Source organism: Sturnus vulgaris, chromosome 17 (assembly GCF_052056855.1).
Source record: "Sturnus vulgaris isolate bStuVul1 chromosome 17, bStuVul1.hap1, whole genome shotgun sequence".
Classification (NCBI taxonomy): domain Eukaryota; kingdom Metazoa; phylum Chordata; class Aves; order Passeriformes; family Sturnidae; genus Sturnus; species Sturnus vulgaris.
Genome location: NC_142259.1, coordinates 6,852,636 through 6,913,583, shown reverse-complemented (window position 1 = coordinate 6,913,583; position 60,948 = coordinate 6,852,636). Strand labels below are relative to the sequence as shown.

The 60,948-nt window shown below is 46.6% G+C and overlaps 3 protein-coding genes and 1 non-coding gene across 15 annotated transcripts; 3 read left to right on the top strand and 1 right to left on the bottom strand.

The window, feature by feature from the left end:
- The first annotated feature begins 5,410 nt into the window (after window positions 1-5,410).
- Window positions 5,411-21,295, top strand: TPD52L2 (TPD52 like 2). 11 transcript variants are annotated; one of them, XM_088174833.1, is made up of 11 exons: window positions 5,414-5,546; window positions 5,968-6,107; window positions 7,211-7,359; window positions 8,171-8,230; window positions 9,688-9,747; window positions 13,705-13,806; window positions 17,616-17,642; window positions 18,017-18,058; window positions 19,292-19,340; window positions 19,422-19,470; window positions 19,554-21,295. In XM_088174833.1, the coding sequence occupies exons 1-10, from the start codon at window positions 5,528-5,530 to the stop codon at window positions 19,455-19,457; spliced, it is 684 nt and encodes a 227-aa protein (XP_088030959.1). In that variant the 5' UTR covers window positions 5,414-5,527; the 3' UTR covers window positions 19,458-19,470; window positions 19,554-21,295. The 11 variants fall into 11 exon arrangements, with proteins under 11 accessions (XP_014729366.1, XP_088030957.1, XP_088030962.1 ...); XM_088174831.1 differs by lacking the exon at window positions 19,422-19,470 and having other exon boundaries at window positions 5,413-5,546; window positions 5,995-6,107; XM_088174835.1 differs by lacking the exon at window positions 9,688-9,747 and having other exon boundaries at window positions 5,415-5,546.
- A 2,203-nt stretch (window positions 21,296-23,498) lies between these two features.
- On the top strand, window positions 23,499-23,570 carry TRNAE-CUC (transfer RNA glutamic acid (anticodon CUC)). Its single transcript has one exon. It is a non-coding gene; the product is annotated as a tRNA-Glu (tRNA).
- Window positions 23,571-23,857: 287 nt separating this feature from the next.
- Window positions 23,858-54,689, top strand: DNAJC5 (DnaJ heat shock protein family (Hsp40) member C5). 2 transcript variants are annotated; one of them, XM_014873850.2, is made up of 6 exons: window positions 23,858-23,916; window positions 38,492-38,559; window positions 43,391-43,527; window positions 45,738-45,951; window positions 46,999-47,170; window positions 47,889-54,689. In XM_014873850.2, the coding sequence occupies exons 3-6, from the start codon at window positions 43,421-43,423 to the stop codon at window positions 47,990-47,992; spliced, it is 597 nt and encodes a 198-aa protein (XP_014729336.1). In that variant the 5' UTR covers window positions 23,858-23,916; window positions 38,492-38,559; window positions 43,391-43,420; the 3' UTR covers window positions 47,993-54,689. The 2 variants fall into 2 exon arrangements, with proteins under 2 accessions (XP_014729336.1, XP_088030955.1); XM_088174829.1 differs by lacking the exon at window positions 23,858-23,916 and adding an exon at window positions 24,987-25,554.
- Window positions 54,690-56,294: 1,605 nt separating this feature from the next.
- Window positions 56,295-57,410, bottom strand: LOC106851661 (urocortin-like). Its single transcript, XM_014873785.2, has 2 exons — window positions 57,356-57,410; window positions 56,295-56,899 (listed from the first exon to the last, which is right to left on the bottom strand). The coding sequence occupies exon 2, from the start codon at window positions 56,873-56,875 to the stop codon at window positions 56,483-56,485; it is 393 nt and encodes a 130-aa protein (XP_014729271.2). The 5' UTR covers window positions 56,876-56,899; window positions 57,356-57,410; the 3' UTR covers window positions 56,295-56,482.
- Window positions 57,411-60,948: the final 3,538 nt, after the last annotated feature.

Sequence of the window (60,948 nt, the reverse complement as noted above, 5' to 3'; positions counted from 1 at the left end):
AAAAGCCGGGAGAGCCGCAGGGAGCGTGGCCGTGGGCTGCGGGAGCGTGGGCTGCGGAAGCCGGGGAGATGCTCGCTGCCGGCAGCTCACACCGACTGCGGGGCGCAGATAGGATTCAGGGATTAGAGCAGCTTAGGGAACAGGGCTCTTCCAAGCGGCAGATGGTGCTGGATGGATCCCAGAGCAGGGTTAGCGGGGTGGGAAACAGGTCCCAGAGCAGCCCTGGGCAGGGCAGGGGAAATCAGGCAGAAGCAGGGAGGAGGAGGAGGAGGGTTTTTGCCCAGTTCGTTTCCGGAGCGCGAGGGAGAACTGCAGGGACTGATCCTTGCCCCAGCTCCCAAGAGTGGCAGCTGACGCCCAGAGCCGGTCACAGCTGCAGTGACAGCAGCGTGGCTTTTGCACACCATGTCCCCGGGAAGTTTCTCTTGCAGCCCAGCCAGGCTGTGGGGTTCAAGGCCCCGGGTATGGGACGTGGCTCCATCACCCACCGGATCCTTCAGCTGCACATGTCCCTTGTCCCCATGCGTGCACGTGTCCCCACAGGAGTGCATGCTCCCGGCTGTGCTCATCAATCTGGGGGTACGTGGGAAGCCCTGAGATCAAAGGATTCATCCCACGTCCTTCCATGTCCCCTGCATCCCCCTGAGGTGTTCTTGGCCACCTTGGGGATGCCTTTTTGGGCTACCTAAAAACCAAGGCCAGACAAATTTAATGGAATAAAAAGTGGTTATATTTATTGAAGGGCCTTCAGGGACATTTTGGGCAGACAAAGTCCCCCCCAGGGGCTACACCCAAAATGGACGATGGGTCATGGGTTTTCAGACTTTTATAAGTTTTGTCCTTTTGCATATTGGGGGTTAATCTTCCAATTACAGCTTCAGGTAATGAAGTCATTTACCCCAAGTCTGCCCCCCCAGCTCACTTTTGTTTACATTTCTTGGAGCCTGAGACAGTGAGGTGTCCTTGATTCCCAGGCCTGGAGAGGAATTGTTTTGTTTGACTAAAACGGGAAAGCAGTAGCTGACACTCTACATGGAGTTTAGAGATATACACTAAAGAATTGAATGATTACAAATATATGAAAAATAAAAAAGCTAAAATCCTAAGGCATGAACAGGAGTGCATGCTCCCAGGTGTGTACATCATTCTGGGGGTGCATGGGAAGCCCCAAGACCAGAAGCTTCATCTCACATCCCTCCATGTCCCCTGCATGCCCCTGAGGTGTTCTTGGGCACGGGGATGGGTTTGTGGGGAGCAGAGTGCTGCTGTGGGGCTGGAACGGGACAGTTCCTCCTGCCCAATGGCACTGATGGCTCCCTGGACAGTGCTGTGACTGCAGAGATGATCAACTTCACCCCAAATGCTGCTGGGGGAATTCCCAGTGACGAGGGTGGAAACAAGAGATGATGAGGTGGGGCTTAGAGAGAAACCCCATGGTTGGGGCAGCACTAGTGGCTGACACAATACCCGGGTGTCCCCAGGAGCTGTTTTGGAGCTGGGAGAAGCCAAACGAGCTGGGATAACAAAGCAGAAATTAAGGGATCCGTTTCCAGGCAGAGGGATGTGATCTTCAAAAGTGGCCTCAGAGGAGAAGAGTCTGACTTGCTCCAGCTGAGATTGTTCGTATGGCTCCTGAGGGCATTTGTGGTGGCAGCAGGGGGACTCCAGCTGACAGTGGGAAAGCCCAGCCACCAGTCAGGGAGTCACTGACATTTTATGGGAAAGAGCATGACATTAACAGGAACCCCTCGGGCAGCCCGTGGGTGCAGCTTTCTGCTTCGGGTGGAGAAGTGGGCACGGGAACCCCTGGGGATGCCAGGACCCCAGCCCACCCCAGAGTGCTCCATGGGATGCCGCCACACGGTCTGGGTGCTCACACCAATCCCCCACACCGGCAGGGAGGTGGCAAAGCGGGGGATGTTGGGATGGTCCAGACAAGGAGCTGGGAATCCAGAGGATGCTCCGGATCCGTGCCTGATGTCAGCCCCAGCAGCTGCGCCCACGTCCCCTCGGCTTATCCCCACTTGAGAGTCCTTGTACCTTCCCCAGCAGCCACAGTGGCATCTCAGAAAGAGGAAGTGTCGCCCCCGGCATCCCCCCACCGTTGTCCGGGGGCTATTTTGGGTCTGGAGAAAAGCGGAAGGCAGCACCGGGCGGGTGATGCCCTGCAGCACACAGGGAGCAGTGGTGGATGGGGAAAGAGGAACTCCAACATTGCTCTGCACCCCTGTTCCCACCTGTGGGATGAGGAAAGAGGATCTGTCTCACCTGAAGCATAAAAGGTTTTTGGGGGGCACGCAAGGGGGGCTTGGGCAGTTCCCAGGGTGATTGCAGGGGATCCTCCAATGGGTCCAGCTCCCAATTCCTGCCTTTGTGACCCAGGGGCAGGGTGCTGGTGCACACACTGTTTTTAAATGCTGGTTTTTCTCTTAAATGTGTGTTTTGCCACCAGTGCCCAGGTAAATGGTAGCCCATGTGGCTGCATGTGTGGGTGATCCAAGGAAAGGTCAGGGATATAACCATGAGTGAGGATTGACTCTGATGGATGGAAGGAAGGAAGGAAGGAAGGAAGGAAGGAAGGAAGGAAGGAAGGAAGGAAGGAAGGAAGGAAGGAAGGAAGGAAGGAAGGATAGATAAAGTGATGGATGGACGGAGGAAGGAAGGATGGATGGATGGATGGATGGATGGATGGATGGATGGATGGATGGATGGGAAGATGGACACAGGGATGGACAGACAGGGTCCTGTTGCACCCACACTCTGCAGGAGGCCATCCAGGTGTGCTCCCTCCCCGTTTCACCCGCTGGCTGATGTTGTCCCCAGTTCCAGCCCAGGGGATGGGACATGCCTGGGGCCCGTGGGAACGGGGGCACTGCCGTGGCAGGAGGACAAGCAGAGCCAAAGGCTGGCCGTGGGCCATCACCGCTGCCTCTGGGCGGTGATATCTCTGCCGAGCAGAGACAGCCCCACCGGCTGCCCCTCCTGCTCGGGGGATGCTCCATTAACACCTGGCGCCTGGGAATGGCGCCGGGCCGGGAAAGGGCGATAGGGGCTGTATCAGCCGGTGCAGGCTCGCCCCCTGCTCCGCCGGGCGGATGCCATTGGCACAAGGAACAGGAGCCCGGCCCGCTCCGCTGGGCCCCTTCCAGCCGCGGGAGGAGCGGCGGAGAGGAGAGGAGAGGAGAGCCCGGCGGCTGTGCACGGGCAGGGAGGGAATCTAGGTCAGGGCTTGCTTTAAAAGGGGGCACAGAGCCCAGAATGCGGCGGCTTCCAGCGAAGCCACGGAGCAGCGGCGCCTGCCCGAGCCCGGCGCAGACACCGGGAATTGGCAGCTGAGGAATGCCGGTGCTCACCCGGAGCATCCTCATCCCTGGAGCTGCGCCGGCCGAGTTCGCCCACGGGTGCTGCTTCTCGTGTGCGTGGCCGTTCACGGCAATTCCTTGCTTTGCTGGGAAACAGTGGTTTGTAGTTCAGGGCTGGAAAACAACGTGGTGCCCGGGGACATGCGCTTTCCTGGGCACAGGGAGATGCCACTCACCTCCCAGATGAGACCATCAAATAGCCCCCTCCTTCCCCTCCGCCTCCACACGACTGGAAGGGCGTCAGCGAAGGGAACTCGCCCCAGGTCTGACATTTCTGCATTCGCCAGCAAACGGCCGAAAAAAAAAAGCCCCAACCGAGCAAAAATCCCGGTGGCAGAAAAAAGGGAACCAGGAAGATGTGGAGGGTGCAGAGCTGTGGCTGCCAGGGTGAACAAATGCCTCCACAGACATTTTGCCCCCCAAATAACTGCTCAGCCCTGGCAGAACTCCAGCAGATCCGAAAACACAAAAGGGATTTTATTTTTCCCCTCTCCCCAAATTTAGGATTGCTCTGCACTTCCCAACCCTTTCAAGGTCTTGGGGAATTATTAAGTTGGCACCATGATGCATTTAATTAAAAACCAGCACCTGAAGGTAGAGGGAAATCAGCTGCTAGAGCAGAGGATTTTTGGAGGGCAATCCCGTGAGGCACTGATCCATGGCTGTTCAGGGAGGCTGGACTTGGCAGTGGGCTTTGTGCCTGGCAGGGCTGGCAGAGGCCACGGCAGTCCCTGTGAGCTGCAGCCCTTCCAGCTCCTCCTGCTGCAGCCACCCCTCGGGGCCAGATTTTCAGGAACTCAGGCTCTGGTGAGCTTGGAAAAATCCAGATTTTTCTCATGGGCTCAGCATTCAGCCAGTCCCTGGGTTTCCACTGAGCTCAGCTTTGAAATGAGGTGTTCACCAAGGCTCCAAACTTCATAATAACCGCTCAAAAAATCCCCCAATAAAAAGTTAAGCTATTAAAGTTCTCCCTGTCCTTCCAAGGCCAAGCAGGCAGATGGGGGTCATGTGCTGTGCTCCAGGAATGGCATTTCCAGGAGCTCTTGTGGCCTCTGCGCGGGTGGCCAAGGTGCTGATGGAAAAGGCTCTGACAAATTCCATTTCCCCATCTATATTCACTTCCCTTTTCATGCCTCTTCCTGGGGAACCCGAAGAGGGGAAAAGGCTCTGAAAATGAAACGAGGCCCCAACCCTGTGGGATTTTCAGGGAACAGATTGCAAAATAGTTTGCAGCAGAGCAGCCCAGGGCTTCCCCGTGCCTTGATGCGGGTCTCTAACCCAGGTGGAATTGCAGGCTGTGTTGCCGGCGGGTTTGGGCTCCCACTCCACTCCCTCCAAAGGGATCAGCAGATTGTCACCAGAGCCGAGCTCTGCCCGTAGCAGGCACGGGCCAGACCTCCCCCTCCTGCCACTGTTTCCCCTTTGGTGTCACTGCAGCTGGCACCACGAGAGAACCCGGTTTTTGAGGCACATTTGGAGCGGGCAGTGGTCCGATCCCTGCAGCTGCACACAGGGAGCGGGCTGCGGGTCCCGGTGACCGGGCACCAAGGGCGGGCTGGAGGTGCCGGGGAGGCTCCGGGCGCCGCAGCCACCGCCGGACCTAACGGGAGCTCCAAACCCGGAAGGAGGGATGAGGGGACAGGCAGCGCGGCTCGTTACCGTGCTGAATGATCAGCGCTAATTCACGGGCCCGGTGGGAGGCTGGGGCGGGGAATGGAGCTCGGGGGCCGTACGAAGCGGCTGGACCGTGGCAGGCAGCGACGTCCCCGGTGCCCCGTGCCGGTGCTGCTCAGTGTCTCGGGCCGTGCCCTGTCCTGTGCCCCGTGCCGGTGCTGCTCGGTGTGTCGGGCCGTGCCCTGTGCCCCGTGCCGGTGCTGCTCGGTGTGTCGGGCCGTGCCCGGTGCCCCGTGCCGGTGCTGCCCCCTGCCCTCCGGCCGCGCTCACGGCACCGCCCGGCCCCGCCCGGCCGCGCTGACCGCTCCATGACGTCACCGCCGTGTCCGGTGCCGGGGGGGTGTGACACACGTGTCACCGTCACCGTGGCGACGCGGCCGTGACGCGCTGTGCCCGCGACCCTCCCCGGAACGGGCGGGCGGCGCGCGCTGAGCGCGTCACCGGGGGCGGCGGCGGCGGCGGCGGCGGCTGGACGGGCCCGGGGCAGCGCCATGGAGAGCGCGAACCAGGGTACGGGCCGGGGGTGAGCGCCGGGCACGGGCTGCCTAGTGACCGGGGGTGCCGGGTATGGGGGGGAGCCCGGGCACGGCGGTGTGGGAACTGCCGCTGCCGTGATGGGGGACGCGGCCCCGGGGATGGGGAGCGGCCCCGGGATGGAGAGCGGCCCCGGGGGTCGCTCCTTGGCGCCGCTTCCCTCGCCGGGCCCCGTCCCCACCCACGCTGCCGGGCACAGGAGCTGTAAGGCCGCGGAATGCCCGGTGCTGCTGCCGTTTCCGATGGATGCTCGTGGAGGAAACTCCAGCGGAGGTTTCTGTTCCCCGCCGCGGCGCTGCCCCTTCCCGCAGCTCTGCCTCCCCCTCGCCCTGCTTTGCATAACGCGCCTCGCCTGCCGCTTGCTTATTCAGTGCCCTCTGCTCCTTGTCTGCGACAGATATCAACCTTAACTCTCCCAACAAAGGTCTGCTGGCGGATGCCATGACAGATGTTCCCGTGGATAACGCGGCCCGGGGCGCTGCCCCCGAGGGATTGACTCTGGCCGAGGAGGAGGAGCTGAGAGCCGAGCTCGCCAAGGTGAGGGGGGCTCGGTCTGGCAGCGTGTGCCCCGCTTGTGTTCTGCTGGGAAGGAGCAAACAGGAGCTCCTGTTCTGTGGGTTTTTTGCTGTTGGGGGTTTGTTTTTTGGGTTTTTAATTTTGCAGTGTTACCTTTGGGTCTCTCAGCTAATTGTTAAAATGCACAAAGCTGGCAGATACTTCAAACGCTGCGGTGCGTTGTTTGCTCTTTCCCAGAACAGTCTAATTTAGGGCTATAAGGAAATAAGTGCCTTTTGATGCCATGAGCTCAGTGTAGGGTTTCAGATCCATGTGAAGAGAGAAAATACTTCAGGCAAATACTAAGCAAAAGAAAGCCATTTTTCCTTAGGAAACTGAAACATTGGAACATTTAATGAGCTTTTCTTCCGATCTTTTTCTCTTAAATATTTATCACACTTTACAGGCAACTATTTTTGGTGCCTATATGCTTTCAAAGAGCTGATGGTTTGTAATGTAACATCCTAAAGTTTGAGCACTTTTTGGGGTTTGAAGGTCAGGTTATCATTTCTGTCTGAAACGTGGCTGAAGATGATTGCAGCTGTTTCTCCATTGTCCTTTCCTTCATATGAGAATCTTGTGGTGGTTCTTTGACTTGCAGGTTGTGGCAGGGGGGACTTTGCTGCTCTGGGTGGTCATGCAGGGCCTGCTGAGCAGCAGCTAAGGTAGAAATGAACCCATTCTGCCTGGAAACAGCTTCAGAGTACTTTGAAAGTGTTGCAAGAAAGAGCTCTGAGGAAAAACTCTCTACTTTAAGACATCAGAGGAAAAGAAATACAAGATAAAATCTTAGTTAATAAGGTTTGGCGACTGAATCGTGTCTACTGTTGAAATTACAATACAAGGAGGGGGTTCTGTTCGTCTCAGTGTCACTAAATCACCAGTCCAGTGACTTGTAGGGAGGTGAAGTCTGAGTGGCCTCCCATTCCAACACAGTTCATGTTGAGTTGAATAATTCATCTGATGTTTTTTACAATTTTTAAAATTAATGAAATGTTGCTAGTTTCGAGGGAGATAAAAACTTGGTTTAATTTACAGTTTTTAACTAAACTGTGATTTGAGACAAACCTCTGCCTTTTTCTAAGGTTGAAGAAGAAATTGGTACTCTCAGACAAGTTCTGGCTGCCAAAGAGAGGCACTGTGGAGAGCTGAAGAGGAAGCTGGGTCTGACTCCCTTGGATGGGCTAAAGCAAAACCTGTCCAAAAGCTGGCATGATGTCCAAGTCTCCAATGCGTAAGTGTTGTTTGTGACACTCCTGTGTTTAACTGGGACTCTGTGTGACACTTCCCAGCAGGGTATTCCAGAGCTCTTTTGAGTGGCTGGAGGTTCTCTTCTGATGGGTTTTTGGAGTAAAGGAAAAAATCTAAAAAAATCTTTTTTGTGTCTGTGTAAACTGAGCTTTCATAGCTGTGATTAGGATAAATTGTTGCTGGCTGCTCTTGCCCATGTTGTTAGAGAGTCTGGATCAAACTTACTGGTTCAGTTTGCCTATTTCTGCCTGCTCTTGGAGGCACAGGCAGCTGCTACCTTGTTCTGAACTCAGGCTCAAAGAGAAGTGCAAGCAGTTTTGCACTTTGTGCCAGTTCAGAAGCATTCTCTGGGTTGTATAGCCTGAATTTAAAGCCTGCAGCTCCTAGGAAAAAATCTGTGATATTAGTGTGCTTCACCAGAGTCATCTTGTCCTAAATATGTGAAGTGAGACTGTTCCTGAACAGGCATTAAGGGTATGGTCACTGCTGTGCTGTGCCCAAAGGAGGGTCCAAAAGGTAAGTTTGTCCCTGCACTGGGTGTTAGAGACTCTGGGTGCCTATGGATGCATCATTCAGGCTAAAAAGTTTCCTGTAACTTAAGTGGGGTTTGGAGTTACTGACAGTGATACTGCAGAGCAGATCACTGAGCTGTTCATCTTGCTGTTTATTCTTTTCCTCATCTCCCCTCCTCTGTCCCTGCCCCATTTCTGTTATTCCTTTGTTACTGGAATCTGTGTCATTGTCTTCTAAAAATGAATATTAAAGTTATATTCATTAACACTTTCTGTTTCTAGTTATGTGAAAACATCTGAGAAACTTGGAGAGTGGAATGACAAAGTGACACAATCTGACTTGTGAGTGCCTCGGGCTCCTCAGCATCACCTCCTTGTTCCTCGCTGCATTCCCTGATTTGTGCTGCTCCTTGTTCTCCCAGGCATCAGGGCTTGCTTGGGAGCTGGAGGCAGTGTGAAGCAGGATTGTTACTTCCAGCATGCCTGGCTTCCAGCTAGAAACATCCCTCAGTTGCAGAGGACCATCATCTCTGTCATGGTCTTGCTATTGCAGCAGAAAAATTCCAATCAGTTACCAGACCACATTTTGAATGAAAAAGAAAAAAAAAAAATGGAGGGGTCAAAAATTTAACCACAATTTCCCTTCAGCTGGTAATTGGTAGGTTAGTCTGTTTTTTCAGGTGTCTTATTAGTGAACCTCTACCTTTACTGTGAAACTATTTCTCTTCTCATCATGAATGTGGTAGGAATTAGTTTGACTGTTGCCTTTCTGTATGGCCACCTGGGAGAGAAGTGGCTGGAAGTGCTTCCCCATAGCTGGAATTAGGGGCTGTGCAATTGCCAGTGTGTTCATGAGCTTCTGAATTTGCTGCATTGGTGTGTGACCCTTTTCCCAGTGTCAGCACTAGAAATCTGTGAATTTTAATCTTTGCTGTGTATCCAAGCAGGTGACAAATGCAGACAAAGAGCATCTGGCTTTTGCTTCTGGAATATATTCTTTAATTATATTAGAGCTCCATTGATATTAGACACGAATCATTGATTCCTGCTGCGTAGCTGAACCCGAGGAGCCCCTGAGTGCTTTCTGTGCTGAAGTTTCCCTCCCTTTGTCTTGTGTTGAAGGAAATTATTTAGCTAAGAGGAGAATGTGGATTGGGAGCATCACATCATTAGGCAAGGTGGCACTGATCTAATTGGGGCAAGTGAATTCTGGGTGCCAAGTCCCCTCCTTTGAGCACCTCTGTGTTGTGTCTGAGATGGGAGCAGCCACCTTCTGTAGTGTGAGTGTTCTGTACCTTCAGTGTTAATTGTCACAACCCTTAAGGTACTGTTCTTGTATAGAGAAACATGATTTCTAAAGATCAGAAAAACAAAAGTTTAATTGTTTGTCTGGTTCCTGCTGTATTGGTAAAATACATCTTTGGGTGTGGCAGTTTGATTTTTTTGGCCTTAAGATCAGTTCACTGCTCTATGCTTTTAATACAGACCAGCAACAGAACATGTTGGAAGGGAGCAGAAGATGCAAAGTTTTTCATTTCCTGACACCTTTGAAACTGCAGGCTTTGTTTCTTTGTGCTGTGTTTGAACATGCTTAAACAAAAGAAACTGGAGCTTAGGTGTCTCTCTGCCTCTCAAACAGTTCTTTTCCTTCTGGTTGTACCAGAGAGGCTGAAGCTATTGTCAGAGAAATAAGGCCTCTGATACTGTAAGTGTAAAGAGTCATTAATAATGTGGGAAGTGTCAGAAGAAGCATCTGCAGTGAATCTTGGAGCTGTCTCTAACCTCAGTTGTGTTTGTAGATATCTTTCAGCCAGCAGCACACTGGAGGACTGGAATGAAAAATTAACTCAGTCAGAAGCGTGAGTGTCTTAACCTTCAGCCTTAACAAATGCTTTCCTCTGCCAGTCTGCTGCCACTAACTGTGCTGTGCCCCTGCTCTGCTTTCACTAGATTCACTATCCTACCTGGATATTTATCTTTCCTAGCTTTTACTTTTTTAACCCAATAAATGCCTCTGCTGTTTCCTCAGGTCAGTATCCAAGTGATACTCTATAAATGCCTGTCTGGTCTCAGCTATCCTGGCTGAAAGCCCTGGGTAGCTGAAACCTGTGTGCCACACCTTACACCTTCAGCTGAGAAGCTGGGCAATAGCCAGACTGATTTTCTTGTTACCCCAACAGGGAGCAGGAGCTTTGCTTTTCTGCTGTGGTACTTGATGAGAATAAAGCTGTAATGGCCAAGGCAGCTTCCTGTCATGTTGGGGCCACAAATAGACTCAGCTTAAACCTCACAGCTGTTCTACTCCAGTTGGTGAATGCAAATCTCTCTTAAATGTGCTTTTACTAAATGCCTGAAATGAAATTCTCATCTGGACTAAATTATGGGAGGATATTACGGAAGTTGGCCTTTGTCCTTCTCACTGTGCCTTTCTCACAGTATGTAGGGCAATCCCTTACAGTGCTGCAGTGGGAACAGGTAGGTTTTGTCATTATTTTCTGAGCTGACTTAAACTGGGGAGGTAGGTCTTAGATGTGAGCCAGCTTTTCCTGTTCTCTGGAGTGGGTATAAAAAGCAGTCCTTGGAGCTGGCTGGTTATCAGCAGAATGTGTGAATGCAGAGTTCTCTTCCTAACATGGGTGAAAGAGGAGCAGAGATAAAATGTAGGAGTAGCAGAAAAAACTTTGAAGTACGCAGGTCTGCTTTCAACTGTTTTCAAGATTAAGAAGCTGTAAACTGTCACCATTTCACTTGCCAAGTAGAATGACCTTGGTTTTTGTGCTTGCTGACAGTGGCTGACTCCGGTGGAGTTCCGAGTCCCTCCCTGGGTGTGCCTGCTAGAGTAGAAAACTTCTGGTTGTATCTGTTTCCTTGTACTTCATAAGCACCAGAAATGTGGCGGAAATGTGCTTTTGTGGAGCACTTTGGGTCTGAAGAGCTGTGGCACCTCAGCTTTCCTGCTTGCTTTGGCACTGCACAGAGTGACAATTGGTGCTGGCAAGAAACAGAGATGTGAGGGGATTGAAAGATTCCAGCAACATTTCAGAAATCAATCAGAATTTCTACTTCTCTGAAGTTCAGTGAGTGCAGAAAGGCAAGTTCAAGAAGTCCAAGGGTGAGGTTTTATTAATTTGTTTTGGGGTTTTTTATGCAAATGGATTGTGTTTCCTGTTTCAGTGCTGCTCTACTCTGTAACTAACAAGGCTCTTGAGGGAACTGGGAATGGACCTGACTCCTGACCCTATGGTGCTTTTATGTGCTGTGGAATTTCCTGGTGTTTGCCATTCCTGGCCACTGGCTTTCCCTCTGCAAGCAGTATATAAACAGGCAAAACCCACCCCAGTCTGTTCCTAGATCCAGTTTCACTGTAACCAGAATATGAGCTGACTTACATGGTTTGTGTCTTTAACCAGACAGCTCACATGGTGATTGCTGGATAAAAGCAAGGGAGAGGAAGCTGGTGTTAATGGATAAAAGAGGATTTGAGGGTACAGATTTCACTCCTTCCTGTCAGGGTTTATAGGAGAGGGGTGCAGTGAAATACTGGAATACCACAGGATGAACAGCACAGGGCAGAGATCATCTCTGTGTCTTCTGCTGCAGCCAATTGCCTGTGAGTAAAGCAGGGTATTAGCCAGAGCTTATATTTATTACTCCCAGATTTGGATTATTCCATTGTGCTTTGTGCTGGGGCTAAGGAAAGAGAGTGTTTGTGAATTTACACCCGTGGAAAACCAGGCTGTGGCACTTGCAGGAGAAGAGTTGCAACTTCTAGGTCAGGGCTGGGTGTAGTTAAGTTGCATTAAAGCCTTGTATAAGCTGATCCCTGGCTGTCACAGCTGCAGCTGCACATGTGTGCGTGGTGGCAGTTCTGGGTTACAGAGCTGCTCGTCTCCCTGTGCTTCTTGCTCTGCCTCCTGCCTGGCAGCAGTGAGATGTGTACGTGTGTGTGGGAGCTGTGGATGCAGGACTAGGCTGGCCATCTGATCCAGCTGCTGCTTTTTTGTGCTTCCAAGTTTATATTTAATCCAGATCTTTGCCTTGATCTGAATTGCTGTGCCAGCACAAGCAGTTGTGCTGGAGGAAGGAGCACACTCAGGCAGAAGCAGCAGCATCCAAGTGTTTGTTCTCCAGTTATATTAAAAATTCTGCTGTCAGGTGTGGAAAACATGCTTGGAAAATTTCTGCCCTTCATCTGAAGGCTGGGCATGATACCTGGAACTTTGCAGTGTGAATGGCATGATGGTGTCCTTTGAGGCTGTAAGCCATTCCTCAGTGCTGAGCTCTGAGTGCCAAGCAGACGTGGAGTCAGCACTACTGACTTTGGTGAGCACGAGGGCTTCGATATTTGTTAGGCAGCTGTAAATCAAATCCCATGACAGGGCTCAGCCAGGGAGGAGCCTGGCTGCTGAAGGCAGGGATTGAGATCCTCCTCAAGCACAGTGGTTGCAATAGGAAGGCAATCCCTGTATGAGATCAAGCAGCCTTGGTGCTGATCAACTCACTCCTGAATTGTGCTGAGGTGCAGAAAATTGTGCTGTGCAGAGGAAATGTGAAGGCATTGCTGTTTGGGCACGCTCAGGTTCTTCTGGAGCTGTTGACTTCAAGAAGAATTGATCTGAAAAATATGTAGGTTATAGGAATTCTCTCTGAGAAGCAGGAAAAAGGAAGGAAAAGCTGATGCAGTTTTGCCCTGTTCTGCCTAAGTTTCGTGTATATTCATGATTCAGAAATACTTGGCTGTGGTATTAAAAAAAAAAAAAAAAAACCAAACCAGCAAACCAACATGTTATAATTGGAATTGCTCAAATCCAATTCTGGTGCTGTGGTGCTGTCCATGCACTTCTGCCTAGAGAGAAGGAGATGTCAGTAAGTCACCTATCACTATGGTATTTGTAGTCAGGGGAGCTCAGGCATGAGAGAACATTAGGCTGTTTATAATGTCCTTCTCCTAAATGTCCTCACCAGGCAAAAAAATAATCTCAAGCTGAAATATTTGGAATGAGAAAAATTTAAAATGTTGAACTGTTTTCTAGCCTGAGTCTTTTCTTTGTAGTCTAAAGAATGACATAAATCTAGATGTTAATCATCAACTGTAGAATAGTTTAGAGAGAATGAATTAATGAAAGTGACACAAAGAATCTTTGTTCCTGAGATTAGTCTCATGTGAAGGAAACAAAGGTTCTCGAGTGTCTCCAGCTCAGGTATAAACTCAAATAATCAGCTGACAAATAAAAGCTGTCAGACTTCTTACCTATTGTGGTTAATGGTAACTGATAGGAAACTTCTCTACCAATTTATTTCTAAACTGCTGCTGTAGAGCTAATGCTGATTCCTACATTTCTTTTCTCTATGGTGATGATGGTCTTGCTTCTTGCCTCTTTCCTCCAAAACATAACCCCACAACAAATGCTATGCCTTCCTCAAGGATGAAAGGTTAGTATGGAATAGGTTCCTAGATTTATTTTCTCCAGGACACGAAAAGATGTTGCAGAGCAATTAGGCTACAGTGCTGTGGTGTTAGAACTTCCATGTGGAAAATTGGTTTTACTTTGGTTTTAGCAGATGTTTGTTATATTTAAGAACATATGGTCAAAAGTATAAGGTGAGCATATAGAAAGGTTAATCCTCCACTCGCTGCTTTTGTAAAACTTCAAGTATTTGAATATATGCAAATCTGGAAGTGGCTCTTTCAGTGAAGTCAGTGCAGCTCACTAACCCTGCTTCTTTCCTTTAATCTGGGGTCTTTTTTCGAAATCGGGGGGACACTTTTGGATCCAACCTGTTAGTTCAATTTATGATTTTTTTTTCCCATGTAGTTACAAGAAGACCCAGGAAACCCTTTCCCAGGCGGGACAGAAGACTTCAGCAGCCCTTTCCAATGTAGGTTCTGTTATCAGCAGGAAGCTTGGTGACATGAGGTAAGATTTCTGCTTTGCACTCCGGTCCTTTGATCTTGGTTTCAGACAGGAATTGGACTTCAGACAATAACTAGACTTTTTTCCATTTTTCTGCTTAGTTGGCAGCATGTTGCTGTTGATGGACTGCCACCTTCTGTGTGGCCCTGTGCATTGTAGTTTAGGACAGACTGAACAGTTATTGAAGACTTACTGAAGGGATAAACCTGTTCTAAGGCATTTTAAGTTTGGTTTGGTTTAGGAGAACTGAAAAAACATTTTTAGCATCCTTCCCCCTTTTACTGTCATGTGGATTCACTGCAGCTTTTATATCATATGTAAGAAATTAGAATAAAAATTTCCCTTTTACATTTCTTACTGGATGTAAGGGAGGTGTGTTTATTCAGTGTAACTGCTTTGGATTAGAGAGGGGTCATCCCTCCTGTGCTCTGTTATGATAAAAAGCAAAAAGGGAAAGTCTGTTTGCTGCATTCCATGTGGTTTCAAGCCTCGGGTGTTGACATTCCGTGGAGAAGGGCAGCATGTCTTCCAGGCACAGTTATATCATGTTGGTTGGAAAATATCAGTTGATTCAGAAGATTAGGACAACATTAAAAACTTGTTGTGTGGTTGGAGTTTTATTTCCATTCCTTAAGTAGATGACCACTGAAATAATTGCAAATTTTAAACTCCTCTCTAAACTGGCAAGAGGAACAGGTTCTCCTGACTGAGCTTCTTGCTCTGCGAGTTCCTCAGCTGTACAAAGCCCAAGGTTAGAATTGGTGATTTACCTGCTCCTCAAAACTTTAAGCTAAAGATTTCTTCCCCAATAATGGTAGCATCTGCATATTTCATGCAGCATCCCGACCATGTTTTTCTTGGATTTGAGAGCTAATTCTGGATATACAGCCTGTCTAGGTTACTAAGGAAGGGTTTTTAGAGCTTATATTTAACATGCTGTCTCAAACCTTGGATTGAATGGGTAGCTGTCATTCTTTGTAGGGAATTTCCTATTCCACTGTGGCTGGGAGTATCTGAGTGGTAAGAACTCGTTGGCCTCTGATCACATAGTGCTGATTTATTCTGGTTCTGTCCTCAGTGAGTTAGTTACTGTGTTCCTGGAGGGTATTTTCTGATGTTTTCAGTAGCTCACATCTCTGAATTTGGCAGAGGACTAGCTGGCTTCCTACCTTTTCCAGCATTCAAGTTGTAACTTTTCTTCCCTGGAAACTCCCTAGTCTGCTGGAAAAAGACTTTCATGTAATCACAGCAGATTACAGATACTGGCACAAGATATGGTGGGAACACACTTTACCAAACTGATACGTGAATTTGGGGCCTGGTTTCTGCTGTCTGGCCAGGCTATTGCAGCAAAGGAATGGGAGCTGTGCTTTTTTTCGGATGGGGAACTCCTGAACCAGGGTTGCCACAGGCAGAAGCTGTTTTGACAGGCTTGGTCCTGCCTGTTGTTTTTGAGTTGGGAGAATGCAGATCATGCAGCTGCTGAGATGTTTATTCCATCCCAGGAGCAGGTGATGGACGGAGGGGATATTGGGGTGCTTTCCTTGTGGCAGAGCTGGATGTGAAAAACTGGCCATATAATCAGCTGGCCCAGGCATGAGCCAGACCTTTGCAGCAATGGTTTTTCCCAGCTTCAACATCTGCATTCCTTTTTATAGCTAATACCTTGGGTGAGGTGTTATGAAATAGAGGCAGCTTCTGCCTTATCACTTGGCAATCCCTGCCAAAGTTATTTCAGCTGGATTTGTATATATGGCCCTGTGGGGGAACACAGTAATGATATTCTTTTTACGACTTTCAGTTTTTCTCTGCATATATAAACAGACTTCTATCTCCTGTGCTGCATCCAAGTCTTCCTGTTTCTGATACTGAAGAAGGTTTAACTCTGAGCATAAGGTTTTGCAGGAACTGTCCCCTTTTCATCCTTGCCAGATGAACTCTGGTGTTCTGATATGTGATCAGAGCTGATGAGGAGTGAAGTCTGTTGTATTGCTGTGATCACTGCTCTGAACGAGTGGGATGATCTCTGTTCCCAGAGAATCTCTCTTACAGGCCTTGTAGCCTACACTGACCTCCATTATTGTACTCTGGTTTTTTTCCTTCTTACACTACAAATTCACTTCTAAAGCAAGTTTATTTTCCAGCACTGGAAGTGTTGAGATAACAGAGGGGATTTCCTTGTTTAGTCAGCCTTCACCGGTTGATAAATGCAAGGAAGGCCTGACGAATGGGACAGAGCCTCCAACACACCATGGGTGTGGGCCTAATTCCATTAAAAATGCTTGGATCAAATTGTTTTTAAATACAAGTAACATGTTAAATCTTTAGACTTGCTGTATTCTGGTCAAAATAATTTTGCTGTGTGGATTGTAACCTTGGGAAATTAATGCTGTAACCATGTGCTCTCTGCATTAATGCTCTACTAGATTGCTCTGAGGAGAGGAAATGTATCTTAGTGGGTGGGATTTTTTCAAATCTTGGCCTGTTCAGATGTCTCTGTTATCTCCACCTACAGTTAAAAAATTAATTGTCTTTTAGACATTCTGTTCTGCATTTTACTGATTCCAGTAAACTGCAAAATTGGAAGTGTTTTCTTTTTGTTGCTTTGTGGGTTTGTGTCCACCTGTGCACTTCATGGTGTCTGATGAAGTTTGCTGCTGTACATAATGCTATGAGCAAATTCATTATGAAATGTTAGCTTGAACCCAAAGTGCCTGCAGATTCTGGAATTTATGTAAACTTTCAATCCTTATGGAAGGAGGAAAAGGGTTACTGCTAGGTCCAGGCCAAGATACTGAACAAGGAACCAGTGCTTGTGGTATTCTGTATGGAGCAGCATGGTGCACGGATGTGTTATCTGTGTTGTTCTCCTTTAAGCAAGAGTAAGTAGAAAGTTAATTTATTTCACATGCAAAGGCAGCATTTTAAGGCATCTGCCCTGCTAAAGAGCTGACTTGGATATATGGGGAAATGAAACCACAGAGCCCAACATCTTTGCTCTGGTGTCAGGAAAAGCCCTTGTACTCGTTGCCAAGTACTTCACATCCAGCTTGCCGTGACTGCTTCCTACTGCAGAGACAAAAATTATATTTAAGTGGAATAAAACACTGCTCTGCAAGGAGAAGCTTCTTTAGAGCATCCTGGTAATCTTCCTAATAGAAGTGGGAAATTCAGTCTGTTGTTTCAGATTGCTGAGTTGCTACTGCATTGCAAAATCTCATCCTAAAAATGGGCAACCAAGTTACAGGGTAAACATGATACCTTTAATTTTATATTCTTTAACCTGCAGTGCATTTGTTCTCTGAACTGTAACTTTGAGATTTGCAGGCTTGGCAAGATAATGTGCAGGTATCCATTGCAGGTTGCCCTTACTCAAGTCCTCACCAGAAGTCTGAGCAATGCTGTCTTTGTATGAGAGACAACAGGGGGAGATGGGGGAAGGAGGTATCTCTACCAATACACCTTGGTAAAACCTTCCGTTTAGAAAAAATGCTTTAAAAAACCATGTGAAAGCAATGGATGGGGGTAGGTAAAATGTTTTGGTTTGCTGTTGCACATTTACTCCTTCCCCTCCCCACTGAGTTCTCAGTTGATGTAGATGCTGTTATTGCTCTTTGACAAACATCTTAGCTTGTCTGGAGTTAATGAAAAGCATTTTTTTTGCTTGCTCCTGTGACTTATTTTGAGAGGCTTCCTCCTGGGTATTTGACTTTGCTGTCCCATGATTCTGTGACCGTGTCCCTGTGTTTGGCTCTGCACAAGTTTCTGACCATTCCTTCCTTTTTCTCTCTGCTGCCCGTGGCCTCTCTCAGGGCTCACTCCATCTCACATTCCCTTAGGTAAGATACTCTTCAAGGCTCTAAAAGAGCATTTGTTTCTGTGCCAGACCCTTGCAGACCTTAAAGGGGAAGCTGGTTATTTAAGCCTTGCCTAAACTTTTGACACAGATTGAGAAATCTACCACAAGCCAATGCCCTGGGATTGACTTTTGTATCACAGTTGCAGTTAAATATTGGCTATCCTGTGTCCAGAAAACTAAATTTGGGGTTGCACCTGTTAAATAAGGGGAGAGAGGGCTGGCTCCTACCACTTGGGTTGTCCACAGCAGCCCGTGTGTGGACAGTGAGTGCTTCAGACCCGGGGTTAGGTTGCTTTTGCACGGTGTTAAATTGTCATTAACTTTTTCCTCCTTGTCCCAAATGCTTCCGAGCAGCGGCTACTCCATCCGCCACTCGATAAGTATGCCAGCCATGAGGTAACGTAGCCCATGCCTGTGTCTCCTGAGCGGGGCTGGGGGGAGGACAGCTGCCTCCATCGCTGCTGGGGGGTTTGTTCTGACTTGGACAACCAGCTCCCTTCTCGAGCTGGCCCCTCTCCGAGCATGGATTAACCACAGCCTGCAGTTTGACTATTTAAAGGGTTTTTTTAATATCTCTTAAGGTTATTAGCGCTAGTCTTGTCTTGGACTAAGTGCAGTGTTGCACCTGTACCAAAGCCTGGCTGAAGCTTGCAGCTTTCAGAGGTCCCTGAAGGGCAGGAGTACAGTTCTGTCACAATGTATGGCACAGCCATTGCTGACACTGAGGTGAATCCTAACAGGAACCCTCTCCTCAGCCTTCCCTCACTGTGCCTTAGGTGGTGATCTCCTTGCAGGAGAAACGACTGCCAGGTTGGACAAGGCCCACAGAAATCTCTCTGTTCACCCTCTTTCCAGATCAACAGAGGTGGTTTTATGGCTGCAAATCTAAAGCAATTCCTTGGAACAAAAATAACTGAGATGAGGCGAGTCATCTCGCAGTGCTCCTGCAGCCTGGCCCGGGGGAGCAGCTCTATGAGTAATTGCCTGGTCTGGAAGCTGAGTACAGAGCACTCTCTGAAATCCTTTGCCAGTGAAGCAGCTTGTTGGGCTGTCAAACAACTGACCTGGTTTTCTTTGCTAGAAATATGAAATGCTCTGATTAATTTATTACACTGTGATTTTCATGAGCATTTCCTGATGGAAATGATCACCCCTGAAGAAATAAAACTGCTGATAGTTGCAGGTACACGGCCCTTCCCCTTCCTCCTCATGGGATGTGATACAGGAAACGGAAGTCTTTGTTTTAAACCTTTCTCAGCTTTCCCTTTCCACTATTTAAAACAAAATTGTTTTAGCTGGAAGCTTTTTAAACCTAAGAGCTGATTTCTTCTCTACTTACCATGCCTTGATTCCCCAGTGAACTAGGACTTGTTTTCCTCAACAATTTAGCTTGAGCAGCTGAGCGGACTGCACGTGGTATGTTTTCCTTCAGAGTTTGGATGTGGTGTCCTTGCCTGGTGTGCCTGAGAGATTTATGCTAAAGGCTGTGAGGAGCTGGAAGTGTTCTGGGTGATGGTGTGATTGCAGGGGAATGGCCACAGAGCCCAGTCACACTGTGCCATTTGATATGATTAAGAACTAACTTGTCTTGATTTGTTGTTTTTTTTTCTCCCCTCTTCTTTCTTCAAGGAATTCTGCAACCTTCAAGTCCTTTGAAGATAGAGTTGGGACCATAAAGGTAACAGTCTGCTTTGTCTTGTAAACACAGAGTGTGAAGCCTCGTGCAGAAACTTTAATTTCTGCAATGTTTTTCTTGTAGACTAGTATTCGGGCAAATGGCCTCTCAGATATGTGAAGTCTTGGCTACAGTAGGTGACCTCGACAAGGGGGAATTGACTTGGTATTTCCAGTGCTGCTTTCTTGTTGTCCTCACTCTCTTCTCTCTTTCCAGTCCCGAGTGGTGGGCAGCAGAGAAAACAGCACTGACGGCCTCCACTCTCCCTCTGGAGCTGGGGACAAGCCTCCACAAGACAACGCTCCCTTCTAGACCTGGATGTGGCTTTGCACAGCTGTGCACAACTGGAAGAGCCCCCTCCCTCCCAAACCTTCACCACGGCAACAACATGCGAATCCAAGAAGGGGCTGAGAGCCAGTCTGGAGACATCCATCCTTCATTCATAGACACTGCTGCTGGATCCAAGTCAAATAAAGAGAATGCAAAGTTTTGTACACAAATAATATTTTACACTAAAGTTTGTAGATTAAATGTATCACTGCTGTCCTTTTGGGAGAGCGTGTAAGCTGGAGTTTCCTTAAAGTAGCTCAGAAATGCCACTGCTGTGTATGAAAACAGTTTCCCCTTGTCTGACATAGCTTGGAGCAGATACCTGGCCCTGAGCAGCATGAAGAGGGCAGTAACTGGAGAAGCCAAGTGCATGGGCACCTTAGCTTCAGCTTCTAGTTCTGTTCTCTATGTGGGCTGCTCTGGGAGCTCCCAGGCTTCTCCTGTTACTGTTTTCTCTGGCTCTCATTGGAGCTGTCAGGTAAATGGGGTAAATGGTTGGGGTTATTTCTGGGCTTCTAAAAGGTAAACTTCACTTAGCAGCTGCCTCGTTGTTACACTAATGCTCTAGCTTTAACAAAACTGAGAGTCTTTATTTTTAAATGCAATGAACTTTAAAGAAATAAAGCTTAAAAACAAACAAAAAAAAAGCTTTGGCATATTAGGGCGATGCTCCCTTGGACTCTGAAGCTGAATTGCAAGCCTTACATCACTTATGCTTTACTTGTTTATGATTTATTTTCTGTAGAGGAGACTGCAAGTGTTCTAAAGCTGGTTGTTGAGCACTGGAGTTTTGCATCATGCAGTCATAGCAGCATGTTTATAAAGCCAGTTCTTGTGTTAAATTCAGTGGTGCACTCTGTTTCCCGAGTGTATGAAACTTGCTTCTCCCTTCTCAGCTTATCCCTTCGTTCTTGGAGGAGGAATTTCTGAAGGCTGGAATATGGATACCATTGGAGGGACTCTGCTCTGCTCTCAGAGGGCTCCTCCAGCTGGTACATCTGGCTGTGACTGGATGGGTTTCTCAGTTGAAAGCCCCAGCTCTAATTTTGGTTTACAAAACTGGCAGAGAGTCATGGAGCTCACCCAGTCCCTCCAGGGGCTGGATGTTTTGCTCTTTTGATGTCCAGCTTCATTGCTCAGGAGCTGACAAATTCCAAGTTTTCTCCTAGAGGTCTGATCTTATTCTAGGCAAGGTGCCTCCACATAGAAATACCTAGAGTGAGCAATTCTGTGCCTTAGAGGCGAAGTGGGACTTACTCAGGTCTTTAAACTTATGTACATATCTGGGTAGTTTTAGTGGTTTATCACCCCAGAGGGACTGAACTGCCTCTGACCCTTTAGAGAAGCAAGTTTTGACACTGATTTGATTAATCTCCATTTCCCCCACCCCTGCTCCCCTCCCTCTGCAGACCTGGGGACGTGGGATGAGACATTAGTGGGCAGATGTACTAGGCCATAGGTGGAGTGTAGAGTGTCGTTCACGGGCACTCCTCCTTTGACTGGAACTGGCCTCCCTGTGAGGAACAGAGCCAGTGAAATGGGGACTGCAGGAGCTTGGGTATGGAACTGTTTCTCTTTAAAATAAAGACTGAGGAAACTTGTCAATAAAGAATTCCTTTGGGAGAAAATGGGGTGAATGTCTGTTTTGTTCTACCAGCACTGAAATCCTCTCTGGAGTGCATGTTATGAACTCATCAGGTAAATACCAACGGCCTGCAGCAGCCTGAGGCGAGAAGCAAGTGAAATATTCCATCCTATCCCTCTGGCTTGTCTGCTGGCTCTGCGGATGCTCTCTCATGAAGGAATGTACTAAATAATATTTACAGTCTGATGTTTCCTTTCCAAGATACTGGACACTGTTCCCAGGCTGTGCTCTGGACTGAGGAGCTGCAAACTCCACCACTGGTGCTGCAGGTGAATTCCAAACTTCACACCGTTCTCCTGATCTGGGAGTGTGGGACTGCAGTCCCAGCAGTAACCTTGGCACTGGGAGCTAAGGCTGGAGAAATTTCTAATGTGGAGAAGCTGCAGCTGTGGTTCTGGTGTGGCTTGACAGTGTGATACCTCAGGGAATCAGTTTCCTCCATGGAAGCTCTGGCAGTCAATCAGCACAGCATGGGAAGAGTTATGGATGGATGGCTGGAGCTGGAAGCTGCTGTCTCCAAGTTTAAAAGAGCAGTGCACAGCAGGCAAATAGGTTGTGGAGAGGCCAGCAAAGATCCTCAGTGGGCTGTTTTCAGAGGAAGGACGCCCAGCTAGGCTTGAGGCATCTGCTTGGTTTTGGTTTTGTGGGGTTTGGGTGTTTATATTGAAGGTTGGGAGTGTTTTTCTTACATCTCTTCATTAGATAAAACTACATCTCTCCAAGTGGGGCTACGGACGGAGGGGTTGGTATGGGACCTGATTCTGGAGGAGAGATGCTGCTGGGAGCACCCAGGCTAAGGTGAGGGGAGGGCAGATGGCTCCATCTCACAAAGCAGATAAACAGCAGACTCAAAAAGTAACTAACTGCAAAAAGCATGAAGAAGCCACTTTTCCCTGCCGGCACCATGTCCCAACCCTCAGCCAAAACCACCGCAAGCGTTTCTTACGGAATTTGACGTTTATGGTCTGAGAGGGGTTGCACAATCACTCCAGCAGTGGGAGTCTGTACTCATCCTGGCCAAGTGGGCAGTGTCCAGAGCCAAGTACTGGCCGCAGGCTGCCAGCCTGGGCCCAATTGCTGCTCCCATGGAAGTGCTGGGGTGGGCTCAGCATCTCTTCTTGGGTGCAGACTCTGTGCAAGATCCAAGATCAGTGCTGGGGAGCCCCACAAGTAGGTGGTGTTTTGGATGGGGAAAGGTGCAAGAGCTGAGCTGGGGATGGAGCTGGAGCAAGGAGAGGGTGTGGGTGTGTGAGTCATGGTGATGACTCTGTTGGCAAATAAGATCCATCATCATTCATCTCTTTAAAACGTGAGTCAGAGGCAGCAGACGGGAAAGGCCATTTAGCCTCACGGAGAAACCACACGGCAGCAGGGCCATGCTGGAGTGATGGGAGGGATAACTGGAGCCAGTGTTCCTGAGAATTCCAGGGTCACCTGCTCCAGGATGCACTGGATGGGTGGAAGCTGTGCTTTTACTCAACACTGGGAAATAGCCATGTTTCCCAGGGAACAGCCAGGAGTGCCAGGAAGCTTGAGCTACTGGGAAAAACAGATTCATGAGCTTAAAAACCTCATTTGCCCCAATTGTGAGCACTCGTTTTCATTAAAGGGAACCGGTTCTGCACTGAGCTCCTGAGGACCCCAAGGGCCGGTGTGGGTGTGGAGGGGCAGGATGGGATTCTTGGAACGGGCGGGGGTGCAGGCGCTGCCCAAAGCACACTCAGAACTGGGGTCGGTGTGCGGGCGGAGTGCCCGGACAGCGCCCCAAAGGCAGTGAACCGTCCGGCCTGCAGCACACGGGTGATGTCCTGGGGGTGCTCCGTGTGCTGCTGCAGCCCAAGGCTCCCGCTCCTCCACCGTCCCGGCCTGACTGCAGCGCCTGTACTCTGCCCCAGACCCGCAGATCCCGGTGTCACAGCCCCGGCCCCAGTGCTCCGTGTGCCAGGTCACCAGCTCCTGTGGGGAGCTGCGGCCCCAGGCCTCGCTGATCCTTGTGCCGCAGCCGCCAATCCCACTGCAGCTCCCGGTCCCTGTACCACACTCACCGGCTCCTGTGACGGATGGCAGCCCCCGCCCCCTGTACCGCAGTCCCCGGTCCCACCTCAGCTCCAGCCCCAGTATCACTGTCCTTGGCTGGCCACGGAGGCAGCGCCTCAAATACGGCGAGCGAGGCATCCTCGTATCGCTCCCTGGTGGTCTAGTGGTTAGGATTCGGCGCTCTCACCGCCGCGGCCCGGGTTCGATTCCCGGTCAGGGAAGTTCCACTTTTGCCGCGCTCTCTCCCGCTTTTCCCCCTTCCTTCCCCCGCCTCTTCCCTTCCCACCGGGATCCCCCCCGCGCGCTCCCGGCGCTGCGGCCGCGTGCCCGCGCGCGCTCCGCGGGGGCGCTGCGTGTCGGGGACGCGCATGCGCAGTGCACCGGCACCGCCTCCTCCCGTGGCCGGGTCCCGGTCGGTGTCTGGCAGCGGCGGCGGCACCGGCGCTGAGGGCGGAGCGCGCGTGCCGCCGCGACCGGGCCCCGCGCGAGGCCCCGAGGAGCCGCCCCCGCCCCGCGGGGCCGCCCCCGCCCGCCCGGGGCTGTGCGGCCCCCGCCAGCGGGCCGCAGGTGAGCGCGGCGGGGCCGGGCCGCGGGCGGAGGCCAAGATGGAGCTGGTGGCGGTGGCGGGGGGGGGCGCGGCGAGGCGAGGCGGGAGGACCAGGGGAGGGTGGGATGTGCCCGCCGGTATCTGCCTGCCCGCCGGTATCTGCCTGCCCTCCGGCAGCTCCCTGCCCGAGGGCATCGCCTGCCGAGCATCCCCGCCCCGGGAGCCCCCGGCCCTGCTCCCCGGTGGCGGTGCGGGGCCCGCGCCCCCCCAGACTCCTTGGAGCAGGGGGGAAAAACCCCGAACAAAAGGCCTGGGAAGGTGAATTCCAAATGAAAGTCATCTGTGTGAGTGGGAGCCGTGAATCACTCTGGCTCGCTCTAGAAGCCGCGGTGATTTTCCTTTCCCTTTCCTTACATTATCCTGCTTAATTTTTATCGAAATAATTAGTAGCCGCTCGGCTGATGAGGTGCTTAATGAATGACGTACCAGCAGTGGGAAGCAAATCCAGCCTTTATAACGTGAAACTTGCAAAGGCAGCATATTTCTGTTTATTCGTGCAGTGTCTTCTGGCTCTCAAATTAAGAATTCCGGTCAGGTAATTCTGGAGATACGGAATGCAACTGGACCGAACGGAGACAGCGGATTCCCTGATAGCGCCTCGCTCCTGCTTTTGTGCTGTATCAATACCTGACTGTTCCACACCAGTGATACAAAGCCTTGAGTTTATCAGTCGGCACTGATGAAAGCGGTGCTCCACAGGGAGCAAGGTGACGGCCATCCTGTCTGACATAAGAGGGAAAGCCAAGGGTTTTATCTTTTCTAGGCTTGTTTTTGTTGAGGTGTTAATTTTTGTGCACTGTGAGACACTGCTGTTGAGCTGTCTGTGCTGCGGTAAGGCTGAAAAAAAAAAAGGGTGTAAATTTGGTACATCATCTCAGACCGGTGTGAAATAATCTAATTCTCTCTGCTTATCTTTACCTCTTGCCAGCTTATCATCAGGAAAGGGAAATGCGGTGTGAGTGCTTAAATACTGTGTTAGTTTGCTGCTTTTGAAGCAAAAACTTGCAGGCCGCAGTCACCCAGTGGCTGAGCAGTGGTGGTTCACCCATTTCTCTGGGTAAATTAAGCTCTCCAAAGTATGCAGAGCTGCAAGGATTTCCTTTGGAAATGCGTCAGGATTGGACCTATTTAAATTCTTGAATTTTAGCAGCCTCCTTGAAGTGGAATTTATTCTTTTGACTGCAATTTCATTAGAGGCATTTTCAGCTTCTCAGGCATCTGTTGGTTTCAGGTTGCTTAGGATCAGTGTTTGCATTTTTGGGGTTTTTTTTGATAGAATATGATAGGATTTTAATCTGACTAAGGCATCCTGAGAAATAGATGCCAAATTCATTTGCTTTAATGAATTAGCTCTAATAAATCAAGTATGCTATGCCCTGGGAGGGAGAAAAGAAGGGAAACAGAAGCTGGAAGAGAAATTGTCATTAATATATAGAATGTAAGATGAAAAGAAGTTTATTTTTATTGAGCAGCTTCCTGTGGTTTTCTTGCCATGCTCTAAGGGCTTTGGAGAAATTCGTCATGTTGCTGGCAGTGCAGAATCTGCTTTGTGGAGAACTCGGGCTTTGGAGATGGGATTTTCAGCCAAACAGCTTTTTGTAAGCATAAATAAATACTTCTCACTCTCCCTCATTTATTTCATCTTCGGGATTGTCTGCAGCGTTTAAATGAAAGGGGAGATGCTGCAACATGGTCATATTCCTCCTAAATTTTGGATGTGTTGCATTGATAAATGGCAGGCTGGAGGCTCAAGTGGAAGATTCCCCTCCCCAGGGTGGCTGTGTGCTATATTTAACCATCTTTTATCAGTGTGTGCCTGAAAAAAGTAATGTTTTGTAGCACATTTTGTCTCCTAGTGTAGACCATAACCCATGTTGATTATTCCCAGCAAGTACAAACACTGTTTCTGTCTTTCCCAGCTCCCAGGGATCCATCTCTGCTCTGTTGGTAGCCTGTCTCAGTTTGCAGTGGGTTGTAGGCAGTTGATTTGGTTTATGGCTGAGGTGGCACCATCACTGACCTGGCTGCACCAGGGAAGTTGCCCAGGATGTTTGGTGCCTGCCAGAGGTTTGTTCTGCAGCAGATGATGGGAACAGGGTTTGGAATGCAGCTGTGGCGTGGACAAACTTCTCATTACACTCACCAAGCTGTGTGAAGGCATCCATGGAATCAGTGAGGGAGTTTGGATCCTCATACTTTGGAAAACATGGAACAGTAGCAGAGTATGACTTAAGAACTTTCATGCTGGAGGGAGTCCAAAGGAGGGCATGAAGATGAGGAGCAGCTCTGCTGTGGAGACAGGCTGAGAGAGTTGGGGTTGTACGGCCTAGAGAAGAGAAGGCTCCAGGGAGACCTTAGAGCCTCTGCCAGTACCTAAGGGACTTCAGCCCCTGGAGTGACAGGACAAGGGAGAATGGCTTCACTAACAGAGGACAGGGTTAGACTGGGATACTAGGGAAGAATTCTTCCCTTTGAGGATGGTGAGGCCCCTGCCCAGAGAAGCTGTGACTGCCCCATCCCTGCAGTGTTGGAGGCCAGGCTGGATTGGAGCAGCCTGGTGTCGTTGGAAGGTGTCCCTACCCATGGCAGGGGAGTGGAACTAAATGATCTGCAAAGTCCCTTCCAAACCAAAGCAGTCTGGGATTCCAGGAGCCCCACAGCATGAGCCTTGCTCTCACAGGTTGTGTGTTTGGCGGGTGGTGGATGTCAGCACTGATGCTGTTACTCATTGTAGTTCCTTTCATTATGAGCTTCCTCCAAAAAAAGGATTTTTGTCTGTATTAACCAGTGTGATAAGGGAGTATGAATGGAAGCCTAACTGGATTACTTACGAAATCATGTTTTAGGTTAGATACAAAAGTTCCTGTTCTGACTCTGTTTTTTGAATTTATGAACTCAGTTGTGAGAATATCCTCTCTGGCACAACTGAAGGCTGGAAGGGCCTTCAGCAAGCCCTGTCTATCCATTGAATGACTTGACTTAGAACAACAGTGCTGTGAGTGGCCTCTGATATTTGCCGTATTTCCTTCTTTTATCAGTTTGCCAGTTTGTAATCTTTTTTTAAGTATCATTAATGTTAACCAGATCAAAATATTTTTTCAGTATGTCTGGAAATGGGTTGCCAGAACTTTTCTGCAGATCTTATACCCAGACTGAGCACTCCCAGTACCTCCCCAGAGCATGCAAACTAATATCTGCTGGCAACTTCACTGCTCTCCTGTCAAACCACAAACAGGGGTTAATTTAAGGTAGTTTTAATACATTAACTGATTTCCCTCACAGTTTGCTCTTGAGCTGTGCAAGTTCTCTTTGTTAGGCTTTGCCTCTGCCTGGGAAGATGAGGATCTTGGCCTGAGGAAAAGGATGTTTTCCAGGAGCAGGAATGTGTGGATTGGCAATCGCTGGGGTTCTGTGAGGTGACCTCCACCTTCTCAGCAGATGGCACAGAATCCTGCAGTGAGCCTGTCCCCTGTCACCTGGGCCTTGGGACAATTGGGTCATGGCAGAATCCAGAGGGAGGAATGAGGAGCATCACCAATATCCAGGACCAAAGTGAAGGATTGAGCTGTTTCTTTTAACCTGAAGAAGTTGTTTTCCATGTGCTCTGATAATTGAAGTCGTTTGAATTAAGCAGTACTGGTGCTCCATGGTGATGGTGGTTGGTTAACCAGTTGCTGCTTTCAGTCTTGAAAGAAAGGAGTTTGAATGTTGTGATATCTTAGGATTTCCTAAAAAGCTCAATTGAAATATTGTCTTAATCAATAAGAACATACAAAGCACAGTTGTTGCAAAGTGCATATTTTACCTTCAGAGGCACTTTGCTTCCTATTTCAGGCCCTGCAAACTGATAGAAAGACCTGTGTTCCAGAAAGTGCCTCAAAAGATTGCTTAAATGTTTTTAATGAAGTGATGGTAGCCAATAAAAAGGGTTACCATTTTTTTCTGCATACAATAGTTAATTCTAATTAGTGGCATTAATTGTGGAGGTTTTAATGCATTGGTGATACATTGGTTTTTTTATTGGGAGAACATAAGATTGTTTTAGCATATGTTAAAATTTCTTATGTCCTGGTAACTCCTCCTAATCCCACTTATCTTGTATCTGCATTGCACTGAAATGTGCCTTTTAAAAGCCGTTTTCTGCCTCTTTCTTTAATGATGAAGTGTTTTCAGCACCAGTGTGTTGTAGTGCCAAATTCTCTAAAATTGTAAGTGCCTTTTTCCTCTGGTTGCAAGTTTCTCATCTTCTTGTGCAAGTATTGAAAGGAGAAAATTGAAGGTTTGTGGTGCACAGGGGTGCAAACAGAATGAGTCCTCTAGGCCCAAGTTAAATTAGCAGCTGCTGTCTTCTCTTTCATAATCTGCTCAAGAGTTTTGAAAATGAGAATAGAGTTTCTCAATGAAAGATTAGGGCTCTTTATTTGTTTTTCTTTTTAATATACTTCAGTGCCATCATCTAAACTTTGTTGGGTGAATGGTTGAGCAAGAAAAAAAAAATCCTGGTGGCATTTGGTTACCTGTTACCAAAGCATCACTAAGGAACCTTTTTTTTCTGTTTTGTGACATAAGTCTATGTTCATTAAGTGGTGTTTTTGTGATGATGCTTCTGACCAATCAGTGGTGCAAGTAGACAGTTCAGTGGATCTGGTTGCAATCACAGGCAGTATCTAAGACCAGTGACAGAAAAGCACAAACCAGGGATCCACCAGCACCCCACATTTTCCCCTCCTGCCTTTGGGGCTTCCTCTTCCCTCTGAGAATTTTTGTTTATATATCTGTCAGGAACTGTTTTTAACAGCTTGCTCTAGGAGCACTTACACCATCCTGCTTCTGCTTTGGTCACAGGGCACTTCAGTCCTTCCTTGCTTTCATCTGAGTCTTTACTAAAGTTGTGTTTAGTGTCAGGGATTCTGGCACCTTGGCGACTTTTAAGGAACAATCTGTAGAAAAAGTGAATGTACAGAACCTCTGGATTGCTCGTGTTTTGCAGTGGGGAAAGGAGAAGCCCAGAGTTCTCTGATGTCATTACAGTGACCTATTACGGAGTTCCAAAAAACAGAAACTCACAGAGGTCTTCTCTTTGCATTTCCCCTCTTATGTCTCTAATTTCTTGGCTGTACTTCAAATGAAAATATTCTTTTTCATTCCATCTGCCATTACTTATTTTATATCTTAGCAGTTTTTTCTGTTGCTGTGCAGTTTTATTTATGTAGGCCTTTGCCTGGGTCAGTTGTCAGAGAATTTTCGTTATGAATCTGCTTCTCATATCTTGAGGATTTAGGGACATTTGCAGGAAACACATAATTAGGCTTGAAGCTGCTTGTAGAGAGGAGGGGGACTTGGGATTCAAACTCCAGATGTTGTGGGCAGTTTCTAGTGGTAATGTCTGCTGTAATCTTGAATGTGCCAGGTGCAGGAAATTCCTTCTACCAAGGCTAGGCCCCATCAAATGAGATATTTGTAATTTCAGGTTGTTTCCTGAGGGTAAGCAACTAAGAGATTGTTGTTAAAAATATTTTAAGTAATGTCTTAATTTTTCTTCTCTGTAGTTCAAAGGTCCTCATGGAAGCTGGTGCTCTTGCTTCTGATAGTTAGAATTACAGGAAGGGGTATGAGCAAACAAAATGGGATGTGTAAGATCCTGTTCAGATCCTGTTCAGGACTGCAGTCTGCCTTTGGGAGACATGTGACATTGTGATAAAAGCAGGTAGAAGGGGAATAAAATTAATAAGTGTTCATGTGCTTTTGTTAAGATGTGCTGTAGTCCACATCCACCAGGGACTGGGGTTATCCCAATGCAGTTCCAGGTCAGACTGATGTCAGCTTTCATATATTGGAACCATCTGATACACCTCACCTGACTTGATCTATGTGGCATTTTGGGCAGGGGTCCTTCGTGGGTACTGTGGGATGGGGAAGAGGTTTGGAGTGGTTGGTGGGTCTTTGGATGGAGGTCCTGGATCCTACACTCTTCCCAGCACCCACTGACATCTCCTCACTTGCTGTTCTTGAGGAGAGAAGGGACCGTGAAGTCCACTGAAATCTGAGGTGACCTGTTTCTGGGAAGCTATTACCAGAAATATTCCTGTTTTAAATTGAATTTGAAAGCCAAATTCAGTTACTGTTCAGAGCACTGAATAGATTTAAGTTCCAGGTCCATTCTGAGTTGCTGTTCTTTGAGAACTTGAGGAATATTTTCCGTGTGCTGCCTAACGAGCTCTGTCTCACAGGGACCCTGCTTTCTCCATGTGCACAATTCTTTGGTGTGTCTTGGAGTTCTTCTGGTCTGAGTGGTGAAGGAAAGCTAGGGTCTGAAGCATGGCTTTTCTTTAGAAAACTTATTTTATCATTTGGTTTGACAAATCACTGGTCACTCAGTCCTTCTGAAGGCTGTAATGGTAATGCTGGGAAATCACATTCTTGCTTGGAGTCGACCATTTTTATCACAGAGCAGAATAAATGTATGTTCAATAGAAATATTTTTGTCTGGACAGTAATTAGTGAAGATACTTATTTACATTAATAAACGTCTCACTTTTTATTTTCCTACAAAGTTCCTGATTTCCACACTTGCTCACTTAATTCTTGTTGCACTTTTTAAATTGGCACAGCATTGGCTCTTCACAATTGACTTAGGAAAACCAGGCAGTCAGAATTAATCAGAAAGTGTTTGGAAGGTGCACAGGGTAATTTCCCAAGCCTACCTTAGTATTTCCCTGAGTGCTTTGGATAACAGGGCCAGTAGCCAACATGAATTTATTATTTGGCCTGGCATGGAATATACCTTGGATGCAACATCCTGGATGATGAAAACCCAGCATTTCCTATGGTTGTCCTGTAATGCACAACTCCTTACCCTGGTTTCCTGCAGTTTATCTTAAAACCACATTTCTTCCTGTGACTTGGTTTTTTGGTGGTTTTTTTTATGTTTTTCATATAAAGGTCAGGGAGTCCCTCTTGCTGTTAAAAAGGATCTGTGATGACTTCCATTCTTCTTGCTGTTTCGAGGCTGTTTAAATGTGTAGATATGTAAAATATGACTTTTAAATAACCCTAAATGAGGAAAGGTGCTGTTCTACAACTAATTTTGTTCCTGTTAAGGATCTCCAGGAGGACATATCCTTGGTTTGGGGAATACATGTAGGAATGACCCTGGTTTAACATTGCACTGATGACATCACATCAGGGATACAGGCAGAGTGAAGAGATATCTGTCATGCTCCAGTGTTAGTGAAAATCAGAGGGAGGAATTAAAACATAAGTCAAAAATTATGCATAAGGTTTTCTGACTTTATTATCAGTTATTTAGGTGGAAAAAAGACTAAATGTGATAAGTCCATACTTTGTGCAGAAACTGAAAGGCCTTGGGAATGGCAGTGATTAAATTATGTCCCAGTATAATAGTGGCCTTTTGGTTCTAAGCCCTCTGAAAATGTGACTCCTGTCTGAAAACCTAGTGTAGAAAATCTATATGTGTTCTAATTCTTACTCAATTACAGTGTTAGAAAACTCAGTTACAAATAAAGGCTGAACATGGTTTTTCCTGAAGTGTCAGGTTTTCAAGCTAAGTCTATGGTCTGAAATTCCAGCTGTGTCTTTTCTTATTAAATCACCAGTGAGTTAGTGGGGAAATCATTAGGACAAATGCATTCTTTGTTGCCTTATTATTTCTAAATTACGGACTGCCTTTTTTTTTTTTTTTCTTTTTAAGCAGCCATGAAATACTGTTGCTAGACTGAGTGGTGGAGCTGAGGACATCCTTCATCAGGCAGTCTGCAGATTAAATGTATGCAGAATGAGAGAACAGGGGAAATAAATATCGTTATGGTTTGTGGGGGAGTAGTATAAAATAAATCTTTTTGTTGGTGAAACCACACTGTATGGTTAGAAAATACCAAAGAGTTTGTGTCCTGTAAGAGAATGCCAGTTGAAATTAAAGCTGTTTTTAATCCAGCCCTGTGATTTGTTTTGGTATTTGTAGCTGAAAGAACTGACTCCCAACATGCAGGGGGTGTATTGGGGATATTATAAGAATATTGTGACATTAGCATTGTATTCATAGGGATGAATTTGGGATCACTAGGGAATAAATGTGTTCTCTACCCCAAGGTGCTTTCTCCTGTGATTTACTGTGTATTTGCCCCTGGACATGGGCTCTGGTTTAATTCACCTGAGAAGAAACAGAAATATTTGCAGTGAAGGCAAATAAGTTCAAAAGGGACTTAGTTATATTTCCTGCCAAAACAACAAGGAGAAGTTTTGAGTAATACAAGCTGTGCTGGTCAGTTCAGATTTTATTGTGGAATTCTGTTGTTTTAACTCCTTTAATGCTTCTGAATGTCCACGTGCTGGGGATTTGAATGGGGTAGGTATGAAACATCTCACTGTGGCTTTTAGACCCTTTTCTGTAACACCTGACAGCACCCAAAGGGGAGAAATCTGTGGCATGAAGTGAAGAATGACATATATATATATCTATATATATATATCTATATCTATATATATATATATATCTGTATCCTGGAGTTAGTCTCTGGGGGTATTGGTTTGTTTGGGTTTGTGGTCACAGGGGTTTTACCTACAGCCTGTGCTCTACATCTAATCAGAACACCCCTTGCTCCTGGTGATGTTTTATTGATTTTGTTTTTATTTGGGTTTTTTGGGTTGTTTTTAAAGCCTAAAATATATTTTACACCACCAGTTGCTCAGTTTCTGTGGGGAAGTGAAATTATCAAATAGTCTCCTCCCCATCCTCCACAAAAACTGGGGAAATCCAGTTGAGCAATTAGGAGAAGAGAGATCCTTTAGATACACTTAATTTTTTAACTTTGCAGAAGAAATAATCTTTGGAACTTAACTGAGGGGATACATGTGCTGCTTGAATAATTATTCCTCATCTTAGGCTGGAGGACCTGATTGGATACAAGAGGTAAAAGTAAATGGGAGAGGAGGAAGTTTACTTTCTGGCTGTATTATTAAATAAATCAGCTTAATTTTTAGAATAAAACCTAATATCCTGTGAAATAGGCTCTGACAGAGGCAGTGACATTGGGTTCCTGGTAATCATATAAAGGCATTTTGGCTTTTCTGTTCCTGAGCTGTCTGGGTGGTTGTTTCTGGAAAATACAAATTCTTTGTAAGCTCTGCTGTTCAATTCTGCTTATTTTGCCTTTTTATTCATAACTTTTTAAGGGGAAGATTTGTGTATTTGGTGGAAGACAACCATCAAAGAGCAGAAGTTAGTAATCTGAAATTAGGAGAAGTTTCTCAAAAGGGAAGCACCAGGGTGTATAATTTCAGATGAAGGTGAAGACACAAGTATTGCTTTTGTTGCTACAAAATGGTCTTCCTTTTTGCTTTTTTTAATCATTAAAATAAAGTCTTCATTTCAAAGTCTTTAACAAAAACTGCTCATGATTGAAACTGCCAAGAGTGTTTATAGCATTTATTTGACGACAAAGCAATTCTAACACCAAATTAGGTGTAAAATAATTTTGCTATATGTTTTGCAGTTTGTAAGGCCATACTTTTACATTATTTAAATTGTGTGTATGGGAAGACCCTCATTTACCTTTTCATCTGCCTCACAATTGATAGGAAAAGAAGATAGGAATGAACTTTTTTCCCCTCCACCTCCTACTGCTGTCAATGAGCTCAGAGGAACCACCTTCCCCTGCCCTTCCAAGCTAATTTCGGATAAATCTTTTTCTTGCCCTTTGCCAACCAAGTTGTAATTTGAAAGATGTGTTCCTTTTGTGTCTCAAACTGCTTATTTGGCTTTTTTGCTGTACTTTGTAACCTACTTTGTTCCTTCTTTTTGACCAGGCAAAAACATGTGCTGTAAGAAGGGGCTACTTGGATCAACGTTGTCTCCTTAAATTCTGTTTTTGTAACAGTCTGTCAAGGGATTCATGTTTTGACAACTGATGTGATTTTCTTAACCTTTTCTTACACAAGACAATAGACTTGTTTTTAGACTTCTTTTTTTCTTTTATTCCTATTTAAAAGCCTTTAGCTGTCTTACCTACATTAGGTGTGACATAATAGCATAAATCTCATTTTTATATAAGTAGACACATCTGTTCCAAGAGTTCTTTTATTTTTTAAGGGTTAGGCTATATTGATATAGTCATTAACAATATGATGCTTTTTTAAATTGATGTAGTTTATACAACCCACTTAGCAGAAATGGAGCTTTATGTCTTTGAAGAAGTTTAAGGTATATTTCTTCTTCTTCAGAAGTGGCATCAGCATCACTCCACCCACAGCAGGGAATGTTGTGGGTTGGCTAATTTGTTCTAGTGAACTTGCAGTGAGTAGTCACAGTGATTCAAACACTATTTATAGGGAAGAAAAATTAAGAGTAATAATGAACAAAGCAAAGAGAGCTACTGATTTTTCAGAGGTTTTTAAATAACTGAGTAAGCAGATGTGGGTTTTTTATAGCCATGTGCAGTTTGTGATGCTTGCACTCTGCACATAAAGTACTGTGATGATAAACAATAATTCAATATTGCTGAAAGATTAAATAGGAGCTATGAAATCCTAAGCAGGGAATCCACTAACCTCTCCCCCACCTCAGGTTTTTAGAGTAATTATTTTAATTGAGGAGAGAGGATAGAAAATGCAAATCTAATACTTCATATTTTCTCCCCTAATATGGAAAACCTTCTTTAGTAGGTTTGAGTCTTACTGTAGGATACAAGGTCACAAGTCTTTATAACAGGTTGGTCAATCAGACTTAAATGGTTACATTTTAATCTGCTAAGCTCATTAGAGAAACAACATTGTGTCGCTGTAGTTAAGTTTATCACAAGTTTCAGTGTAAGCTCTCTTGCAGTCAGCTGTGGTGGATGTTATGTCAGTTCAGATTTGAATTTAGCAGAAAAATGGTATTGTTCCAGATTTCAGTTATTTAAAAGCTATGTGTTTCTATTTTTTTAAAAGAACTCAAGAGAATTTAATGAAGTTTTTAGTGTCACAGTCTTTCAGTGTAGGAGACATGTCCTCTCTTCCCAAGGCAGGTGGATTTGAGAACAGTAAAGATCTTTTTTTCTGGGAGATGTATGCATTTACTTTAATTCCCTGGATACTCAGCTTTCCATCAGGACTTATATGTTAAAACAGAATGTTTTTATGGATATGAGATCTCTCACATGATCTTTATCAAAAGGTCACAAACTGAATAGCAAAATTCAGCTGAAGGGCTTTTGTGCTGTGATATAAAAATATAAGCAATGCCAAAAGACACTCTTGGATGCTTTAATGAAATAGGAAATGTTAGTGCTCCAATTAATAAGTTAAAAATCTTCATTTCAAGAGAGCTACAGGGCAAAGAAGAGTGCTTTAAAATAGTGGTGGTCTTCTGCAGGCACTTGTTTGCCAGATTGCTTTCTCTTCAGCCTTTTCACATTGTTTTTCCAGTAATGATTCATTTTGCAAGTCATGTAAGCAAGAAAGGGTGTGAAAATAGACTTGGGAGTTTCTGTTTTGTGTGTTGATTTACTTTATTTGCCTTAATTGCAGCCTTATTTCTTTAAATATTTGCTAACCATGATACAGCTCCTGTACATGGTGGAGATGGATTATGAAGCAATATATGCTGAAGATAATTCCCTCTTTCTGGTAACAACATATGGAGCAGGATGAGGACAATTCTGTCAGTAGAATTATTCAATAAAAAGGGTTCTGCTGCATCTCTCAGCAGAGGTTCGAGTTTTCAAGAAACACATATACATTTTGTCCAGTAGAGCTGAGAAAATGTCTGATTTCTGCAAGGAAAAGGGGGTATCTGTGTCTTGGTTAGAGGAGGAAAGGGTGCGTATTTAGGGTTCCAGTATATAGGGAAGATACAACAGGACATAAATTCAAATGTGCAGGAGGAATAAGGCTGGAAGAGCTGGTTTTGCTATGAGCAAAATGGTTGCAAGAGCACACAGCCTCCCCAAGCGAATTTCTTCCTTTGTGTTACAAAATGTACCACAGTTTTAATGCGTTGCTGAATTCAGTTTGCATTCGTGTAGCTTTGCTTGTTTTTATCTTTATCATTCTTTAATCTTTTTTCTTCTAATTTTCATACTCATTTCTGTATTTTCTGATTCTTAAGCAGTTATATATATATATTCCTCTCCCCAGACTTCCTTCTTTCTCATGTGTGTTGTTGAAGTGGGTGTCGTGCACTGATGTGGATTTTGAACGCTCCTGTTCCTTTTCCAGCGTCTGTCCTTTCATCTTATCTGCTTTTGTTTGGATTGTGAATATCATGTAATAAGGAGGGGGGATATTTACGAGTAATTACAAGCAGGGTATTATGTAGAGCTCTGGGTCAGTGGATCTGGCCTGCTGAATAATGAGATTGGATGGGGAGATCAAAACATTCCTGAGTCACTAAATTGGAATTGCCAGTTGCAACAGAAACTGAAGGAGCAAACCCCGGGAGGTGCTGGGCTGGCTCAGTGATGGCAGGGAGGATGCACTGGGAAGGGAGGATGTGAAGTAGCTGGCATGGGTTTCTCCTATACTTTGATTTTTACAAGAAGCAGTTTCCTTGGGAATTTATTTTTGTCTTGTTTGGTTATTTTCAGCTGTAAATCAGGCTGCCTGCTCTTAATGAAACTTGGTATTGGCATAGCTGTGAGACTGAAGGAAATATTGCTGCTTGCATCTAGATCAAGACACAGCTTCCCTGTACATTTTGAGTCTCTACATGGCTGGTTATTATATATATATATATATATATATATATATACACAAACTTTTCTGCTGATGGAGTTTTGTTGAGGCCCTGGCCAGGATCCTGTATTTGAGCTTTCTATCCACATATCATTGTATTACATTTACATCATTATCTGCCCAATTCTGACCTTAGCAGGATAGCTCATTTTTTCAAAGTACATTTGTTTCCAAATTACATTTGGGCTTCACTTTTTTCTCCTATTCTACTCATGTTATTTCTATAAATTGAACATAGTTTGACTGTCAACATACTTGGATCTGGGCTTGCTGTCTGAAACAGAATCAATGGCACAATTAGAGGTGGTCTTCATCTGTGTTGGAAGCCACAGTTCTGGTTGCCAACACCATTAACAATCTGCAGCTTTCTGTAAATGAAGACTGTTCTTGTGGATTACTTTTTAATGGAGAAAGCTGTGGTCAGAGAACCTGGGAGCTTCTATAGCTTCACAAAATAGGACATTTTTCCCTGGGGAGTTAGTCCACCCTCTAGTATTGCACAGACTCTGAGTGGGAAAGTTTAACTTCCTGCCTTTCATTATTCAGGAAAAGTCCTTTGCTGGTTCCTATCAAAGGAGCTAAACAGATCCATTAACAATAAGCTGATTATTGAGTTGTTGGTTGGTTCATTCATACCCACTTAGGGATGTGTTTCTGGATCAAGCAGCTTCTTACAGATGGCACCAAGCAACTGCTGTGGGCAGCAATGCCAGCAGCTGCCTGGGTGTATTCCCAACAATCTCTGTTTGCCATGCTGGAACCTTCCAGCCCATGAAAGGCCTAATTATAAATTCAATGGGGAGTTTATTTCTCAAGTGCATTCAGAGCTTGTTCTCTGAAAGCTGTTGAAAGGGTTTGTATGACAATTAAGTGATGACTTGCCAGGTAAAAGCTGCTCTGAAGTTCTGCTCACGAGGTTTATTGTTCAGTCATCTAATGCATCAGTAACTTTGTGATTGGTAATGTGGGTTAGATGTGTCCTGTACCTGCTTCATCAGAAAGGTATTTTAATCTGTTGCAGTGATTTTCCCTGATATTTTCCATAGCACTGTGTAGCATTTCTTAGGCTGCTCTTGCCCCTTTGCTCTGTTATTTCCGTGTGATGGCTGATCTGGAGCCTTGACTGCTGAAAGACCCAGGTGTGTGCTTCTGGGTCATCTCAGGTTCTCTCCCTCCTTGTACACCAAAATAAGACTGGTTTTTCTCCTTTGGCTGATCTGCTTCAGGATGAGGGAATGTGAATTGGATGACACCATGGTTTCCTTGATGGAAATCTGTCCTGGCCAGAGGAGCTGGTGGTGCTCCCCAGAGCAGGCTGTGCCTGCTGCCCCAGTGCCAGACCTTGGGGTCTCCTGTGTTGGCTAAGCTGCTTTACAGTCTCTCTCTAACAGCACAAGAGATTACCAAGACTTGAAAAACACGCTTCTCATGTTCTCAGTACTTGTATTCACAAAGGCCGACGTTGAAAAAGTCCAAAGTCTTAAACAGATAATGATTATTAGAATTTCCATGCAACTGGGTAGGTGTGTGTCTTTCCCATGATGAAAGTTGGGGGAAAGAGACTGCAGCTCTGGTTCAAGCCATAGAGGTCTTGACTCTGTGTTTTTAAATGTCATTTATTTTGACAGTTGATCAATTCTAAAGACAAGTATTTACATTGTGGAGACTTAATATATACTTGTGGTACAAGTATTTATAAAATACGTCTGTGTTTTTAGTGCCCAGTAGTGGGATGATAATTTATCAATGAATCCTCAACTTCAGAATTGGTGAACAACTAACTTGCTTTTGTTTTGTCTTTAGGAGAATCAGTTTTAGAAGTGTGTGAAGGTTGTTATCACTTACCTGGTGCCTACTTCGAATATTCTAAGGTGAGTTCTGGGTTTTTTATTTCTTGTAGCTTCTCAAATACTGCTGAGGAAACAAAGTTTTCTATAAAAATCTCATACTACCTCAGGGAGACGAGGCTAAAACACTGCTAATTTTCTGTGGTAACACAATGTTGTGTATGCTTCTCCTGTCTCCCCTTTAAAAATGTTTTGTTTTTTTTCTCGCTTGAAAAATACCAGATTGTGAGGACAACTCTAAGTGACTCTGAGACAGATGGACAGGATGTGGAGGCCAGTGGTGCTTATTCCTTTCTGTGACAAATCAATATTTACTGAAGTGCTTTCAGGCTTGCTGTTTTTATTTAGACTCTTACTGATAAATACTGGTTGGGATAGAATAATTCAGTTTTAGATTTACACCTGTGGTTAATTTTCTGCAGTGAGAATCTTTGCAAAGCTGGAATCATAGCTTTAACCAACATTAGATTTTACCACTTAGCAGCAATGCTTTGTGGAATCCAAATCTTTCCTAAAATACTCGAGTGCTTCCTAACGTCGTATAATAAAGTATTAATTAGACATTATTTTTGTAAGCGCTGGAAAAACATAATTTCCAAGCTGGATTCTCTAATCATCTTTTAATATGCTCTTAAGGCTGTAATTGTAGAAGGCTTGACAGCATTCCTGATGATTTGTGTTACAGACTTGTGCAGGGTTGGGCTGAGGTGGGACAGCAGCAACCTCCTCCTGTCAGCACTCCCAGCACTTCTCTGAGTCTGTGTGGGTCATTCCTTCTGGTTATTATTTTCCCTTTTGGGGATTCCTCCATTCTGTGTTTACTGGTGATATTTTGGAAGACTGGGAGGATGTTGTGCACTGGTTTTAACCAAACTCCTTTGCAAACAATATCCATTAAAGTTAATAACCTCCCATTATCCTGTGTCTAGTGGGTATCATTCACTGTGTCAGGAGGAGGTGGATTTTCTCCTTTACAGTGGGATTTCACTTTCTGGAACAGCTGTTTCCAACCAGATTGCCCACACTGTGTGTAGACAGTTCACTGTGATGCTGTGTACACAGCACCTGTGTACAGGTCTGTGTCTTGGCATGGGCATTCAGGGAATGATTTTATTATTTTATTTGATTTTTAGGAACTTAAACTGGTAAGTATACAGGCATTGAGAAATTTAGAATTCTGGAGATTGTGCCCCAGCATTCTTCTGTAATAATATCTTTAAAGATAATATTGTTTGGTGTTCCTGGTCCCCTTTTGATTTTGATCAGTGGAGCTGCCCTTCCCAGAGCACTCTTTCCTCCAGCAAGAAAATTCAAGGGACAGCAGTGCTTGTGTGACTTACACAGGGGGGGATGGGAAAAGTGATAGTTGAGCGTTACAGTTTCCAGAGGTTTGTTTTTGAATAAATACTCAATGCTCCAGCCCTGGAGGGAGATGAGAAGTCCTGCTGTTAGTCTGCTTCCACAGACTAATGACACTGACACGTTGTGGGTATTGCCCATGGGATTAGCCTTCCATCCCTTTATTTCAAGGTAGCCCCTTCCTAGATCCAACAGTGGTGGTTCAGTGTTGTCCCAATCACCTGCTGTCTGTGTGAGCAGTGTCAGAACCTCCACCCTCCGTTCTGCCACATAGCTCAGCATGTTTTCTTGGAAAAATTTATCCCCCTCACTCCCAACTTCCACTGAAATTCTTTGCAGCATCTTGCAGCAGATCAAATGGAGTTTAATTCCTCCTTCCCTGCTTCTAGCCACCAGATCTGCTGTCACCCTTTTCAGTGCAGACATTCTTTGGGATGTTCTGTGGGTATTTAATTCCCTAAACTGGCAGAGAACTATTGATATTTTTTTCCTTTGGCTGTAATAACACTTTGCCGTTTTAATGAGTTAAATACAACATTCAAAAGGGTCAGCAGACCTGGCAGAAATTAAGGTATCACCAATTTAATGAAAATTGATGGGATTCTTTTGGGAAGCTGAAAAGCAAGTTAGTGTTTCTAAGGTTGAGTTTTCCATGGATGTATTTAGAACATTAAGGCTGACTTCCATAAATTACCTGCCAGGTTTAATCTAAGTCTTTTCAGCGAGGTGGTGCTGAAAGCAGTTGCTTGTTGTGGTAGAGCTGACTGAGGGTGTTGTGGCACTCAGATGGTTAAACACTCTGCTGGTTAATCCAGGAGATTACCTTTCTCCAGAGCCTTCCCAGAGAAACCTCTTCAGGGCATCCTGCTTGGTTAGAAAAGGGAGCAGATGGCTTGTTGCTGCTGAACACAACAGTTTTTAAAAATACAGGGCAGCTTTCAGGATTGTGAATTAGAGCCACGTGTGAAAACAGCAGGAGAAATGATATCCGAGTTTAGGAGAACTCTGAACTGAAATAACTTGCACCTTTACTGTCTGTTTCATATTTAAAAAGCCAAAGGTTGCATTCCTAGTAATAATACTTCTCTGTTCCCTTAAGTAAAAAGCTTCCCAGATGAATTCCCATCACTGCCTTGTCCTCCACTCTTCTGCCAAGGCCAACGTGTCCATTTTGTACCAGCGTGGAGAAATAAATGCTAACATCCCATTACCCCAAGCTGTGGATCCCCAGCACTGTTCAGATGGAAGCAATTAAGGATGCAGCAGTGTGGAATTGTATCCCTGTGGCTGCAGACTGATAGATACTGCCTGGGTCAATCTGAATTAATTTTTGTTAAACAAATTGGCCCTAATTGAACAGTACAGATTTTGTTAAGCAGAACATGGTGTATGGTTGTGATGTGCAGCATCTGTCACCAAGGCCATGTTGGATTGATGTTACAGGAGGCCTGTTATGCCTAAATAGAGCTGCAGCTTTTAGCAAAAATGTCCATAATGCCCTGGAAGCTCCTGTTTGAAGCACTATCTTCTTCAGAACGGCTAAATCAACATGTAAAATTCCAACCAGGATGCTTTTTTTCCCCCTTCCTGACTTCTCAGGTGCCTGTCCAAGAGCAGTAGTGACAGACACTCCTTGGCAGGGAGCTGCTGGCAGGGACTGGTGTGCTGGAGCTGCAGGGAGGTTCCTGGGAGGGTGGGAGGAAGTGATGATGGGCACAGAGCAGGAGGAGCTGAGCAGGGAGCCTGGGAAGCAGCGGGCTGCTGTGATTAGTTAGATTATCAGAGACACGTCAGGATCATCAGTCTTTGACCTCAGCTCCGGGGCACAGGGGGCTGGGAGGCTGCCTTTGGGGAAAGGCTGCCCAGAGGCTTGTGTCTGCTGTGTGCCTGGGTGGGGGGGTTTCTTTCCTGAAATACGGTTTTCCTTTACCTGAATCACATTCTGCCCAAATAAGTGAGTTGTTTGTGTTGTGTCTTGCAGTACTCAGTAATTTTCCTCCCATACAGAAAGCTTTTGATGCTGAACAGTATCTTTGAAAAGAAGATGTTTTCTCTCCCTACTCACACATTCACCTTCCAGATATGGGGTGTAGTTTGAATTTTTCGGCAGAGAATTCGAGTTTAGACTATTTATTATTAATAGTAATAATTTAGAGCCTCCTATAGGAAACTTTAAATTAAACTGGGTAGAATTGCCAAAGGCTTCTTGTAGGAGGTTAGGTGAAAGTTTGGTTGAGCTGGTGTATTCCAGTTAAAACAACTGGACCTGGTGCCCAGTGTTAAATGGATGTAAAATCAGAGAGGCCAAGTGGGGCAGAGAATTCACAGCAGGGTCTGAGCTGAACAAGACAGTGGTGATGTGTCTGTCCACGTCCTTGTCACTTGGTCCCCGTTGTGTGTGTGACAATTCCTATGTGTTGGGCGAAGCAGAGGTGTGGTCACAGCTCCACCCAGGCAGTGCAGGGGGTGAGGGCTGAGGGTGTTGCTTTCAGCCAGCCTTGTGAAAGCTGAAGTTATTAATTTGTTATATAAGACATAGGGTTAAATTAGAATAGTCTGGTGCTTTAAATATCTTTTTCAAAGGCTGCATAATCTGGTGTGGGCTAATTGTAATGACATAATCCAAAAATAGCCAATAGTCTTTTCTTGGATGCTCATCCTGGCTGCAGTTCTGCAGCTAAAGAGCAGCAAAGCTGATCTGCTCAGGATGGGAGAGGGCAGAACCAGATCTGGGCCTGGCATGGCACAGGGGACACCTCTGGGGTCTGTCACATTTGGATGTGGAGCAGGAGGTTAATCCATCTTCAAGTAGCATGAGTTTAACTAGAATGCATGTTAAATGTTTGATCCACAACTTTAAATTATGAGAGAGAGGATCTCCTCTCTGGGCAGACATTCCCTCTTTCCTTGTGGAATGCACAGGCTTGGCCACGCTGGATTTGTCTAAGGATTCTGTTTGACTTGGTGTTGGTGATAAGATGGGGGACTGGGATTTGGGAGTTGTGGGGAAGGTTGGTTTTTGGGTTTTTTTTTAAATGCAATTTCTGAAATAGAAAATACAAATAAAGTCAGTTACTCCCGTGCCAGTGTACTGGCATCAACTTATCATCAGTTGTTGTTGTGTTGTTTTTATAGGTATTATCATAAATAAATTATCCTAATATTAAGACTAAGAAAGGAGATGAAAGGACTTGAGAGATGTGCTATGCAATAGCTGCACCTCAGCTCTCGAATTGGGGTTTTTGGAAAGAAGAGTTGAGTGTATACAGTGGGGATTTAGGGTGGTTGGTGTTGTGCCAACAATGTAATGGTTGTTTTCACTGAAAATTCACTGAATTTTATAACTTTTTACCTTCCGTGTGTGTAAAGAACCTTTTCAAAGCACATTTTATAAAAGCTGAATCTTGATGTGTAGACTCTTTTTTGAGGATGATTTGCTTCAAGAGGTGTGTTTTTTCCTTTCCTTAAGCATTTCTTGCTGTTCATTTTTTTGCAGGGGCCAGTTCTCTCCTCAGGTTAGCTCAAGATGGCAGACCAGAGGCAACGCTCGCTCTCTACCTCTGGGGAGTCCTTGTACCACGTGCTGGGGCTGGACAAAAATGCCACTTCAGATGATATCAAAAAGTCTTACAGGTAAAACTTCAAGTTTTACACCTGTCCCAGTAGCACAGATGGCTTTAATTCAGTGTTCAGCAAATGGTCTATTTGTGTAGGAGCCTCAGTTGATTTATTTAGACCTTTTGCAAGAAAAATATGTGGGAAAAACAGGTGAAAACGTGGTTTCTTCTTGCAAAACGGGGTGTGAAAACATGCCTAGGCTTTAAATTTTTCCATCTTATATCTAGTAAGTCAAATTCTCAAATGCACAGTGTCATTCTGAAAGGTCCTTGCCTAAAATTGATCAGAATTTTAAGACTGATCAGAGTTAAACTCTTCCTGTTACGTAGCCTTGTGTCTGTCTTAAGGGTACCACAGATGTGCAGAACTGCCCTGCTGTGCATCATTTCCACTCCTGGCACAGGGAGATGGAGATTAAAGATACAAAGAAGAATGAAAACAGAGCATCAGTGACTACCTTTTCCTGGAATTCTGTTCAAAATTTCTTGTTCTTTGTGGAATTATTAGTTTAAAATATTATTTTTTTTGCTCTGTCTCTTTCCTTAAGAGTTGGACACATGAAATGGCTTCATACTGATCAAATAAAAACTACCAAAAAAGAGTCTTGTAACATCTTCCTTTCCACATTCCCCATAAATCTGCTTAAAGGCAATTGCTGCTGTGACCAGTGGCAATGTGTTTGGATTACACTAGGGGTCAGCATCATCTTTCTCATTGTCAAAATTGTTTTCCTTAAGTCTTTAACTTTTACCAAAGCTTTTTCCCTGCCAAAGTTACATACTGATGGCAACTACATGGTGAAGTCTACGAATAAACCAGGTCCACAGGTTCTCAAAAATTAACTTTATCTTCCGAAAAGCTTTAAGTGGAAGTTTGAGTAGTTTATCTTCAAGCAATTGGAAAATAATTTTACTTTCCTGGGGGAAATACTGTGAGTTTTTCCTTTGGAGTAACAACCCCACGAGAAAATGTAGCTGCTTCACACTTACCTGAACCTTCAGCTCATCTTGTTTCTTCTGCTGCTCCTTTATCATATTCAGTCTGAACATCCTTTGCTGGCCTGGGGGCTGTGAAATTTGTGTATGTGTAGGAAATGGGAAATAAAAATATTTAATTATTGCAGCCTGGCTAAGCCCTTTCCAGGTTTATAAAACTTCCTTGTGATTATTTCAGCCTTCATGGAGGCTGGGGCACAAGTGGCAGCTGTGGACATGATTTACTGGAGCAGCATCATGCACAGTGAACTGTCCCAAGGGGACACTCAGGCTGGTTTTTAAATGCAGTGAGATACTTGCAGGCACATCCAAGTGCTTGCACACATCTTTGTTTTATGTTTGTCTAAACATTTCCCCACTGCAAAGCTGACATGTAATTGTCTGCAGACTCCTACTGTCTTTCTCATATACGTGACTTTGTGGTCATTTTCTGTAGGAGGACAAGTACCTTTTGTGGTGGAGGAGAACTGCCAGCATGTGGCTCCGTGTCATTTTTCTACTTGGGAGCACGTATTTTCTCTTCATAAGGAGATGTTTAGCCAGTTATTTCTACTGAGGTCTGTAAATAGCCTGGGCCATGTGAGAACTAGCACATTTATCAATGCTTTATCTGATCTTTTTTGTTAGTTGTAAGAGATCTGGCCTGATTAGGGGAGGTACGTTGTGATTTCCTGATATCTCGAAACTCAGAAGTGTTTTCTATTCTAGCAAAGCTTGAACTGAAAAGTACTTTGTTCCTGCACAGGAATTGGTGAATTAACCACAAGTGATCGTCTGTTCTATTTTTGTGTTCAGACATTGCAGAAGCAGCAGTTCAGACACTCTTCAAGCAACTGTGGCAACTTGCTTTTATTTACTCTTTGGTGCTATACCTTAGACTTGTGGTGTGTCTTTGCTGTAGCAGGAGCAAAACTTACTGGTGGAAATTGCTGGAGCTGAAGATAAAGAAACCCAAACCTATTTTTATTCAATGTCTTTTATTTTTTTCCATTGGATTTCTGAGGGTCAAATCCAACAGTCCGAAGTCAATCCTGTGAACTAAGTTAGACACTGCTATAGCCTTTTATTATCATCAGAAGAATCATCAGGGAAGTTGAATCACAGATGAAGGAAAACAGTGGAACTTGAAAGTCTCCCCTGAGTGGCAGGCTACAGAATTAGAAGTAAAATAAATCAAAAAAACAGGAACCCAAACCCCAGGTTTTATTCTCTTTTTTTTTCTTTCTGCAGGAAACTGGCATTGAAATATCATCCTGATAAAAACCCTGATAATCCAGAGGCAGCAGAAAAATTTAAAGAGATCAATAATGCCCACGCAATATTGACGGATGCCACAAAGCGGAACATTTACGATAAGTATGGGTCTCTGGGGCTCTATGTAGCAGAGCAGTTTGGTGAAGAAAATGTGAACACATACTTCGTGCTGTCCAGCTGGTGGGCAAAGGTAAATAAAAGGGCACAGGAGTTATTCTGGATTGGTATTGGAAACTCTTAGAGAGCTCAGTTTGATAACTGTTCTTGGTTTTACTTTTGGAAATTGCTGAATTTCTGACACCGGGTTAATTAAACTTCTCTTACTGTATTGTGATCTCAATTCAGAAGTATTTTTCTAGGAACTTCCAGTGATACAGATCTAATAAGCAAGGACCTGGGTTACTAATTGAAACTTGGACTCTTGTAGTAGATTTAAAAGAGATGAGATTTTGGGGGGTATTCTCTGGTAATATCTGGTCAATAATTTTGCAGAATGAGTCCTGACTGTGAACTTGAGCTCACAGAAAATCTTATATTTCATTGCATGGGTCCATTTTTCTACTCTTTGCCAGTGTTGCCTCCATCTCTTCATTCCCCTGAGGAAGACAATAATTACATTACTGTGCTGGTTTGCTGTCTGTAAAATTATTTTTTTCAAACAATTGCACAGTGACCTATAGGAAGACTTCAGCTTAGCCCGTTGTCACTGTGATAAGCACCTGGCAGACCTGGCTTGCTTGGAGCTGCCGTGCTCACATATTGGGAGCATAAATCCTCAGCCATGCCCACAGCCTTGGGCTGCTCCAAGTCCCTGCCATAGGTACATCGTGGCCTTTGCATCAGCTGGTACAGCTCAGTCTTTTCCAGGGTTATTTATGCAAGTTACAGCCTGTCCTGAACTGTTGTAGCCCTGGATATTAGTACAGATGTGCTTATTAGACTTGTACCTTCTTCCAGATGCAGCAAAATAGTCCACTCAAATTGTAGAAATTACTCAAGCAAACCAGGCTGGCAGTATTCACCTCAGTGTAAAATGTGGAGAACCATAGCCACTTTTGCACATAATTTGAAGTATTTCTCAGTGATAAAGTACAAAGCTGTTGCTACTAAGTTCTGTCTCTGCAAAACCACTGCTCTGGTTTTGCTCTCTGATTCTGGATCCAAGTCTCACAAACTCTGTGGTCATGGCACAGTAGACACAGGTTATGACTATTTCTGTGTTTTCTGTCCTCTGCAGGCCTTGTTTGTGTTCTGTGGGCTCATCACAGGCTGCTATTGCTGCTGCTGTCTGTGCTGCTGCTGTAATTGTTGCTGTGGGAAGTGTAAACCGAAACCTCCCGAAGGCGAGGAGCAGGAATTCTACGTCTCTCCAGAGGACTTGGAGGCACAGTTGCAGTCAGATGAAAGGGGTAGGTGAAAATGCTGTGAGCTGTCTAGGATGAACATCAGTCCCTACTGGAGTGCTCAGTGAGCTGGTTGAGGAGAAATCAGGTCTTGGGGTGTGGATGATGAGCAGGGAATGTTTGTGCCACGAGTTACACAGGTGATGCTGACAGCAGAGGTAAAGTTGCTAAAAACACCTGGAGGGTCTTCACTGAACCTGCTGGGATCAGCTTCAGAGCAGTCAGTGACCATCATTATGTTCCTTCCACATCCTGGGGTGACATATGGACCAGCCATGTGGGATTGCAGAAAGGGGCTCTTGTACCCAAAGGTTGGGGGTGTCAAGGCAGCATTAATTGCATCAGGTGTAGAGGAGCTGGCACTGCTACCCTTGTAGCTTTAATACTGTTTGTGAAGCTATTTCTGTAGGATTAAACCAATAATTTAAAATATTGTAGAGCCTTGTGTATGCTCTGATGATAATTTTAATGGGCACTGCTGAATGGTGGGTGAGAATCAGCTGCTTTTACAGGAAGAAGGAAGTGTAATAAACATTCCACATGTAGAATTGAGGTGAATGCTGTTGTGTGCACACTGAAAATCAGGGAATTAATACCATGCTTCTAAAGGAGTGTAAAATGGTGTTTATCAGAGGGTTGTAGGGAGATGTGACTTGTGCTTACCAAAACATACAGTGCTGTGTTTGTTCCTTGGTGTGCTAAGCCTTTTGTCTTCACTTTTCAGAGGCCTCAGACGCACCTATTGTGATACAGCCAGCATCAGCCACAGAGACAACCCAGCTCACAGCTGACTCTCACCCCAGCTACCACACTGATGGATTTAATTAAGTTAAGGAAACACTGTCATTAGAATGGATAAAAAAAAAAATACATGGCCAACTCAACACTAGAATCATGAACATTAGAAGTAGAGAACGGGGAGGGGGAATAATTCTGCCACAGTAAGAAGGCAGCTTTCCAACCTGCCGGAAATATTTTGTAATCCCTTCAGCCTTTTGTCACCTTTCAGTGTCGTATCTGGACGATACGTGAAGTGCTGTAGCATGCAGTATTTAAAGCAGTTTAGCTACGGTCTTATTTGTTTCTTTTAATTTTTTCTCCTGTTTTGTTTAGTTTTTTTTTTTTTAATAGCATGTATGGAGTTATGTTAAATGTCTGTGGTGTAACGTATTGAGTTGTCACAATATCAGTGCGATGGAGACATTCTGCATTTTAAGCAGCAGTATTAAAAAAGAGATTTAGAAAGTGTCACAGAAGCCACTGTTCTTCTGTACAGCTGAGCTGTCGAAGACCTTTAGAAGTTGAGGATTTTCATTTGAGTGCAACAAACCAATTCTTTCATTCCTCCTTCTATTCCTGCGTTATTATCTAAGCAAGTTTACAAAGCCAAGAACCAAAAATTGCCAGTCCTGCAGAGCTGGAGTCCTCTCAAATGCTGGTTTTCAGCTTAAATAAATCTACCTTGAAAAATAAAAAGGGAGAGTTGCCAATCTTTGAACAGTAAATTGAACAGCTCGTTGTGTATGAGGCGATCTCCAGTGACAATGGAACCAAAACCAACTCGGAATGGGCTCCTGTGGTGGTGGCAGTGGGATTTCAACTCCAAGCACAATTCTATTGATTTGAGTTCAGTTATTTTTTTTGTAATGCTGAAGACCAAATAGTGCAGCTTTGTTTCTGAATGCATGAGAATCTTAAAGTGAAACTGGTTAACTGGCTCTCACTGAGCAAATGAGTAAAATGCAGAAAGTAGGCAACAGCAGAGATGTTTAAAAACAACTGGTGTTTAAAAATTTGTTCTAATAATTTGAAACTTTAATAGGCAAAGGGGGTATTACATGTCTTTTTTAAAAGCTTTTATAATACACTAACCCTTTAATTTTTTCGTTAACATCTTTGTGGCATACTTAAATGGATTTTTAAGAACAAACCACCTTTCTTTGTGTTTATATTGTATAATTTGCACATTGTCTTGCATTTAGATTTGTTTACACCAGTGTTTCTCTTTTTCCTCAGAACAAGTATGTGGAAACCCTGAAAAGTTTCCTGTACTGTTTTGAAACCAAATCAAGTTGGAATTCTGTTCTAGAAACTGTGGTTTACTGAGGTTTAACTGTTACAAAGGCATTTTAGGCAGCTGCTGAATTGCTGGTGTATTTTGTTGTCAGTAGACCTGCTTTAGGTGCTGCGGAGTCAGATCTGGAAGAGCTCCAGAGAACCCACACTTGGCACTTTCAGTGGGTAATTACAGCCTCGTTAATTTTGAACATTATGGTTTTATATCACAATGCCTCTACTGTCCTTTGTACCCCCATCTCCCTGATCTGTTTTTCCCCTCTTCCTGTAGAGGGGCTGTTGGCACCTTCCTCCCATGTCTGCTGCTCCCTCACCAGCTCCATGTGGTGCTTTGGAGCAGGGTGAAGATCCACTGGTCTGCACAAAGACCACCAGGAAAGGGCAGAGACCCAGAGAACTATTCTGAATATATTTTCCTGCTGTCTTTGCATGAGCAACAAGGATGGAGCACATGAAATCTGCCATGGAACCATGTTAAACGTGCTGGGTAGGAGAACGTGTTCTCCCCATGGTCTCAGTGCTCAGTGAGGAATGTTTGCACACCCAGACTTTGCTGTGGCTGTTGGTACAAGCACATATTTGCCTGCATGGGAGCTTGCAGATCAGCATGATTTTAGTACCACATCCAGCCCCCAAAATTCCCCCCAAAAATGTTACTTTTAATTAATGGCTCAGTTTCAGCAGCGCACTCCTTAAGTCATTTCTTCTTTGCCCATAGTCCTTACAGACCTGAAATGTGGAGGTTTAGTGCAAGATACTTTTAACTTTTCCTGACTTGGATGGCCTTGAGGACATTTGTGTATGATTTGACTTGAGGTCCTTATTTAGTTAATGTCTTTCTTTGACCCCTTGGAACAAAAAGCCATTTTTAGGCTTAAACCAAATATCATTTTGTCTGTCCCCGTAGATTTTACCAGAAGCCTGTTCTTGGTGTAGAATTGCACTCTGGAATATGGTGGGGCATATGCAGGCTTTGTCTTCTCCACATTCACTGGTTAAAATTCTCTGTATCTGCAAATTGTGTTCTTGGCTCAAAAAAAAAAAAAAAAAAAAGTGGTTTTTTGGCTTTGTAAATGAGCATGGCTGATCGGTACAAGTCAGTGGGTGAGGAAAGGGCTGTTCCCTGGGAGCTGTTCCATTCCCTGTCCCTGTGTTCATCTCAGTGGATAACACAGAGATGGTTGTAGGGTGTTGCTCTGCTGCAGAGCTGCTTTGTCCCCAGTGCTGGGGGCTGGTTGTCACTGTTCATTTGGAATAACACTCTGATTTCTTAACCTCTCTGGGCTGTTTCCACAGAAGTAGAGAGGCTGGTGGGACGTTGTGGCTCCAGGGAAGTACGTGACACACCTGGAGTCACTCTGCAGGCTTCTGACAAGGGAACTGAAGTGTGGGCAGCACATGAGGACCAGAGGCAGAATAGTTACCTGTGGGGAAAGATGACATCCAGGATAAGTTTGCAGTTTTAGTTCTTTGCTTAGCAAGGGATGAGTTTGGAGGGAGACTGCTTTCCTATTGATTCTGTCTGTGGGTGGTGTATGAACAGGAAATTAGTCTGTTATGTGCCAGAGTGATGTTAGATGCTCCAAGGGAAACCTTTCCGAGATCTCAGTTACAGGGAATGATGGGAAAACGTAATTCTAGAGGAATATTCATGTTTTTTGAAGCTGTTTCAAGTTTGCCCATGTTACTGCTTAATCTCTGAGTTTAGGATCGTTGTGTATTAGTGGAGTTCTTCTTGAACTATGTAAGGAAGTGATTTAAACATTCCTTCTTTGAAGCCAAAACCGTGTCATGGCACATAAGTACATTAATGCCCACTTCTCCCCTCCTGGAGGGAAGGTACAAGAGTACCCCAGGCTCTAACATGAGTTGCACTTCATAATGGCCAAGTAGAATCCTAGTAAATGCAAAGTTCTATTGGTAATAATGGTTTAAAATCTGGTGGAGAAGCTCAGATGGGAATTCTGAGCTTGGGCAAGGGGAGCTGCAGCATCCCAGTGCTGCAGCCTGACCTGGCTTGGTGCAGAATGTTTCCCTCCAGAATCAGACCTGAGCACTGTCCATCTCTGTCCGGCGTGTTTCCAGAATTAAAACTTGAGCTTGGATTTTATTTATTTATTTGTTTCTTTGAAGTTGTATCATTTGTAAGAGTTGCCTGAGTCCTCCATTCCAGTCGTTTGGCCACCTCCATCCAGCTCCTCCAACCTCTCCAGCACCGATTTCCTTAGCACTTGTAGCTCCATTGGGATGAATCCCATCTGGAGAGTTTGGTGTTCAGGATACTGATTTATCCCTGTGTTGCATGGAGAGTTATTCCTAGCTTAGGTGAGGAGGGAAAGCTGCTGCTGAGAGCACTCAGGTGCCAGCTGTCCCTCCTGGCACATGGAGCTGCTGGAAAAGGAGGTGCTGGATTTGTCCTGCCCATCCTCCCTAGGGATGGGAACATCCTAAACGCACTGTACTGAAGGGGCATTGCACCCCTTCAATGCCAGTCTCATTTTGTTAGTGATTTTTGTAGGGAATTCTTAAATATTTATCTGTATATAAATTTATGTAAGACCTCAGTGGCATCCTATAGGGTGTCAGTCTTTGCTGGTCTCATGCAGTGACGTTGTACAGCCATGTTCCCTTTTTAGTCTTCTTTTTAGATTTGTAATCTTTTAAAAACTGCTTTAGATATTAGCACTCCTAGTGTTCTTAAAGTGGGATCCTCTTGGAGGTTTGGAGAGGCAGAACTGAGGAGTAGGGCTTGGGCATGGCACAGAAACACCCAGTCCTGCAGCAGGGCTGCGGTCGGGGGAGTGCAGCTCTCCAAACCCTTCCTGTCAGCCTGTAAACACCTCACACAGGTGTAACCAGGGTAGGAGCCTGACAGAAAAACTATTCCTGTCCCATCTGTGAGGCAGTTTAGTGGTGTGGGGGGACACCAGTGCACTCTGAGGGGCTGTTCCAGAGCATTTGTACCATGCACGCTCCTTGAGAGAGACACCTACTTCTCTCAACTGCTTTACCTTCCTCTGGTGCCCTTTGATCTTTTTGCCAATTCTGGATAATTTAGGAAATTTATGCTGCAGGTTTTTTGTACCTAGTGCACCTGTGTCTTGGCATCATGTTTAACAGGTCACTCTGGCAGGGTGGTCAGGGCAGTTTGCAGCCCCCACCTCGTGTCAGTGATTCCGAATGGTGTTGAAATGCATTAATCGTGGAGCACTGAACCGTAACCTCTCAGTTATAGTTTATAGTGTCAGGTCGATATAAACTTCACATGCTTCAGCATCCGGTGCTGCTTCTCTGTATTCTAGTGGAGATCATCTAGTTTGTACCATTGCACCAACAGCTGCTTAAAATCTCTCAAAAGAATCGTAGCCAGTAGCTCACCAGGTGGCAGGAAATTTGTCAGTGTTCAGCTCCCGCAAGATCCATGGTCCCCTCCATGAGTTGCCTTTGGAGGCTTACTGGGACTGCCTGGGACTCAGCAAGACTGCAATTCCTGTGTTCTTCCAAGAAGACACTTCCTTTACAAGGAGAAGCCACGGGAGGGAATCTGGCTGTCTGATGTTTGCACAAGCCAAATGCCAGAAGTCTGGAAGACGAACTTTCATTATGCCAATGTTACGTGCGCAGTTCGTTTTGATGTTCAAAGGATAGATGCTGGGAATTTCTGGTGGTTATATATATATATATGTATGTATATGTATAGAGGAAGCTCTTATATAAACTGGCTGTTCATTCCCGAGTGCCGTTGTCTTCTCTGCTCCCTCTCCCAGCCCTGTGGGTGTTCTCTTGCAGTCTGTGAGCAATTGCTTATCAAACCATTCCAAAAATTTAACAATCTACTTGAATTCCATGAGCTGCCCCTTGTACCCAGCTCCTCTGGCTGGAACAGGGCTCTGCCTGTTCCAGCTTTCCTTAGGAGGAGATGAGGGAGACCTGGCAGAGGGGCAGCTCTGGAGTGACTGGAACTTGTGCAGCTGGCACGTGGGGTGTTTAGATGTGGTTAATGTGCTCATCACTGAAACTGTGATAGAACACATGGATTTGGGTTTTCTCCCTGGTTTTCACCACGTTGGACTCCCCAGAGCAGGGCTGGGTGAGCTCACAGAGCAAGGTCCACCCCGTGCTGAGGGCGTGGGCTGCAGCATCACGTGTGTGTATGTATGTATATATGCACATATGTATATATTTATACAACAGGTGTGCACCTTGGGTTTTTCTTTGGTGGTAAAAATGTGATATTTGGCTCCAAGTATTGCTCTGAACTCAGCCAAACAGGGGGAAGGTGTGAGTTTTGTGTGGCCACAATTGTGCTTCTTTGCTCTCAGCTGCAGGAAAACCCAAACCCTACCTGTGGGGTTGAGGGACTGGTGAAGATGTGGTGAAGGAGCCTGTTGTATAAATAAATGGAGTGAGAGAAGCAGCTCCTGCTCCACACACCCTGCTCGGGGAGTTCCCACATGGGCAGTGTGGTGTTTGCACGGCCAGGCGCTGTCCCTCCTCTTGCAGGTTGGTTCCATAAGGACTTGGAGTTACTGAAATTCCTACACCTGAAACTGGCAGTGATCCACGTGAAGGCACAACAGTTGTGGCTAATGCACATGTGAGTCCCACCATGCCATACTGGACAGAGTCACCACTGCCCTCCTCCTCCTCAGGCTGCTCCTGTCAGGGGCTGTTCCTGCCATGCAGCACACCAGGGGTTCCTGCTTCACAGCAGAAATGAGGGATACTGGGGAGATTTTTACTGCTGACACTGGTAAAGTTCTGTTTGTGCCCATCGTGGTTAATGAACTCCAAGTTTGCCAATACGCTGTTTGCTTGCTGGATGCTGAGCTGATTGCTGTCGTTCCTTTCTCCCTCTCATCTCACCGTGGCCTGCCTTGCTGGGGTGGGGTGTGGATGGGTTGGTTGGTGTCACTGCTGACATCCCAGGCGGTTTATGTTCATTTTGCATGTGAGCAAGGCCCTGAACTGTGTAATTCCTTGTGGGGTTTGGTTTCCTGGCCCCTTTATGGAGCCAGAGGGAGCTGAGGATGCCGGGAGAGACGCGCCATTTGCACTGCACTTCAACTCGGGCTGGGGTGGGGGATAAGGGGAGCCCATCTTTAAAAAAGAAAAAAATAGTAAAAAAACCCCAAACCAAACCCACCACAACTGAAGTATAAATGCATCTGAGAAGCAATTATAATATAGACATATATCTATTTTGTTATGTTACTAAAGGACCATACTTTGAGTTGTCTGTAAGTAGACGTGGCTGTCTGAACTTCGTGGATTGTAACACTCGATACTACTGAGCTCCTGTACATACCCGCAGCGACGGCAGAAGGAATTATTTTCTGTTTTAGCATGGTAATTTGTGTCTTGTATGTCCGAATATAAACTAAAATAAAGATTGCTAAGTTATCGGAAACCACTGTTGTAAAATAAATGTTTTCAATGCAGAAATGCCCATCGGATTTTTCTCTCTTTATTTGCACGCTGGAACTCAGCATGAGAGGGAGGGGCTGTGTGACAGGTAGGGCTGGCTGGGAAATGGGAGAGGTCACCCATCCCTAGGATAGGCACTGGGTGCAGGGTCCCTGGGGTAGGAACTTGAGCCACTGCCCTCCTGCACCCACCATGGAGTCTGGGTTGGTTTTGAACCTTAAGGTCCAAAGATCTTGATGTGATGCTGGGCTCTGGCAGGTATTTGGGGTGTAAATGTAGGTTACAGTTGCAGGGTTGGAAATTTTATGCAGGGCTGAAGGAGGCAACAGCGTCTGTCTCTGCAGTAAAATACCCCTTTCCTGGAGAAACTCAGGTTATTGAGAGTGGGTTTGCTCCTGGTGTTGCTGGTGGAGAGAACAAAGATGAGGGGAAGATGTGCTGAAGGTGCTACAAGACTGATCCAAGCCAAGGCAGCACAAATCTGTCCTGCCCCCGGGCCCGTGGTGACTGTAGGGCTGCCCCTGCTGCAGGTGCCACCAGCAGCTGTTCTGACTCTGGGATTGTTCGTTTTGGAAAAGTGAGTTCTGCATTTGATGGAGGTCAGCACAAAATTGTGTTTTAACTTGAGGTTGTCAGGTTGGACAGCGTTTTCAGCAACCTGGTCTAGAGGGAGGTGTCCCTGCCCATGGCCCATGTTCGCCCTGGCAACACCAAAAACTGCTGGGGCCAAGCAGCCCCTCTGGAGTGGCAGGAGTGGGTGCAAGGTCAGGCCAGACTGGTTCAAAGCTGAGACCAAGCTGCTCAACTCGGGCACCTGCTCCTCACCACTTTCCTGCACTCCTGTCTTGGCACCGTCTGATCTTTACTGTGATTTCTGTCCCAACCCCACAAGTCTCTGCTCCCTCACTGTCCCCTCTCTGATGTCTCCAGGGTGCCAGAGGTCCTGTCCAACCCTGTGCCCACCCCAGTCAATCACTCAAGGCTGAAATGGCCGAGCTGGCCTGGGGGAAGGATGTTGACTCCTCCCTGCTCTGCAGAGTACAGGGCCCTGGGACAATTTTCCTCCTTCCACCATGACTGTCGATAGTGCCTGGGAGCCTTCCCAAACCCAGTTCAGCCTCATGAAGCCTGGCAGTGGACTCTGCACAGCTTGGGGTGGGAATGGCTGCTCCAAGCTCGGGGCTGTGATTGCAGGAGGGAGACTGAGGTGAGGAAGGCTCCATGCCCCAGAGAGAACAGCTTGGGGAGGGAGGGGCCCCTGGGGGGGCTGCAATGCCCTTGCTGCCAATCTTTTACACAGGTGCTCATCTTCCTCCAGGAACCGCCAAGCTCAGGTGTCACTAAACCTTGTCCCAAATCCCCAGCTGTGACACAAAAAGCTGCAGGCTTGCTGCAAAGTCGGGCAGCAGCAGCCTTTGGAGCCATTCTCAGGGATACTGGAGAAGCCCTGGTTGGGTCTCAGGGTGCAGCTTCCAGCCGGGGTGGCACTACCTGCATCATTCAGAGCTCTTTATGCAGATGTTTTTCACCCAAGGAAACATCTGGGATTGCTCTGGTGTTTTTGGGGCAACCTGGTTCGGGTCCACAGATTTATGACAGCAGGGAAGCATAAGAGCACAGCAGCAGGGCAGGTACGACTGTGACTTTAATGCACAACAGTGACACGCGGTTCGCAGTGACAGGAACACTGCCAGGCAAGGTGGGGACTCCCTGGGCACGGCTGCAGCCCACAGCATCCCCCCGGTTCTCCGCTCTACCGTGGTGTCTTGTTACGGGGTCGGTCTCCTTCATTCCCCCACCTCCAAGGACCCTGTCTCATTTCCCTATACTCTGCAGTAAGAGTTTATTGCTGAGCGCCTTCTGGGCAAGTCTCTCCTCCCGGGACATTTCCAGGAACTCGCGCAGGAGGTGGAAGGTGAGATCCAACGAATTGGGTTTTCCATCTCGCCTCTTGCCGGTTTGCAGCCCCCGCCGGGCTCGGGGGGCCAGGATGGGCTCTGCCCCATGGAACTGGCACAGTCTTTGAAGCAGGGGATCGGTGCCAGGGACCGGAGATCTCGGGGCTCCCATCCAGGGCTCCCAGGTGAGTTGAGGGGCCAGGGTCAGCCTGCGAGACGGTCCCCGGGGCCACTGCAGGGGCGAGCAGGTCTCCGAGGGCAGGAAGAGCAGGACGAGGACGGAAGCAGCTGAAATCATCCTGACCCGCATCGCAGCCACTCCGGGGCCAGAAGCCTGCAAGAGCAGCCCCCCCCCGCCCCGGACCCCCACATCCCCCCCGCTGCGGTCAGGGGTCACTCGAGGGGCTTCACCCCCTTGGGGATCCCTTCCCCAGGGATGAAATTCCCTGGGAATGAAGCCCCCCTGGACGGGATCTCCACCCCCGCCGATGGGAATCCCACCCCGGGTCCCTGGGACAGGACCCTTCTGAGGACGGGACCTCCCGCGGGCTGGGATCTCCCACCCGGGGACGCGACACCCCTTTTCCCGACGTGGGACTCCTCCCCGGGCATGAGACACCCTCGGCAGCTGGGGCGGGACCCTCCAGGACCTGGGGCCCCCTGCGAGGGGACACCTCCCCGACCCCGGCATAGGACCCTCGCCTCCCATCTCCTGATCCCCCAGATCCCCCTCCTTGTGCTGGGGCCCCGGGGGTGGCGGTGCCCGTCCCAGTGCCCGTGCGTGTCTCACCGCTCTCCGGCGCTGCTCTCCGCTCCGCTCCTCCCGCAGGACGCGCCGCTCCGTGCCCCGCGCCCCGTGTATATAGGGGCGGTGGGAGCCACGTGATGGGAGCGGGGCCGGGATCTGTCCGCGGTGCTGAACGGGGGGAGAGCCGGGGGGACGGGGGTGGGAGTCTGGGGGAACACGGGGCTACGTGGAGGGGGGGACAGTCTGGGAGGGGGACATGTGAGTCCGGGGGGTACGTGGAGTGAGGGGGGAAGTGTTTTGGGGGCCGTGGGGGTGTGTGGGGTGTGCAGGGTTGTGTATGCAAGGGGCACAAATGTTTTGAGGGGCATTTCTGTGTGTGTTCAGGGTTTGGGAGGTTCGAGAGGTGAGGGGGAGCTGTGGGGGTGTGAGGGGTGTGTGGTGTGTGTGAGTTCATGAGTGTGCACGACAGACCACACAGTGTGTAACGGGGTGCCTGGCGGTGCAGCGGGACCCACCAGCCAAGCCCCACACTCCCACATTGCTCTGGGTGGTGTTTCCTGGCACCTGGGCCCTGGGCACCCCCATGGAGCCCCCCGGTTCTCTCGGGGCCTGGTGTGCCCATGGCAGAGGGGCACGCCGGGGCACACCTGGGGCACACGTGTGTGCGGGCTCGGCCCTGGGCTCTGCCGCGTTTCACGTCGCAGGGAAACTTTTCCCCATGGCTCCTTCGGCAGTTGTTTGGTGAAGGCAGCCCCTGCTGCTTGCCTGCTCCTCCCAGCGATCCCTCTCCTGCTATCACACAGATGAAAACTTCACCGCAGAAGCAAACTGCGCTTTTGGAGCACAGTTTTCCCCCTTTGACAGCACAAAGGCATGTTCTTCTCCCGGCCTGATCCTGGCACAGACACACACCTGGGGGTGCATCCCGGGATCCAAGGGACCCATGCCAGGGATCCATTTGCCTTTCTCTGCTTCCCTGCTGGAGCCTCCCTTGCCTGGCCCTCAGAGCTCAGCAATTCCTTCACCTTGCAGAAGCACTGCTGTCTCTAAAATTAAAATTCCCTCCTGAGGAACAAACTTAAGAGAAGGGGAACAAGCAAACCAGCCCGCGTTAGGTAGAACTCGGGTGAATGGCAAGAATCCTTCCCATCCTCCTCCATGGCAAGAACCGCATGAAAAACAAGGGCTCCGCAGAGTTCTGAGGGTCACTGGAAAGGGCTGAAGAGGTCTGTGGGGGTGGCAAGTAGGGGGGGCCCTAACCCCCCCTAGATGCAGAATAACTCCCAGCAGCAGCAGAGCAAGCGCTGGGTGGGCAGGAAGGGGGAGCAGCTGCCTCCTGCTGGCTTTGTGAGCTTTTAAAGTCCTTCACTGAATCATCGAGATCGTCTGTCATTTCCAGTGCTTCACCTGAGCCTGCTTTTCTCCCTATCGTCGTGCCTGACCCCGTGCTGTCCCCTACCCCGATACCAGTGCTGAGCCTGGCCCTGCTGCACTGCCAGGAGCGCTGCCTGCAGCTCCCAGGGCATCCCCACACCGCTGGGGGCTGAGGGCAAATGAGACCCCAAAATCCCATGGGAAGATGAAAACAGCGATGCAGCAGGAGAGGTTGGTGCCCAGAGCATCACTCAGGGGGCTTTGGGGGCCACCTTGTTTCAAAGGAGTGGGCCCGTGGCTCTGGGCGGAGATTTCTGCTCCTGCACTGCCACTGGCATGGCCGGGAGCAGACACAGAGAGAGGCAGCTCAGTTCACCCCTTGCCTCCATGGCCTGCACTGTGGCTGGTAATGTTTTAGACCATTTATCGTTAGGATTAGTCATTTAATTGTAGGAAAGACAGTGATTCCGACAAGTGTACCTTGGACTTGTGTTTTATTTAGGAAGTTCAACTTGAAAAATTAAAAATACCCTTTTTTTTCCTGCTCCCTTCATAAATTACTGACACATCCAGTCCTGACAGGCCCTGTGCACTGCCTGGGGATTCATTATCGTCACTTTTAGGGCTGTCACTCTCTCCTCCTCTAGTCAGGAATGTGAGGAGCGATGTGTTAATGATGCTTTCAGGGACGCCAAACTCACCCCTGGGCTGCGCTCACTGCACACAGAGGCACAGATCCGGATGGGAGTCGGAGAGGTTCCTAATTAGGTGCTTTTGACACTCGGAGCCTCCTGTCACATGAGCAGCGGCTCACACGCGACAGCTGCTGCATCCTGACCGTGGCAACTTCAGCACTAACGCATGGCCGAGCTTCCAGCATCTCCTCTTGAGGAACAGGGGGGATTTGCTAGGCATTTTCCTCCCTTTGTTCCTTGGGGGCCGACACCCACTTTGGTCCTTCCCCATCCTCACAAAGCCGTGCCAGGATGCAGACGAAGCTCTGGTGGCCCCCTGCTCCCTGCTGGGCTTCTCCATGTGCTGGGTGGAGGCGGCAGCCATGAGGCTGGTGGGGGCTGGTGCTGCCGGTCCCGCTCTGGAGAAGGCATCTCATGGGCTGACGAACCTGAGATTGACCCTGATGTTTCACCATTCTCAGGTTAGACAGTCCTCGAGGTGCCCCTCGCTAGGGCAGCTGCCAACCCCCCTGCCATGTGCCTTGTGTCTCACACCGTGTACTTGCCCAGATCTCCCAACCTCTGAGGAATTTGGAGGAGATAACAAAGAAGCAACCCCTTGGCTCTGTTTTTAAGGTGGAGTTGTCTGTGGGACTCACCCAAACCTCCTCACACTTCCCTGCCTGCTCCCAGGGAATCAAGGAATCACAGAACCATTTGGGTTGGAAAAGCCCTCAGATCACCAAGCCCAACCGTCCCCTCAGCATGGCCAAACCCATCATTAACCATGTCCCCAAGTGCCACATCCACACTTCTTTTAAATCCCTTCAGGGATGGTGACCCCACTACTGCCCTGTGCAGCCTGTTCCAGTGCTGGACAACTCTTTTGGTGAAGAAGTTTTCCCTAATATCCAACATAAACCCTTCCCAGGTGCAGTTTGAGACTGTTTCCTCTCATCCTGCCACTTGTTACCTGGGAGAAGAGACTGCCCCATCTGGCTACACCCTCCTTTCAGGGAGTTGAAAGAAAAATGAATGTTAAAAGCTTATCAATCAAAATGAATGAACTTAGTACAAAATTGAAAGGAAGAGTTTTCCCAAGCTTCATGCAAAAAGTGAGCGAGCCTGGAAAGCTGTCACAAAATTCACAGCGAAAGGAATCTGTGATCTGTTTTCAGCCTCTTTCTGGATTTTTTACTTTGTTTGGGTCCAAACACCCTCCCACTTCTGCGATGGGGACTGAGCCAGATGAAGCTCTGAGTACTATACACACAGCCAAAACTATTCAATGGAGGGACTCTGGATTTCATTCAGAGAAAAGGAAGAAAAATCTTTCTGACAGGAGCAAGGGAATTGTGGAACCACTGCCCAGCTTTACCTTCTCCAATACCTCCATTGGAAATCTGAGCAGCTTTGGGGGATTTTAAGGTTTGTACAATGGGCTTGCAAAGATGAAAAAGAAGAGGAAAAAGCCAGTTAGTTTTCCCAAGCAAGGTTTTAGTAAGTTCGGTACAGAGAATAAAGTAGCAGAATCCTCTCAATTGGCCCCAAGAAGAACAGTGGAAAATACTTTCAAAAATACTCAGG

Coding starts and splice junctions, on each gene's coding strand:
- TPD52L2 (XM_088174830.1), top strand. Junction 7,360..8,170: donor GATGTCCAAGTCTCCAATGC/GTAAGTGTTGTT, acceptor TTCTGTTTCTAG/TTATGTGAAAACATCTGAGA. Junction 9,748..13,704: donor AAATTAACTCAGTCAGAAGC/GTGAGTGTCTTA, acceptor TTTCCCATGTAG/TTACAAGAAGACCCAGGAAA.
- DNAJC5 (XM_014873850.2), top strand. CDS start 43,421: ATGGCAGACCAGAGGCAACGCTCGCTCTCTACCTCTGGGGAGTCCTTG. Junction 43,528..45,737: donor GATATCAAAAAGTCTTACAG/GTAAAACTTCAA, acceptor TTCTTTCTGCAG/GAAACTGGCATTGAAATATC. Junction 47,171..47,888: donor GTTGCAGTCAGATGAAAGGG/GTAGGTGAAAAT, acceptor TTCACTTTTCAG/AGGCCTCAGACGCACCTATT.
- LOC106851661 (XM_014873785.2), bottom strand. CDS start 56,875: ATGCGGGTCAGGATGATTTCAGCTGCTTCCGTCCTCGTCCTGCTCTTC.